Raw genomic sequence first — 57050 nt, forward strand, 5'->3', positions numbered from 1 at the left:
AGAAAAAGAGCACCTTCGGGCCTCCCAGGGTCTGGCCCCTTCCCCGAGGCAGCCTCCTGCTTCCTTCGGCCACCCAGTCCTCCTGCACCCGGTCACCTGGCAGCCTCCAGCCCGCACTCCGGCCCGGTATTCTCTCGTCAGCACCGTGGCACCTGCCTTCCACTCCCCGCACAGCGGCAGGGTCAGACGGGAGTTACAAAGGGAGACTGGAGCCCGGCCGGCGTGGCCCAGGGGTTGGGTGTCGACCTATGAACCAGGAGGTCACGGGTTCAGTTCCCGGTCAGGGCACAGGCCTGGGTTGCGAGCAGATGGCCGATGCCCAAGGCAGCCGATCCATGGTTCTCTTCTCATTGATGTTTCTGTCTCTCTCTCTCTCCCTCTCCCTTCCTCTCCTCACGAAAAGAACGGGAGCCTTGGGCTGCAGTCTCCACTCCTCTCCTCAGGATCTGGGTCCTCCCAGCACCGTTCCAGGGCGAGTGGGAAGGGAAGATGCCGGCTCCGCACGGACCCGAACCTTGGACCCCTCGGCCTTTCCCCGATCTCCTTTGCCTGTCCCCGGCTTCTCTATGCAGCTCTTGGGAGCCGACGTCAAGCCCACCCGGTCCACCGGCAGCTCCCAAGCTGCACCTCTGCTGCTGGCCCTCCGCTGTTCTTCACTCCGCTTGTCTGGGTCCACAGCTGTGTGGATGCCTCCCCCGGGCACCCAGCCAGCTCCTCAGGTTTAATGTGCCCGCACTGAGAGGCCCTCATTCATGCTGGATTTGCCATCAGGCGGCCACAACAGGTGCTTAAGGCCACCGAGAAGGGATATACTTCCGGGGAAAATGTTTAATATTCCAAAAATGCATCAAAGCAGCAGCTCATTCCATAGCGTAGTTTATTGGGACTTTGTGGGAGGGGGCCCCTCACATTTGCAGCATCAGGCCCTCTAAGGTCTCAATTCAGCGTTCCCTGCCATCTCCAACAAGAACTCACACTTGCCCGACCAGCACGGCTCCGTGGTTGAGTGCTGGCCTACGAATGCGGGGGGCACAGTTCGATTCTCGGTCAGGGCACAGGCCTGTGCTGTGGACTCGATCCCCAGTGGCGGGTGTGCAGGAGGCGGCTAATCAATGATGCTCTCTCATCATTAATTTCTCTCTCTTTTCCTCTTCCTCTCTGAAATCAATAAAACAAAAACTCATCCTTCTGGAACAGCCGTGGGAACTGGTCACTCACAGTACCCTCTCATCCCCATGTTGGGTTTTTAAATCTTGACCTTCTCCTGCCCGAACCCCACATTTCCCTTCCCTCCCCACCATCCAGTCCACTCCTGTCCCCTCAACTGAGCGCACGCACGCTGTCCTCAATCACGGGCCACCTCCTGGGAACAGAGGGGAGGCATCACACTCCATGCACACAGCTCCGGGGGCTCCCCCTTGGCTCCAGTCCAACCTCCCTCCCGCCTACAAATCAGGTCTCCCCGAGTCCAGCCACCTTCCACTCTGTTGTTCATCACTCCCTCCTCACAGATCTGGGGCTCCAGCCAAACCAGACTTCTAGCCATCTGGGAACAAATGTTCCCTCTGCCCCACATAAGCTACATCCATCTCCACCTGTTGAGATCTGTCCTTGGAGGGTTAGTCAATAAATAGTACTGGGACAATTGGTTATTTGAAAGAAATGTTTTAGATTCTTCAGTTCATACCACACACCAAAATACATCCCAGCTAGACTAGAGTTCAATATCAAATAAAAATATATAACCACATATATTTTAAAAATCAAACTAAAAATTCTGGAAAAACAAAAAACAAAACATGATTATTGAATATTATGATAGGGCAGTGGTCGGAAAACTCATTAGTCAACAGAGCCAAATATCAACAGTACAACGACTGAAATTTCTTTTGAGAGCCAAATTTTTTAAACTTAAACTATATAGGCAGGTACATTGTTATTAACTTAATCAGGGTCCTCCTAAGGCTTAGGAAGAGCCACACTCAAGGGGCCAAAGAGCCGCATGTGGCTCTCGAGCCGCAGTTTGCCGAGGGTATTCGATCCTACGTGTAAAAGGAAAGAATGAAACTTCCAAGGAAACAAAGCAATTGCTGACCTTAAACCGCCAGCTACTTCTCCAGCAAAGAGGTTTAATGGGAAAATAAATCAGGACGTTCCGTCCAAACGCAGGTGGACCGGGTTCTGCCCAGAGACCCCAGGAAAGGCACCTTCTTTCATAGAGGCGGCTGCGGGCCGAGGGGCCGCCAACAAGGATGCACCGGAGGAAACGGCGTTAGGAGGGGGTGGAGTGGTGGCCATCGTGCTTCCGGGAGGAGCCCCCTCCTGCTGGGCAGCGGAGTAGGCCGTGTCTCCCCGGGGAGAGGAAGGGAGCACCTTCCGGTTCGGGTACCATCTCTCCCACGGGCTCTCCCGTTCCCACCTAAAGGAGGTCTGTTCATTCATCGTCACACAGTCCATCCAACTCTAAATGAGAACTTGGCTGTTAAAACCCAACTGGTAAAAAGGGACCGCGAGGGGACAGAGCATCCTCCCCGCGTCAGGGTCCCCGTGCAGGGAAGGGGTTGGCAGGAAACCGGAGGCGGAGCTGCGTGGGCATCTTCCATGGCGGCCGGCGAGGCCTGACGTCACATTCCTCCCCCCTGAGATTCACAATGTCCGACCCCCAGACTGGACGGCCCAGGCCCGATTTGTCTTCCCCCGGACCCTCCCCGTGCTCGGCCGGAAGCTGTTGTTCTAACTTGGTTTGAATGCGCGTGTTTCCCCCGGGAGGCGGGCGTAGTGCCTTGGCCGTCACGGGGCTCGAGGGCCCCCGCTCCCATGAACTAGGAAGGATCTGGCGGGGCCTCTTAGGAAACTGCAGCTTAGAGCTTCCTGTGTCCGTTTGTGTGTTTTTTATGCTTTATCTCGCTTACCGGCTATAAAACCCAATCGACCGGCATCCATCGCCAAAAAGGATTCACTGGAGAAGAAAGGCCTGCGATCCAGCACGCGGACGCGCGGGGATCCGCGAGGAGGGAGAGGAGAGGCGGGGGGACGGGGGGAAGCCGGGGGGCGCTCCCCGAGGACCGACCGGGACAGCTGGGCCCCGGGCCTCCCCGATGCTCGCGCACCTTCTTTGCCATGAACTGCACCACGAGTCACCCTCACACCCACCCGGAGGCGGGCCCATCATCCCCTGTAACCGGAGGGAGACGGGCTCGCTGGTCCGCCTGCGGCCACGGGGCTGGGAGGGTGCAGGCCCGGGCGCGCGTCACCCGCGGCGTGGGTCCTCCTGCCCCGCGCGCGGCGCCCCCGCCACGTCCCGGCTCGGCCTTCACCCCGTTTCCCGGGTCGGAGTGGCGCTGACGCTCCCACTACGTCCCAGGCCTCGTGCGAGGTCCCCGGGACCAACGCTGCGTCCACTGCCCGCCCGCTCCCGGGGCTGCCCGCCGCCGTCCCGTCAGGAGGCCGATCTGCTGCGAGGGCCGACGAGCCCGGGCGCCGCCTCTGTCTACACTAGCGCGCGCCGAGGGCCTGGGCCCGCGGGTGACAGTGTGCCACCCGCAGGAAGCGTCCTTTCCCCTTCACGCTCCCGCGCCTCTCCGTGACGTCACTTCTCTGCGCCCCGCCGGCGCGCGCGCGCGCGGCGCTTCCGGCCGCGAGGCCAGGGTGGGCGTGACGGGCGGCGTCACGCGCGCGCGCGCCGGAAGCCAGCGCGGACCAGGCGGAAGTGGCGGGGCGGGGCGCGGGGGCGGTGGGGGGCGGCGGCCGGCGATGAGCGGCCGGGGAGAGTGAGCGGGCCGGCGGCGAGGCTGGGGGGCCGCGGAGAGCGAGCCGCGGGGCGGAGGGCGGGGGCGCGAGCGCGGCGGGCTGCGGGCGGCGGCCAGGGCGCGGCGGCGGCGGCGGCCAGGGCGCGGCGGCCGAGAAGATGGCGGACGGCGACAGCGGCAGCGAGCGCGGCGGCGGCGGGCCCGGCGGCTTCCAGCCCGCGCCCCGCGGCGGCGGCGGCGAGCAGGAGACGCAGGAGCTGGCCTCGAAGCGGCTGGACATCCAGAACAAGCGCTTCTACCTGGACGTGAAGCAGAACGCCAAGGGCCGCTTCCTCAAGATCGCCGAGGTGGGCGCGGGCGGCTCCAAGAGCCGCCTCACGCTGTCCATGGCCGTGGCCGCCGAGTTCCGCGACTACCTGGGCGACTTCATCGAGCACTACGCGCAGCTGGGCCCCAGCAGCCCCGAGCAGGTGGCGGCGGCGGCGGCCGAGGAGGGCGGCGGGCCGCGGCGCGCGCTCAAGAGCGAGTTCCTGGTGCGCGAGAACCGCAAGTACTACCTGGACCTCAAGGAGAACCAGCGCGGCCGCTTCCTGCGCATCCGCCAGACCGTCACGCGCGGCGGCGGCCCCGCGCCCGGCGGCCTGCAGAGCGGCCAGACGATCGCGCTGCCCGCGCAGGGCCTCATCGAGTTCCGCGACGCGCTGGCCAAGCTGCTCGACGACTACGGCGGCGACGACGACGAGCTGGCGGGCGGCGCGGGCGGCGCGGGCGGCGGCGGCGGCCCGTGCGGGGAGCTCCCGGAGGGCACCTCCATCACGGTGGACTCGAAGCGCTTCTTCTTCGACGTGGGCTGCAACAAGTACGGGGTGTTCCTGCGCGTGAGCGAGGTGAAGCCGTCCTACCGCAACGCCATCACCGTCCCCTTCAAGGCCTGGGGCAAGTTCGGGGGCGCCTTCTGCCGGTACGCGGAGGAGATGAAGGAGATCCAGGAGCGCCAGCGGGATAAGCTCTACGAGCGGCGCGGCGCGGGCAGCGGCGGCGGGGACGAGTCCGAGGGCGAGGAGGCGGATGAGGACTGAAGCGCGCCGCTTCCCCCGCCGGCCTCCGCCCCCAGTGAGCTGGTGGGGGAGCAAGGGAGGCCCGCAGGGAGAAAACAGCATTTAAAATAATGTAGTTAATTACGAGACGTCACCATAAGAGGACAGTCACGGACAATTAGAGAAGAAAAAGCCGCCAAGTTCCCAGGAGCGGACAGCCACCTGCAAAGAGAACAGCGTCTCCTCACCCGAGCGAAATAGCCCCAGCTTCTGTGGTTTCCCCGCTGAGGGTCCGACGCCCATGGGGTAACCCCGGTGCGGGATAGGTCCTGCCACACCCTGGGCCAAGGAGCACCTCGGAGTTACCCGGACCTCGTGGTAACAGCTGAACTTGTGTTGTGCTTGGGAACCTGAAGATCTCTCCAGACCTTCCTATTGCAGTGTCTGTTCCTTCACCTCCATTGAAATCAGCATTTTGGATTTAGGTCTTCATGGAATTCTTGAGAAGAGAGAGACCTTTGCAGTTACCCAGTTCTGAGGGTACAGGTTGAATGAAAAGGAATGCAACTTTAATCATGGACAAGGCAAAATAGGAATTCAAAACGTCACGGGGAATACGAAAACAAATTGGGTCCATTTTGTTGAAGATTAAAAGGCTTTGCACCATATCTGGACCAAGGCCAGTGTCTTGTCTTTGCAGAATTGTCTTCCAGGATGCAAATGGATTCAGAAGTCAAACCTTGAACTAGAATTGGTTACTAAAATATTTTAAAAGTTGGCAAAAAATTTTGAAGATGAAAGAGCAGTTTTACATCGGGGTTGCTGAGATAGGCACAAGAAAAAAATCAGGCATAAAGCACAAGGAAAAAACTGTTTTGAGTGGATTGGTTGCTGCTCACTAAAGTTCTTCCCCCTGATCTCTTAAACATGGAGGTCATTACCAAGAAATGGCTTAGGTATGAATGAGAGCCAGATCCTGTGGCTCCACCATGTGAGCCAGTGAATTAAGGCTAATTCGGCTGTTTCGGCCACTGGTTGTCTAGATTTTAAACCACAAAACTTGAAAAAGGAACAGTGGCTACAAGCCTGAGCTTTAATGGAATATACGTCTAACAGAAAAGTTGGAAATCACGAAAACTGAAGTCTTCCTTTACCTTCAGTTTAATCTGTGGATTTGTTCAAATACTAAAGATCCTCAGGTCCAGAATTCCAGCATCATTTATTCTTTTTAAATAAAATTTTAAAAACTTGATCCATTGTATTAGTACCTCACAATCAAAGTTGGCAAAAGATGGATGTGTGTCTAGCAAGCAGTGTGCCCTTTGGAAGCTGAAATCCATCTGAATGGAGCCGAAGTGAACGTGATTATGCTGACTATATGGAAGCATTTTTATACCATCTTGAAATTTCAACAAAACTGGCTTTTGCCAGTTTATCCAGCTGTCTTTCAAGAATAAAAGTTGGGGTTTTCAAGGATCGCCTCTTCTATATTTTAAATGGATTTTCTGTAGAAGTGATTTTACTAATCAAGTTAATGCCACCCCATCAGAAGGTATTTGAGTGTCATAGACCTAGGTAACTTTGAATCAAATGGGAGCTATGTTCTTTCCAAAGCTTTTCAGGTATGCTTTGTGCAACACCTTCTCAACCAAGAGGCAAGTAACCCCACCTCCACAATCTTAGTGGTTGTTTTTTTTTTAACTGCATGACTGCCCTTTATTTGAGCTGCCTTTTAATTTATTGCATACCCTTTTTATTATCTTATTTTGGTATTATTCAATATATACAATCTTTTTGTATTTATTAGGAATTAAGTAATATACAAAAAGGTCGTTTTCATGCATTGTGGCTGAGAGGGAGGGAAATAATTATGTATATAAAATGAGGCTTTTTTACAAATTAGACTGTGATTCAGAATATTATTAATCTTAGATTTAAAAAAAAAAGTGGAAGAGCCACAAACATTGGTGCCCTTTTCAGACAATTTCTCTACTCTCATCGTCCACAGTAGAGTTTTTAAACAGATTTTTTTAAAGCTTTTCTTTTTTTTTTTAAATTTTCTCCGTTGCAAAGAATGTTTCCTAAATTGTATGGGAGCAATAGTATTTTCGATGTTTTAATGACATCCGTATACTTGTACTGTATTTTGTACTACAAGGCAGCTGTTTTCAATGATGTCCTGCTGTATTTACCTATGTGTTTTGAGTGTTTTATTTCTTTGCTGCGGAGAACAAATCCCTAAGTAGTTTTAGTAAAGGAGCTGAGAAACTAGCATTAGGTTTGCAGAAACTGTTTAGTTTCAAACTTTGAGGCAGCAATGAAAATTAAGGTTGCAGCTATTGACCGCTGTAACTTTTGTTTTGAATCATGTACAATTCCTGTATAGACCAACTTGTTTTCTTGCTTCAGTGGTGGTTCTGTTGCTCAGCTGCAGTGAGCCAGTTCAATTTTGCAAAGGTGCGGTACCGCTCCTTTTTAAGGGGTTGGTTTACTCTTTTTTTCTGTTCTTTTGTTTGGCTGAATTGCAGTAACTAGCCTTGCCTTTCTATTCTGTAGAAATGACAGGGTCTTCACAATCCTCACCCGTGGCTACTAAGCTATAATTAGCTGAATAGAAAGAATGTGGAAGTGGTCTGAGGCATATAGAATATATGCCAAGAACACTGCCATATATGGAATCAGCTTTGGTTACCAGAGAAATTTTCTTAGTCATTAGACCATGTAACAGTAATATATCATATGTAAATCTTTAGATAATCAATTTGAGAATCCTCCAAAAACAAGGAGCAAAGAATGCATAAGCTATGTGTTGGAAAAGTAATTTATATTAAAATTTTTGACCTGCCTATGTAAGATTACGTGGTAAATGTCATAGTGGTGGGTTTTAAGTCTTAACCAATCTCAAAGGTTTGTTTCTCCTGCAAGGTGGTTGATGGCCTCTCTTCCCACTGCAGGAAGGTTACAGAAGGATGTGGATTGATTGTAGCATTTCACTGATCCTCCTTCCAGTCACTAGGGACAATAGAAACTACACTTGTAATGTGTGGTTTGTTCAACAAGGCGGTATTAACGGGCCATCTTTCAGAACTCAGTCATAGATATTGCTTATTAAAGGAAATAATCTGTTAAATCCAGGCAGAAAATGTTTTGTTTTCAACCACTGCTATTCACGGTGATTTAGGGCTTGTTTTTGATTTTGGCAAACATTGCAGCTAATGACATGCTCAAAATCGTTAATTTCCAGAGAAATAGGGAAGTAAAATGTCTTTCCTAATAATTGGTAGACTGTTCATTTCTCAAACTGCTGCAGTTAAGGAAGTGAAAAAGTCCACAATTTTAGGAACAGAATTGAAAGAGCAAGAAACTCTGAGTATATCCCATAATTCCTTTCTGGTTTCTATTGTCCCTACCTGTCATTCGTGTAGAGGAAGTTGTCAGTGCATGTGCTGCACAGAACGAAGTGTAAATCGGGATGGCACCAAAAAGCAAAGCGAAAACCAAACCAAAACCCAGACACCCTATGTTCCTATGGGAGGCGTGTAGGTGGTGCAAGCGACTGTAGCTGTGAGACAGACACAGCTGCTTGTCAGGTCACTTTCCATAATATTTATTGCAAAATGATTGAGAGGCCTTGGGTCCAGGCAGCCATTAACCTGCTTCCTTTGTTACCTCTCCATCACTTTGCAATAAATTGCAGGTCTTTTAAGAGATTCAAGCTTCAGTTTTCTCAAAACAAAACAATTATCCTGTCTTATCTGAAAATGCAGGGTTGCGGGCAGAAGAGGCTGGTTATAATAATGCCCTCATATTGAGTGGTCTGTAAACGGCTGCACACTTCAGGCACTGTAGTTGCTGAGGATGCTTTGTTACATGTGACCTTGACTGGCTTTACAGGGGGGTATAGAATGATCTACACAAGGTATGAAAAGGTGACAATTTGCTTGCGTCTACCTTGCCTTGAGGTGGATGAAATTAAGGAGACGCTTGAGTGTGTAAGCTATGCACATAAGTATTCTTCACTGTAAATTTTTTTTTTCATTTTAACCCAATTATGGTACTTTGTCTAATGCACAACTGATCTCTCAGTAGATATTCATTTGAAAATAGTGTGGCCTTGATTGGTGAGAAGGGGAAGGAGAAAAGTGACTTTGGCTTATGTAAAAATGACTCATTTACCAAGAGTCGTTCTGCAGCACTCTTAGTACTTAATGTGTTTGTGATTGGTCTCCTTTTTGATTGGGGAAATTTAATGGTTTTGATCTGGGAGTTATTAATTCAATTGAGTTGTCTTCTATTTTTAGGAAGTATCAGAATTGCTCTAGTAAGTACAAAGTTGATTGCTTTGATGTCCAATCTCAGGTTTTAGAATATATATAGTGGTGTAAAATCCCACTGTTAACTCTTTAAAAACTATTTTAATTTAATACACCCTTAAAAGTCACGTGCATAAGGCCTGTTCCGAGGGCAGAGCCTCCTATCTTCTTGCTCCTTTTCCATTTTTGTACTTCACTTGAGAAAGTGTGGAGTGATTTTACATTGTATATTGCCATTTAACCCTGACATATTTCTCAAGAAAAAGCACTTTTTGATCATGAAATACACGGACTCTGTGTGTGATGTGGATCATGGTTTCTCAGGCTCCCCTAGATAATCTGCTTATGAATATTATTCTAACTCTGTGTATGAAGAGTAGAAATCTTTCCTAATGTTAGAAAGTTTGTATTATTCATCCAGAATGCACTTTGATAGCTTCCAGTGGGCGGGACAGTGAACAACCCTGCATTCACGGTTTGTAAGTTTCTTTCCCTTGAGCCTTAAGGTAACTCTTTTTGTCAGCAACAGCACTGAAGTTACAGTAAATGAATGAGATTCAGTTTTCAGGGTTAGTTTTAGAGTACTGTAAATCAATTAGATGTCTTCATAAACAGTTACTATTCCCATTGAATAAACTGAATAATGAGTATATAGGTGGGGCTGGGGGCAGAGGGAGATAGTTTATAGAAAAGAAAAAACTCATTTACCTTAAGAAAAATATAGACAAACCAGAAAAAGTGCATATCGATCTCCTGTTTGAAATTCCAAATATAAGATAGAAATGGCAAATTATAACTTCCCATTTTTAATCTAGAAAAGTACCCATTAATTTTTAAATGTTAGACCCCAGAAGTTTCAAGAGATAGACTCTTTTTTTTTTAAGAGATACTCTTGTTACAGCTAACTTTGTTACTGAAAGTCACCATTCCCAGTCTTAAAACTTCGTTTCATCAGACTTATTTCAGCAATTATCAGCACCAAAAATTAAATTTGGAAAATGGAAAAATAACAAAATTGCATCATGATTTATTAAGTAATTTCCAGTTGTTATCTGTACCTCTGATCCAAGTAAGACCTTTATGAATGTATATTTCCTAATGAAATAGGAAATATGTCATCAATGTAATCACCTTTATTCACAATCTTTTGCTTTTCATTTGAAAATCTAACTCATGCCTCTTGAATTAGATATTCCAATTGGGACAGGCAAAGACATGTTAGAACAGCAGCAAGAGAATATGACTGTATTTGTAATTAACAGATTTTGAATCTAGGAGCAAATTTCATTTTCCCTGTTTTATGTAAAGTGTCTCACTGCCATTAATAAGAGAGGGCTGGTTATATCTTTGGTATGAAGAAATGTGGGCTCAGAATATTGGAGAGAAAACAATAGACCTGTCCAAATTCATTGTCCACTAGCATTTTTTTTTCCTATCTTCAATTTCAATGGCTAATTCTTTCAAGAAAATTGATTTAGACCAACTCTTATTCCTTAAAGGCAAACTTTTGTCCCCACTCTTACCCTGTGTCACAAGATCAGGTTGATTCAAAAAAATCTTTATATTTGAAAGTAGCTGAGTAAGTAGTATATTTCCCCTTTTAAAATTGCTTTTGTGGGAACATCTAACTGTGGGGAGAGTCCTAAGTAAATTGAAGAAATTCTGTCACGTAGCACATGTGTAGGCATTTGGGAGTTTTGTTTCCAGCTCTTCAGATATGAGATGTAGACCCTTTTCTCCCAGTCCACATGCCACCTCTGTTATAAAAAGCTCTGTGATTTCCTAGAAGTCAATAGATTGGGCAAGTGCAGAAACAGCTTAAATCGAGCAGGGCATATTTACCAAGAGTGGGCAGTTTTGCATATTGTAGCAGGCCAAGTATATTTTGAGTTTTTTCAATGATCAATATTTGAATAATATTAAGATTAAATTCTAGGAAAATTAGTGGGGATTTATGCTTCCTTTTGCAAATACATGCAGGTGTTTTTCATGATCATTTTAAAAAGTCCATTTGTATTTTGGGATGTTTCCAGTCATATCTATCAGGGCTTCCTTACGTTAGAGCAGCCGTGGGCAAACTACGGCCCGTGGGCCGGATCCAGCCCATTTGAAATGAATAAAACTAAAAAAAAAAAGACCGTACCCTTTTATGTAATGATGTTTACTTTGAATTTATATTAGTTCACACAAACACTCCATCCATGCTTTTGTTCCGGCCTCCGGTCCAGTTTAAGAACCCATTGTGGCCCTCGAGTCAGAAAGTTTGCCCACCCCTGCGTTAGAGTCTTCACTCCAAAGTGAGGCTGATGTCCTGCTGGTAGAGAATCTATAGGCATTGAGTGAAGTAAAACCAAATCTTGACAGCAGGAGGCAGCTTCCTGATCTAATCAGATGTCCAGCTAGAGCTAAGGTTGAAAGTCACTTTACAATTGATCTTGGCTGGAAGGCTGAGAAGCTATGGAAGTTACTTTAAAGGGGTTTTTGGGGTGTCTTCAGTCTGTGTAAATACCCACCTGCTGTGCATTGTAAACCAAGTGTGTATTCTTATGTGTGAATTTGTAGGACTGACTTCTGCTTCAAAAGAAGCCGCACCTTTCCATGTATAAGGTCCCCTCCACCTGTAACCCTATAAATATTTGTAAATAGAACACTAAAATTTGTAGTAATAGGATCAACTTGGGAATATCTGCTGAGAGACCAAAAAGTTCATTTTTTAAAGTACCTTGATTAAAGAGTAAAGATTATTCCTCTTATTTTTTAAAAGAAAAATGCACTTTAACAAACAGCTACATGGGCAATTCAAACAAATCCGTAAAGTGCAGTATCCATTCAGAAACCATACTTCCTGAAAATGTTCAAAAGCAGAGTCTAGATGGGCTGTTGATCTCACTGCCTGGAGGTTGAAGCTCAGATTGCGGTCAATTTTGAGATGAGCAGGGCTGCTTCAGACAGGTCTCTAAAATGGCGGGTCCCGTAATTACCACTAACTAGCAAAACTGACAGAAAAACTCACAGAAAAAAGTTTAAGAATCCTTACTGCTGGTGTGTACTCCTTACAATAGCAGACTTTTGCAAATGGAGTTTTACAGTCTATATTTAAAAAATTGTATGTTTGTAACAAATAAAGTATGCGGAAAAGTGAATGACAATCTTGTGCTGGTGTCTCTAATTTAAAGGATCACCTGGTGCCGGGGAGGGAGGTGCCACACAGCCTCTGCCGTGGCTCAGTGGGTCCGGGGTTGGTGAGTTTCCACTGAAATGACTTACAAGTCAGTGTGCTAGTATATTCCGTCTGCCTCTGGCTCCCATTTCTGATTAGTAAGCAGTCTGTGGAGTAAACCAAGGTTGCAATGAATTTTGTGCTTTGGTTCATCTCCCAGACAGGCCACTTGCTCCTTCCCATTCTCTTGGCTTTTGGGCCGTATCATAAAGAGACCTTCCCTCCTGTGTCATCATACCTGACTTCCTACAGAGCAGATGAAGCCAGTCTTTTTTTAAAGTGCCCTTGACTGGAATGAAACCTGGGAACGTTCAGTCTTCAAGCCAACGCTCTATCCACTGAGCCAAACCAGCTAGGCCAGTAGGCCAGTCTTAAGCTAACATTAAAAGAAACAGAAAATTGTTAAGTCTGTAGATCCCAGCCATGGTTCCAATGTTTTTCATCTCAGAAGCCCCTTTACACTCAAAATTTACTCAAGGAGTTCTTTACCTTTCAGGGCTATAATAATTGATATCTATCATATTAGAAATTGAACCATTTTTAAAAATATGTTTTTATTGATTTTAGAGAGAAAGGAAGAGAAACATTGATTGGCTGCCTCCTGCATGCCCCCTACTGGGAATCAAGTCCACAGCCCTGCCTGGCATGTGCCCTGATGGAACAGAACTGGCAACTTTTTTAAAAAGTTGATTTCAGCCGAAACCGGTTTGGCTCAGTGGATAGAGCGTCAGCCTGCGGACTGAAGGGTCCCAGGTTCGATTCCGGTCAAGGGCATGTACCTGGGTTGCGGGCACATCCCCAGTAGATGATGTGCAGGAGGCAGCTGATCGATGTTTCTCTCTCATCGATGTTTCTAACTCTCTATCTCTCTCCCTTCCTCTCTGTAAAAAATCAATAAAATATATTTTTTAAAAAAAAGTTGATTTCAGAGAGGAAGGGAGAGGGGGAGAGAGAAAAACATCAATGGTGAGAGAAGAATCATTGATCGGCTGCCTCCTGCATGCCCCCCACTGGGGATCGAGCTTTGCAGCTGTGACCTGGTTCATAGGTCAACACTCAACCACTGAGCCATGCCAGCCAGGCCCACATTTTTTATATTAACACATTGTATGTGGGAAACGTATTTATACGTTTTACGTTGACTGGTAGTAGAGCGCGGGACACGTATTAATACGTTTTTTTATAGACTAGCGGTAGAATGTGGGTAACAAATACGTTTATTTTTATACTTTTTTATTGCTCTAAAGGGATGCTAACATGCAGATATACGAATTCCAAAGGACAAAATTTGGGTCTCTAACACATACAATGGTGAATTATGTATGTACTTCAGGTATAACGGTAATCTATTCAACTGCGTAGAGCCATCCCTTCACACAATTCTCTGCCTCACCACACATTCAGTGCGATTCTAAGAAAAATAATTCAGTATACATTTTATAGTAAGTCACAAGAAGTTTCATTGAAAAAAAATATGTAAAACTAAAGTTATCGTAATTTTACTGAACGTTGCCATTTGCGCAAAAAATTAGCAAAAAATGGTCCACGCCACCTGTTAGCGCGCGATAAAAACTACCCGCAAACAACGTGTTAAAGCCTCTCACTATATACTAGCCCTAGCCAGTAAAGTACGTCCTCCCGTCACATACACACACACGCTTCAGTACAGCGGTGGTTCTCTGCTAACTGCAGAAGCACTTGGATGCTGATGCCCCCAAGTACCACCCTGACCAACTGGACCAGAATCTTTGGGTCATAGACAGTGTTTTATCTTGTTAGGATGAGAGGATGTGGGATCTTGTGGTATAAGGAAGAGAAAGGGAGCTAGGACTGTGAATCTGCTAGAGGAAAACAAAAAAAATGCAGGATTGCAAAGGACTCAAACACGGCTTTAACCTAGGCTGCTGTGCTGAAATTACCTACATCAATGCTCAAACCCCAAAACAGCTCATTTTGAAAAAAGTTTTGCAAACGGAATTGTGAAATATTGTGTCAGCAGCGCCCTCACTGAGAACCTGGGGGCTTTATTCACATAGAACCCTTGAGTATGCCTCAGTCACCTGGAGGGCTTCTTAAACGCCAATTCCTGCTGCTGGTCTGGGTGGAGTGTGAGCAGCTGCATTTCTAGCAAGTTCCCAGGTGATGCTGCTACTGATGGTCAAACCCCACTTGGAGCCTCAGTGCAGAAATCACAAAAGTTCTGGGGAAATTAGCTGTTGTCACTAACTGACAGAGGCCTCCGGAAGCATTCACCCTGATGCACTGGTTCTGCTATAGCCCTGCTGAATTTTTTTTAAATATATTTTTATTGATTTCAGAGAGGGAGAGGGAAAGAGACCTAGAAACATCAAGAGAGAATCACCGATCAGCTGGCAGCTGGCTCCTATATGTCCCCCACTGGGGATCGAGCCCACAACCCAGGCATTTGCCCTTGACTGGAATCGAACCTGGGTCCCTTCAGTCTGCAAGCCAGCGCTCTATCCATTGATCCAAATCAGCCAAGGCTGAATTTTTTTTTTTTTAATCCTCACCTGAAGATATTTTTTCCATTGATTTTTAGAGAAAGTGGAAGGGAGAGGGAGAGACAGAAATACCAATATGAGGGAGACACATCAATTGGTTGCTTCCTGCATGTCCCCATCCAGGGCCAGGAGATCTGCAACCAAGGTACATGCCGTTGATCAGAATCGAACCCAATACCCTTCAGTTCACAGGCCAACACTATATCCACTGAGCCAAACGGGCTAGGGCAGCCCTGCTGATTTTGTCAGCTTAATGTAAAGTTGTCACTGAAGTTCTGGGTGTGCAGCCAGGCTACGGCTTTAAGAGCTCTTTTGAAGCCAGCACTTCAAGGTATCGGGGTATGACTTCAGAGTTTTGATATTTTGTGAGTTAGGTTCTGTTCCTGACTCTGCCATAAACCAACAGCGTGACTCCAGTATCTTTAACACAAAAATCCTTAGGGTGCTTTAAGTGTCCGGTTTCCTGTAGAAGCCATTGGTACTTAGGGAGATGAGAGCCACCTGGTGGTCAGCACTGAAATCTTTTTAATAACCATGAAGCCAGATCATTTTGTAAATTCATTCATTCAGTTCTTGATGTACCAGATATTGTACTAGGTGTGGAAGATATGGTCCAAATGGAACTTATAGTCTAGTGGGTTGGGAGAGAAAACAAGGAACGTACATTGGATTGAGGGTATATTTAGGGTTCAAATATTCTGGTTTATGTGACTAGGAAGCTAGGATGGGTTGCAGCTGAAATTTGCTACAGATCTCCCCTCTCATTAAAACACCTCTATGAATCTCAAATCCTAAGAAGTGATTTCCCCAAACCCCAGGGAGGAAGTGGGCCCAGTGTAGGTGGACCGAGGAAGGAAGGAGTGGGAGAATTCCCAGAGCCCCTTTATCCTAGAGCAGTGATGGCGAACCTTTTGAGCTCGGCGTGTCAGCATTTTGAAAAACCCTAACTTAACTCTGGTGATGTGTCACATACAGAAATTTTTTGATCTTTGCAACCATAGTAAAACAAAGACCTCTATTTTTGATATTTATTTTATATATTTAAATGCCATTTAACAAAGAAAAATCAACCAAAAAAATGAGTTCGTGTGTCACCTCTGACACATGTGCCATATGTTTGCCATCACTGTACTAGAGGCCCGGTGCACAAATTTGTGCATCAGCGGGGTCCCTTGGCCTGGCCTGCGAGATCGGGCTGAAACTGGCTGTCTGACATCCCCTGAGGGGTCCCAGATTGTGAGAGGGCGCAGCCCAGGCCAAGGGACCCCACCAGTCCCTGGGAGGGGCTCCCAGGGTGTGTCCGGCCTCAGTCCCAATCGGCTGGACCCCAGCAGCAAGCTAATCTACCAATCGGAGCATCTGCCCCCTGGTGGTCAGTGCATGTCATAGTGAGCGGTTGAGCAGCCTTAGCATATCATTAGCATATTACGCTTTGGTAGGTTGAACGGTCGACACTTAGCATATTAGGCTTTTATTATATAGGATTAGAGGCCTGGTGCACCAATTCATGCACATTGAAAGGAAATTAATTAGAAGAAATATTTTAATATCGCTACTTGCCCTTTATAATAGAAGTGTCAACCAAATTCACAATCAACAATGACAGATGGAAACACGTGTGTGATGGGCACCAGCGAGAGCTTTATATATAGAGATAAACTTGCTTAATTAGACCTACTTTCTGATTTAGCTAAACTCTCCAGCCCAGTGAAGCACCCCAATCTCTCTTTCAGGTAATAGTCAGCAACATAGCAGTAAATACAAAGCAGACTAGCAGACTATTATTGTAGATGACGCAGGGAGAACAAAGGGTGAAATATTTAACTGCAGCTGTGTTTGACAATATTCTGTGCAGTGAGAAAACCTGAAGTCATTTTCAAGGTCCACCATTTCTTTTCAGTCAGGTCAAGTTTCTAAACTTTCTAAATCTCTGTTTTCCAGCTAATGAAAATAGGATTCAACCGAGTCTCCTATCTGCCTACTCCAGGACTTCTGTGAGGATCAAACGAGATGAGGCACGTGAAAATACTTCACAGACATTTGATTAAACTGTACAATGTTTGTACCTACTTATAAAGCAAGCTGTGTTACTGGGCTGAAGAAGCTGCAAGGAGGCTAGTCGCTAGGGAGAGGAAGCTTGGCGTTGCTATGTGACGTCATTACCCAGCACTCACAGCCACGATTTCTGGGCTGGGCTGGAATGTGGGTCGTATTTTGCACCATGGGGTCTCGGCAGCATTGGCTGCTATTTGGTGGGGTGTCGCTCCGGGGAGGGGGTGGTGGGGCCTGTGTCCCACTTGAGGGAAGTCAAGTGTTGCTTTGTCGGTACCAGGTCCATGGTGCCATTTTTTTATAAATGGCCAGTGCGCATCACGGCAGCTCCTGTGTTGAGCATCTGCCCACTGGTGATCAGTACACGTCATAGCGACTGGTCAAACTGTCAGAGGGACACAGCATATTAACCTTTTATATATATATAGACTAGAGGCCCAGTGAATGAAATTCATGCATGGGGGCGGAGTGTTCCTCAGCCCAGCCTGCACCCTCTCCAATCTCTGATCCCTTGGGCCTAAACCATATGTCAGACATCCCTCTCACAATCCAGGACTGCTGGCTCCTAACCGCTTGACTGCGTGCCTGCCTGATTGCCCCCTAACCACTCCCCTACTGGCCTGATCGTTCCCCTGCTGACCTAGTCACCCCCAACTGCCCTCCCCTGCCGGCCATCTTGTGACGATGTGAGGGTGGCCATCTTATGATGTGCATGATGTCACCTAGGCTTTTATTATATAGGATATTGTGTCCCTTGTAATGCGTAGTTCAGAGCATAAAGGCAGGGTCCCCACCTCTAGTATCTATAATAAAAGCATAATATGCTAATTAGACTGGACTTCGTTCCAGATGACCTTCCAGACGAACTTGGGGCTGCAGGGAAGCCCGGGTCCCTGTGCCAGAGGGAAGCCAGTCCCGGCAGCCAGGGAAAGGAAGGTCTACTCTTGCACGAATTTCATGCATCGGGCCTCTAGTAAATAATATAAAAGAGAAAGGGAAAAAAGGAGAAAGCATGTGAGGTTCTCAGGAAGAATGGCAGAAAACAGTCTTCTGAGGGAAGGAGAACTGTGGTCAGCAATGTGGAATGTTCTAGTCCAGCAGCTGCCAATTTTCCGGTGAGGAAAACCCAGCTGGCGATATTGCTCAGGCCAGTGAGTCATCACGACAGTGGGATCCATCTGTCTGCCCCTCATCTGACCCGTACCTTTCTGATGGGGACTGCAGGCTCTGTTTTGGATACAAGTGCTGACCTCTCCCAGACCTTTGTCAGCTAAAGGTTTCCAGGACAGACACAGTGTGGGGGAGATTCTTGGGGGTTTTGCTGCAGTGTTTCTACACTGTAACTACCACTTAGTCTTTGAAGGCTTCCGAGGGAACACTTCAGCATGTTGATTCATTTCCTGCCAATCCATTTTCTATATAAATAAATAAAGGGAAGCAAATTCTCTTTAAGGAGAAATTCCAGCACCACTTGTCAAATGATTGTGATTTCTCTATTGAATTTTTTAAAATATATTTTTATTGGTTTCAGAGAGGAAGGAGAGAGAGACAGAAACATCAGTGATGAGAGAGAATCATTGATTGGCTGTCTCCTGCATGCCCCCCACTGGGGATCAGGCCCACTACCCGGGCATGTCAAACCTGGAACCCTTCAGTCCACAGGCTGATGCTCTATCCGCTAAGCCAAACCAGCTAGGGCTGAATTTTTTTTAAAAAATTTTTAATTGATTTTAGAAACATCCATTTGTTATTACACTTATGCATTTATTGGTTGATTCTTATATGTGCTGTGACCAGGGATCAAACCCACAACCTCAGCATTTTAGATGACTCTCTAACCAACTGATCTACCCAGCCAGGACTCCCATTGACTTTTTTTGACATCGTTGTCAAATATCAAATGACCATAGGGCTCTAATTTATTCCATTTGGCCTATGTCTATCCTTATGTCAGTACTCTATCTTGATTACTGTAACTTTGTAGTTTTGAAATTAAGCTGAAACCGGTTTGGCTCAGTGGATAGAGCGTCGGCCTGTGGACTGAAGGGTCCCAGGTTCGATTCCGGTCAAGGGCATGTACCTGGGTTGTGGGCACATCCCCAGTAGGAGGTGTGCAGGAGGCAGCTGATACATGTTTCTTCTCTCTCATTGATGTTTCTAACTATCTCTCTCCCTTCATCTCTGTAAAAAATCAATAAAATATATTAAAAAAAAAAGAAATTAAGAAGTGTGCATCTGCCCTGGCCAGTATGGCTCAGTGGATGGAGCGTCGGCCTGTGGACTGAAGGGTCCCAGGTTTGATTCCGGTCAAGGGCATGTACCTTGGTTGCAGGCACGTCCCCAATGGGGGGTGTGCAGGAGGCAGCTGATCGATGTTTCTCTCTCATCAATGTTTCCAACTCTCTGCCCCTCTCCCTTCCTCTCTGTAAAACATCAATAAAATATTTAAAAAAAAAGTGTGCATCCACCAACTTAATAGTTTTCAAGATTATTTTGGCTATTCTGGTTCTCTTGCATTTCCACATGAATTTTAGGATGGTTTTGTCAATTTCTACAAAGCAGCAAGCTGTGATTCTCCTAGATCTTTAGTTTTTCCAACAATGTTTAGTAGTTTTAAGAGTATAAATCTTGCCTATCGGTGTGGCTCAGTGGTTGAGCATTGACCCATGAACCAGGAAGTCATGGTTTGATTCTTGATCAGGGCACATGCCTGGGTGGTGGGTTCAATTCCCAGGAGGGGGCATGCAGGAAACAGCAGATCAATGATTCTCTCTCATTATTGACTAGAGGCCCGGTGCACAAAAATTTGTGCACTCAGAGGGGTCCCTCAGCCCTCTCCCAGTCTGGGACCCCTCAGGGGATGTCCACCTGCTGGCTTAGGCCTGCTCCCAAGGGGATTGGGCCCAAGCTGGCAGTCAGACCTCCCTCTGGCAGCCCTGGAGCCCTCGGAGGATGTCCACTTGCTAATGGGGAGCAGGCCTAAGCTGCAGTCGGATATCCTTAGTGCTGCTGAGGAGGCGGGAGAGGCTCCCGTCACCACTGCTGTGCTGGCAGCCGTCAGCCTGGCTTGTGGCTGAGCAGAGCTCCCCCTGTGGGAGTGCACTGACCACCAGGAGGCAGCTCCTGCATTGAACGTCTGCCCCCTAGTGGTCAGTGTGTGTCATACTGACCAGTCATTCCCATTCGTTCTGCTGTTAGGGTCAATTTGCATATTACCCTTTTATTATATAGGATAGAGGCCTGGATCAGGGTGGGGGTCCTGCTGGGGTGCCTGGTCTGGGTGAGGGGCTGAGGGACGTTTTCAGGCTGGCCCCACCTCCTTCAGGGTGGGGGTCCCCACTGGGGTGCCTGGCCAGTCTGGGTGAGGGTCTGATGGCCATTTTCAGGCTGGCCACATCCTCTGGTGACCCAAGCTCCCAGCCTCTCCTTTTTTTTCTGGGATTCATTTATCTTCTATAACTGAAACTTTGTAGCCTTGAGTGGAGCCCAGGACCGGCCAGGGCAGGCAGGAAGCTTGGCTTCCTCCATCGCCGGGGACAACCCAATCCTCCTGCTCACTCCAGCTCCGTGGCCACCGCCATCTTAATTGGGTTAATTTGCATACTCACTCCTGATTGGCTTGTAGGCGTAGCTTGAGCGTAGTGGAGGGACGGGTAAGTTGCATGTTTCTCTTTTATTATATGGGATGTTTCTATCCTCTTCCTCTCCCTTCTCTCTGAAATCAATTTTTTAAAATCCATTTTTAAAACATTACAAAAGAGAGTATTGCCCAGCTCAGTGGTGTGAGCCTTGACCTATCAACCAGGAGGTCATGGTTTGATTCCATCAGGGCACATGCCAGGGTTTTGGGCTCAGTCTCCAGTGTGGAGCATGCAGGAGGCAGTTTCTATCTCTCCCTCTCCCTCCCTCTCTGAAATCAATAAAAACACATTAAGAAAAAGAGGATAAATCTTGTGAAATTTACTCCCGAGTATTTTATTCTTTTAGATGCTATTGTAAATGGAAGTTCTTTGTCTCTTTAACATTTTGGACATATGAATATACTGCTCACTCAAAAGTTGATGAAATAGCCCCAGCTGGCGTGGCTCAGTGGTTGAGCATTGACCTATGAACCAGGTCACAGTTCGATTCCCTGAGCAGGGCACATGCCCAGGTTGCTGGCTCAATCCCCAGTTGGGGGTGTGCAGGAGGCATCTGATCCATGATTCTCTCTCATCATTGATGTTTCTATCTCTCTCCCTTCCTCTCTAAAATTAACTTAAAATTTTTAAAAAGTTGATTAAATAATTGCATAGAAAAGCCATTGTCTTAGGTTAGATTTCTCAGGAAACAGACTTTTACATGGGGATTTACCTTCGAGAAGTTTCCTGTGGAATGCTCTTGGCAACATGACTGAGAAAACAAAGGAAGCAGGATTAAGTAGAGGCAGAAGTTGAACTGGGATGCAGTGTTAATCATCCACAAAAATCTGCAGCTGGAAGGGCCCTTCAGCGTTGTTCCAAATTAAGGCAAAATATCCATCAATCACTGGAGGGAGGCTGCCCCCTGAAAAGGGGTCTGACTGTGGGCAATGGAGCTCCTTTGGGCCAAGTACAATTTGTGGGAAAAGACTACTGATCAATGATCATTCAACACACTCTCCCATCTCTAAACAGGACATAGAAATCAGTAAAGGGACTACTTTGTCTGTAATGAGAACCAGTTTATTTCCACCTAACATTTTCCTGGAAAACTCAATCAATGACAGGAAGGCTGAGGGGTGGAGAGTGGAGACAATGAGTTTCCTGTTAAGGAGTTACCATTCCCTCATGAATTATTTTATGCTTGGTGCAGTGCCTATGTCTATCCTTATCCAGTACACTATCTTTTTTTCCTTAAGTTTTTTGAAAAAAAAAATATTTTTATTAATTTCAGAGAGGAAGGGAGAGGGAGATAGAAACATTGATGAGAGAGAATCATTGGTTGGCTGCCTCCTGCACGCCCCACACTGGGATCCAGCCTGCAACCCCGGCATGTGCCCTTGACCCAAATGGAACCCGGGACCCTTCAGTCCGCAGGCCGATGCTCTATCCACTGAGCCACACCGGCTGGGGCCCAGTACACTATCTTGATTACTGTAACTTTGTAGTTTCCAGTTTTACTAGGACACAACGGGCCTGATGATATGAAATAGCTGGTCCAGGTCACAGCACTAGTGAGTGAAGGAGTCTGTATGCAAACTCAAGCCTTCCCACCAAGTGACTGTCTCAGTGGCTTTAAAAAACGTCCTTGTTTCCCTTCCTTTGCCCAATGACTCGCGGAGCCTGGCACTGTCCCAAGCCCAGGGTAGCGGCCTAACAGCGGCTCCGTGCGAGGGAAGCCAATGCAACCCGGGCACCGAGAGCAGAGGTGGCAGGTCCCGGGCGGCACCCCGTCCAGGTGAGGGTGTCGGGAGGCCGGGAGGACGTCTTCGCTGGCCCCTGAAGGGTGAGCACCAGCAGGCGAGGGGCTGCAATGGGGCCGTTTCCAGCGCAGGCCAAGCCGAGTGCCCCGAAGCACGCGGGGGCAGGGCCAGGAAATGCACGCCCTCCGAGGATTTGGATCTTGTGCGGAGCCCACGAGGTCACGGAAAACACGCTGAGAGCTGCATGTCCACAGGGCGGGGGTCGAGGATGACGTGGGGGCTCGGACCAGGGGCAGTGGCCGCGGCGAACGGCGCAGAGCTGCGCGCGGCGACGGCACTGCGGGGCCTGCGCCATTAGACCCCCGGCGCGACTGCCTCCCCGTGACCGGGAAAGTCTCCTGGGGCGGCCCCGGCAGGTCGCTCAGACAGGAGAGGAGGCGCGGGCCCAGTCCGCTAACGTCCAGGCCCCTTCGGCTCCCCCCCGCCTCCGGGTCAAGGCCTCCTTCCTCACCCGGCCCTCGTCTCCTCCAGTCTTTACCTTCCCTCCTGTCACAGGGTCTTCACACCGGGGCAGGCCCGCCCCCTGGTGAGACCTGTGAAATGCCTGCCGGGGTCGGCGTCCGCCGGGACGCGAGTCCTGCTAACACGTACACGCCCCGGGAGTCCTAAGCCCCGCGGGCAGAGGCGACGCCCACTGCCTCGCCCTTCCACAAAGTTCAGAGACCGAGAGCTGACTCCGCGAAAGCGCGGGAAAACAGCCGCCGCCCTCCAGTCGCTTCTTATTGGCTAATCCCGCTGTGGTTTCCCGAGGCCCGCCTCCCTGGCTCGCGGGCGGTGTTCTCATTCGCTAATCTCCGCCCACCGTCTACTCTCACTGGTCCATCCCTCCGCTCGTCAGGCTCTGCCGCGGACACAGGCGGAGAGCGGCGCGAGGCCCCGCCCCTACTCGCGCACTTGCACGTCCCAGTGGAGGCTGGAGGCCCCGCCCCCACGTGCCGTGTGCAAAAACAAACAGCCGTTAGGGAGGAGGTGCCGGGGGGCGGAGTCTGGTTAGAAGGAGACGTGCGATTGGGCGGCCGCCGAGGTTCAAACTAGCAAGGCGAGCGGCCATTGGTCGGGGCGGCGCGAGGCGGGCCCCGGTTATTGTCCGGGCTCCGGCGGTGACGGCGGTGGCGGTCGGTGCTGCGGGAGCAGCGGCGGCGGCTCGGCGGGAGCGAGGGCGGGAGCGGCCGAGACTATGGTGAGGGCGGGGGCGGCGGCGGGGCGGGCGGGAGGCGGCGGACGGGCCGAGGCCGGGCGGCCTGAGCGGGCGGCAGCACCTCCGCCGGCGGCGAGCGCGTCTGAGTGCTAAGAGGTGGCCGAGCGGCGGGGACGCAGCGCTCCGGGGGAACGCGCGGGTCCCCAGCTCATCGGAGGGCCTGGCGGCCCGGGGCCGAAGCCCTAACGCGGGCGCGCTTGGCGCAGGTCCGGCCGGTGCTCCCGGGGTCGCGCGCGCACGAGCGGAGCGCCGTGCACCGGTGTCCCTCTCCGGCGGCTGTAAATACCGGCGGCACTGAGTTGTCACCTAGCCCGTAGGATCTCAAACTTGAGCGGAAGTCAGCCGCGCCCGTGAGTGTGCGGGTGTCCTGCCGAGTGCCGAGCCCAGCGGAGTCCGATCCGGGGTCGCCGGTTGATGGGAGGTGTCCCGTGCGCCCAAGGTGGCGGGTCGGACCCCCTGTGGGGCGCGCCGGACCGGCGTCCGCCTCCCTCTGAACCGGGAGCAGCTACGGTTGGAGGAGGAGAGGGCGCAGCGCCGCGGTTCGTTCCCCGGCGTCGCGGACGGTCAGGCGGTTCACAGAGCGGACGCCGCGGACCGGGCTCCTGGGTGTCCGGTGCCCCTGACTCCCCCCGGGACCAGCCCCTGAGGCGGCGGGTTCTGGCGCCGGTTCCGCATCTGCCTCCGTAAAGGGAGAAGCAGGTGCCCTGGGCTCGGCGGCGGGCAGCCCTGCCGTGGGGGCCGGTGGCGGCTTTTAGTTCTTCCTCGTGGACGGGAGGACCCTAGACCGCGCACCCGCTGAGAGGCCTTTCTGTTTGTTCGTTTAATATATTTTTATTGATGTCGGAGAGGAAGGGAGGAGAGAGTGAGAGAAACATCGGTGATGAGAGAGAACCATGGACCCCTGCCTCTTGCGCGCCCCCCGCTGCTGGTCCGTCCGCAGGCTGGCGCTCTGCCCACTGAGCCACACCAGCCAGGGCGGTTTCTAAAGGTTTGATACCGGGGCACAGACTTCTGGGAGGAGTAGGTGAGAAGATAGTGTTACTTGATCTGACCTCAGAAATAATAAAACTACGCCCTGACCGGTTTGGCTCAGTGGATAGAGCATCGGCCTCCCGACTAGAGGGTCCCAGGTTGATTCTGGTCAAGGGCATGTACCTTGGTTGCGGGCGCATCCCCAGTGGGGGATGTGCAGGAGGCAGCTGATCGATGTTTCCCTCTTATCGATGTTTCTCTCTGTCCCTCTCCCTTCCTCTCTGTAAAAAATCAATAAAATATATTTTTTTAAAAAGAAATAAACTAAATGTAAGGAAGCAACATGAATCAATTCTTAGACTTTTCCTGCTTCTAATTTTTGTCACAGTCTCTTTTTTAAAAAATATGGTTTTCAGAGATAAATATTAAATTAACAGAGACATGCACTTAGGAGGACTATACACAGGTGATTTTATAAAAATTGATATTAAAGACACATCGATTTGTTCCACTTATTTATACATTCATCGGTTGATTTTTTTTAAAATATATTTTTATTGATTTCAGACAGGAAAGGAGGGGAGAGAGAAACATCAATGATGAGAGAGAATCATGGGTTGACTGCCTCCTGCACTCCCCCCACTGGGGATCGAGCCCACAACCCCGCAGTTGCCTGACAGGGAACCGAACCCTGACCTCCTGGTTCACAGGTCGGGGCTCAACCACGGAGCCACACTGGCAGGGCTCATCGGTTGATTCTTGTATGTGCCCTGGCCCGGGACTCAAACCCGCCACCTTGGCTGTACTGTAAGATTCTCCAACCCACTAAGCCACACCATTCATGGATGTTTAATTTTCTTTTTCCCATTTTTTTTTTTTAACTTGTTTCTTCTTTACTCCTAGAAGAGCTAAGTTCTGAATGTTCTTGTGGAAATTATATGTTGACATGAAGATTCTTCAGTCTGAAATTTAAAAAATATGTTCAAATTTTTAGCAATATCAGTTAAATAAGTAACATTTGACCTCATCCTATCTGATAATAGACAAACATGCTAATTGACTGTACCTTCGCTATGCCGCCCACAGGCTAATCAGCACGATATGCAAATTAACCGCCAACAAAGATTGCGGCTAATTTGCATACTGCAGGCAGGGTGGGACAGCACCATCCCACCTGCCCCGCTGCCATCTGGGCCTGCTATTTGTGATCCAGAGCGGTGGGACGGGACAGCGCCATCCTGCCTGCCCTCCTGCCATCTGGGCCTGCTATCTGTGACCCGGGTGGCAGGCGTCCTGTGTGTGACCCGACCCGGGGCGGCACCCCAACCCCTAGATTGGACCTGCCGTGTGCGCGACCCGGGGAGGCGGGGCAGGCACCGAGGGATCGGGCTTGCCATCTGCCACCCAGGGAGCGGGCCTAAGCCAGCAGGTGGTTATCTCCTGAGGGGTCCCAGACTGTGAGAGGGCACAAGTGGGGCTGAGGGACACCCCCCCACACACACGCCTCCTCCCCCGCCAGTGCACAAATTTTTGTGCACCGGGCCTCTAGTTTTAAATAAATTAGCAAGTGGTGATAAAACATGTATATTCCTATGTATATTGTATGTGTAATTACATCATTATTAATTTATATAAAATTGAGGAAGGAGATTCCCTAGATTTTTTTAGCTGACTAAAATAAAATTAGAAAAATTTCGTTTCCTGAATATTTTGAAATAGCATCTTCACCTGGAGCCTTTTCTCACTTAGGCTGGAGGCAAAGCTGGGAAGGACAGCGGGAAGGCGAAGGCGAAGGCAGTGTCTCGCTCGCAGCGGGCTGGGCTGCAGGTAACGTATCCATGACGTTGTAATTCATTATTAAATTCTTTACTGTTGCAATTTCACGACCCATAGAAGTTCATTAATTACAAAAACATACTACTACTGACCTTTAATAATGAGATTAATTGGTCAAAATTTAAATCATAAAGCAATTATCTTTTAATTTATATTCTCTTCTTCCAAACGAGAACAGTTATGAAGAGGTCTAAAATAAATTTGGTAAATTTGCTCTCAAAATCTATTGTTTCTAGATTAGAACTATGTTTCTGATTATTTTATAAATTGTATCAAAATACTAAATATTTCCAAACTTCAGATATTTGAATAATTGCACCTTTAATCCACAGACTAAAAATTTCCTGGATGAGTAAGAATTATCCTGTATATATGAGACAGTTTGTAAACAGGAAAGCTCGAAGGCCAAACTGTAAGGTTTGGATTTTATCCTCTTGGCAGTGGTGAACCACTGAAAGTTTTTGAACAAGAGGCTGACATCATCTAGATGGTACTGCAGGAACTTACAGTTGATGGGTACATTCTATATTTTAATTCATTGTGTAAATTTCTATTAGAATTTATTTGAAGTGAGAGATGGAAGACAGGTGGAGGCTATTGCAGTGGTTTTAGGAGTAAGGTAATACATACTTGAATTTAAGTGGGACGGATGGGAATAGGAGTCATTCATGTGCTCCCAAAAAGTGGGAGGAGAGGTATGGTGTTGAGAGGAAAGTCAAAGGTTTCTGTAAGCCTTAGAACTAAGGGACACAGGAGCTTGTAGTTATAAGATTTAAGAATTTAAGTGTAGTCATTTTGGAGTTCTACCAAAACATCCACATGAAAATGTCCAAAAATCATAGATTTTGAGTCCAGCTTTCCAAGTGAGGTGATAGAAAGAATTACAAATTTAAAATCATTTCTGTAAAATTGGTAGTTCATGCTATAAATGAGTTTCCAAGTAGAGCATAGGAAAGGAACACAAGCATAGTGGTGAACCCCGGAGAAACACACAGAAAAGACTGAGGAGCAGCAGAGTTTGGAGTTAGTGTTAGAACTCTGTAATCTGCACTCCAAGAAAAGATGTTTTTGAGGTCTCACTCTGTGCCACAGGACAATCCGACCACCGGGATGCATGGGGGAGTCCGTTCCAGCCCTACCCCATCCCAGATCATGCCTTTTCTCCTTAAGGTTGCCATCTAGAGGCGGCTAATACATTTGGTCATTACATTGTTACCCCTCGTCTTCCAGAATGGTACTAACGTTTGGGAGAAAATAGGTAACAAGAAAGAAAGGGTTTCAGGATTTGCTTTTCAATTTTGCCTTCCGCAAGCAGGTATCTAGGCTGTAATGGGAGCACTTGATTTAGACACGTGGAGAGGTTTTGAGCGAAGTGCGCAGAAGGAAAGGAGCCTGTGGAGAGGAGGCTGTTGGAATGGTGGGGCCAGGGACAGGGTAAGAGGATCCATAACACATTGGTAGAGGACAGTCCAGGGTGCAGAGCAGGGGGAGTAAGGTATTTTGGGAATGAGGGTGTAAACAATGAAAGAATGGTGCTTTAGAGAATACTTTATTAGTTTCTGCTCAAACCCATTAGATTTGACCCAGTAGATTAAGACCTTACATATTTAATACAGTGTGTTAGCAAATGGTGTTGGTTTTTTGTCAGGTCACCTCTTGAAACAGAATGGAGTTGAGGCTGAAGGAACGTGTTGGAGGTTCAGAGTTGCGCGAGGCTGCTAGGTGAAGGAATTAACAAGACATGAATGTGATGATGAGGCCACATGGAATGTGCAGTTGATGCCTGCAGAGCAGTTTCTCTTTATGTTACGATGACCTTCCGTATGATGCAGAAACTATTATAAACCCTGTGGTGGTTTGTGTTCTTTTAACTTAGATTCTCTTCTCAGGAGGGTAAAAGCAGGCATGAAGATTTGGGGCTAAATACTAGGATACAACACACAGGCCCTAGACTGTTAATTGCCAAATAAGTTTGGCTTCTAATGTGGGTAATGAAATTGTTTAACTCCTGCTTTCCTCATTGTTTGCCTCTGATTACGCTCCGTGGTGTGGTGAAGGCTCCTCGGTGCCTCCATTCAGACGGTATCTCTTTCAGTTTCCCGTGGGCCGCATCCACAGACATTTGAAGACTCGCACCACAAGCCACGGAAGGGTCGGCGCCACCGCGGCCGTGTACAGTGCCGCCATCCTGGAGTACCTCACTGCTGAGGTGTGTAGGGGATGTTAGACATGGAAGTGCCAAAGTACGAGTCTAGAAAAGGCTGGAAATAGGCGTTTAAAACAAAAAAGACACATCTGCTTGTTGGTCTCTCTCTTTTTTTAAAATATGTTTTTATTGATTTTAGAGAGAGAGGAAGGGAGAGGGAGAAAGATGGAAACATCAACCTGCTGCCTCCTGCATGCTCCCTGCTGGCAGCAGTTTTAAATGTCTTAATCGGCCGAAACCGGTTTGGCTCAGTGGATAGAGCGTCGGCCTGTGGACTGAGAGGTCCCGGGTTCGATTCCGGTCAGGGGCATGTGCCTGGGTTGCGGGCATATCCCCAGTGGGAGATGTGCAGGAGGCAGCTGATCGATGATTCTCTCATCGATGTTTCTAACTCTCTATCTCTCTCCCTTCCTCTCTGTAAAAAATCAATAAAATATATATTTAAAAAAAAAAAAAAAAAAAAAAAAAAAAAAAAATGTCTTAATCGGCCTGTTACCCAGCAGCAGTGTCAAAGAGAACCTTGGTTTACTCGTTCTCAAAATTAAGCAAGGATCATCCATCCATATTTTTAAGTGACTGCCAAAGGAATTTAAATACTATACTGTTAGTGAACTCGGAAGTAAGTATATAATCAGTAGAAGTTTCAGCATAATCTCTTTTTTAAGAAATTTGGGGTGGGGGAAAGGTTTGCCAGTGTGATAATTTTTAAAAATCACAAATATAGCCCTAACCAGTTTGGCTCAGTGGATAGAGCGTCAGCCTGCGGACTCAAGGGTCCCGGGTTCGATTCCGGTCAAGGGCATGTACCTTGGTTGTGGGCACACCCCCAGTAGGGGGTGTGCAGGAGGCAGCTGATTGATGTTTCTAACTCTCTATCTCTCTCCCTTCCTCTCTGTAAAAAATCAATAAAATATATTTAAAAAAATAAAATAAAAATCACAAATATAATGTGAAGTTTGATAAAAGACAATCATTCTGGTTCTCTGCATGATTGTCTGCATAATATGCTATATTGTGCTTAGCTTCACATTTCGGGAAGGTAAAGTTACTTGGGCAAGATTTGTTTTTTGTGGTGGTGGTCTTGTTTTAATGTCTTTATTGATTTTTTTTAATATATTGATTTTTTACAGAGAGGAAGGGATAGGGATAGAGAGTTAGAAACATCGATGAGAGAGAAACATCGATCAGCTGCCTTCTGCACACCTCCTACTGGGTATGTGCCTGCCACCCAGGTACATACCCTTGACCGGAATTGAACCTGGGATCTTTTAGTCTGCAGGCCGATGCTCTATCTACTGAACCAAACCAGTTAGGGCTGTTTTTTTTTTTTGAGGGAAAAAGGGAGAGGGAGAGAGATAGAAACATTAATGAGAGAGGAACATCTGATTGGTTGCCTCTTGCACAACCCCCGACTGGGGATCGAGCATGCAACCCAAATATGTGCCCTGACCAGGAATTTTTTTTTTTAATATATTGATTTTTTACAGAGAGGAAGGGAGAGAGACAGAGAGCTAGAAACATTGATGAGAGAGAAACGTCGATCAGTTGCCTCCTGCACATCTCCCACTGGGGATATGCCCGCAACCAAGGCACATGCCCCCGACCGGAATTGAACCCAGGACCCCTCAGTCCACAGGCCGACGCTCCATCCACTGAGCCAAACAGGTCTCGGCCCAGGAATTTTTTAGAAACTGATTTTTAGAGAGAGAGAAATATTGATGTGCGAGCAGAACATCAGTCGCCTGCTCCTGCACACCCCGTACCTGGATGGAGCCCAAAATCCAGGCATGTGCCCCCATCAGGAATCACAACAGCAACCTTTCGGTGCCCAACCAATTTGAGCCACACGGGCTATGGCGGGGCAAGAGTTCTTATTTACTGGGTCATGGACCACCACTTCCTCCATCCGAGCTCCTCCTAAGGAAAATGTGTTTGAAATTCCATGAGCTGTATCCCAAGCAAGTCAAGTGCTAGAGGTAGCCAACCTAGTAGAAACAGACAGTGGTTTTTACTTGAGAAAGATTTAGGTTCAACCTATATGTTAATTATCTTTGCTGTCTTTTCATTAACCTTACCCAGGTCATTTGTGTCGCGTTGTACATTTAAGATGAAATTACCAGTGGCCCTGGTCAGGTATCTCAGTTGGCTAGAGCATCATCCTGATACACCAAGGTCACGTGTTCGATTTCTGGTCAGGGCACATTCCCAGGTTTTGGGTTCAATCCCCAGTAAGGGAGCATATGCAGGAAGTAGCCCATCAATGTTCTGCCTCACATCAGTGTTTCTCTTTCTCCCTCTCCCTTCCTTTCTCTCTAAAAATCAATAAAATTAGCTCTGGCTGATAGAGCATCAGCCTTCAAACAAGGATCCCGGGCTCGATTCTAGTCAAGGGCAAATGCCTGGGTTGCAGGCTCGATCCCCATTAGGGGGCAGCTGATCAATGATTCTCATCACTGATGTTTCTCCCTCTTCCTTCCTCTCTCAAATCAATAAAAATATATTTAAAAAAATAATAGTAAAGATAGAGGTGCCAGACCAGAGTCCCAAGGAAAATGAGATGGGATTCTGGTAGATTTTAAAGCATGCCAGCTACTTCAGATGTACAACAAGGCTTCCTACGCTCTAAGTGCAGAGGGTCTGTGGAATTATTTTTGTAGTCTATCAAAGGGTTTATAATGCCAGTGTGGTCTTTAAAGGGCTTCTAGCTTATTGTGTACATACTAGTATAATAGGACCCAGTGATGTTAAAAACTCTGAATAAAAATAACTTCTTAAAAATCCATTCATTTTTCCATTCAATTTTAGAGAGAGTGGAGGGTGAGAGAGAGAAAACATTGGTCCATGGGCTGACACTAACCACTGAACACACCAGCCAGGGTGATGAAAATTTTTTTGAATTATTTTTTTAATCTTTTCTACAAGTGCTAGGAAATAAGTTCTAGCCATTAAAGGTTATACAGAAATAGACTCCATGGTTTTTCTAGATGTCCACATTTAGAACCTTGGCTGAGGAGAAACATCCCTTGGCCTTACTTTTTTCTATAGAAATAGCTTTTTGCTGAAGGTTCTAGTGCTCTTGTAGAAAATGAATATTAACACATTGCGTACCACATAGAAATCTCTAGACATACGCCAGAGACCGCATGTTTTTGGGCAAACTGCACGTTATTTAAATCATCATAACTACAGATCATAATGCACTTTAGGTGTTGTTTTTCAATAATTATAACATTTTTATTTACAAAAACAATTAAACAATTAAAGTTCCTAGTACTTTTTTAACGTATGGTACTGCGTAAAACATTTTCCTCTATGAAGAGGGACCAAACAAAATTTACAAAAGTATCTAGATTCGTTCCTTTTTCCATGGGTGGCACAAACTCTGCAGGTTCTTGTAGGAAATTTTTTCTTTCCACTCGCTGGAATACATGTAGTTCATGCTGCTTCATATCACCTGACAACCTTGTGGGTGTACAAAGGCACGTGGGCCACGTGTTCGGACCATAGGTTCAAGCTTACAACCACAGCCGTTGGCTATGATTGTGCTGGGAGGGCCCTGCCCTCCAGCTGGGACTTGCACGTGGCAGTGAGAAGACCCTGTCCTTTCATTAGTCCTAGGCTTGAACCTGTCCTAACACTGTAACCGCGCCCCACAGTGGACAAGACAGTGTGCTGACATCTAAGGTCCAGAACAGATGGCGCGCGAAACACGAGAAAACTCCTGAGCGGTGCACTGTGTGTTAAAAGGCCAAGTGAAATAATGAGAGCTCTCTAAAGGCATTATAAAAATAGGAAAAGGAATGAATTTCGGAGTTGTTGAACATTCCTATGACCTCTCCTCCAGGGGTACTCATGGAAGACTGTTCTCAAGGATATGATTGTTTTCAAATATATTGGATGGGACTTGTTTGTATGTTTATATTCCTGTCCAATGCCAAATCCATTGTTGGAGGAGCATTATAGATATCCAGAGTTCATTAAAAAATGTGAAAAAGAAAAATGTGCTCTTTGTTTCTGATATTCTGTGTGTGATGTGCCAACGCTATAGTGATCTTTGAGCTATAAATGCAAGTCCACCCCGGACCCTTCAGCACACCCCCTTGTCTGACGTGCTGTCCCGCTGGTGCTTGCAGGTGCTGGAGCTGGCGGGCAATGCTTCCAAGGACCTCAAGGTAAAGCGCATCACTCCCCGCCACCTGCAGCTCGCCATCCGGGGGGATGAGGAGCTGGACTCGCTTATCAAGGCTACCATCGCTGGGGGCGGTATGTATTGTCACCTCTTCAGAGGAGATTGCTATTGGCCTTTCTAATTATAAGTGTACATTCTATATGAGGTAATCGGGTGAGTCAGTGTCGGTGAAGGTGAGGTGTAAGTTGTTGTCCCTTAACCCTTTTGGGGTCATCTTTGGAGAACCTCTTGAAAGCTGTGGTTATTCTTCTCCCCCAAAGCACATAGAATCACATCATTTTATACATACAGTCTTAGAGGAGTTCCTGGACCTTGAAGTGGGGCCCCCCTTGGTATCGTATATAATAAAAGCCTAATATGCTAATGGTCGGTCGTCTATCGCCTGTTCAACCAATCAAAGCATAATATGCTAATGATATGCTAAGGCCACTCAACAGTACACTATGATGTGCACTGACCACCAGGGGGCAGACAGTCAGCCGGTCAGCCAGTTACTATGACATGCACTGACCACCAGGGAGCAGATGCTCCAACTGGTAGTTAGCTGGCTGCTGGGGTCCGGCTGATTAGGACGGAGCTAGATGGGCCCGACACGCCCTGGAGCCCTCCCTCGGTCCCTCCGTAGCTGACCAACCTCCAGCATCCCTCCCCAGCCCCGACTGAGTGGGGTCCCTTGGTCTGACCTATGCCCTCTCGCAATCCAGGACCTCTTGGGGGATGCTGGAAAGCCAGTTTTAGCCCGATCCCGCAGGCCAGGCCAAGGGACCCCACTGGTGCTCGAATCTGTGCACTGGGCCTCTAGTAGATACATAAATAGGATCAGATATAAGAGAGGACTTAAGTAAATTTCACTCTTTGTATAATTGCTCTTTTTGGTTTGAGGCACTGAAGTTGTTAGATACAGCTAGCTTAATGTTTAATTTGTTTTTAATTTCATTTTAGGTGTGATCCCTCACATCCATAAGTCTCTGATTGGAAAGAAGGGTCAGCAGAAAACTGCTTAGAGAATTATTTTAACTCTCTTGCTTCCTGTCATTGTACTGTAACTAGGACAGAAGAAATATTGGGGATATATGGAATTTTAAGAAATTAAATGGAACAGCGTAGACAATTACTGTAGACATGGTAAGAGAAACATTTGTACGTTCTTAGACTCGAAGTTTGATAAAAGTATCTTTTCACGTGGCAACAGTTGTGTATTGATTGGCTGGATTTCTCCCATGTATTTTATACAAAAATGGAATTGATAAACCATTTTTTACAAAAATAATTTGTCTCAAATCTGTTCTGTCTGTGATGTGTTGGAAATATTTTACTCATATGAAATTTTTAATTTTTTAATTGGTTATATATTCAGAATCTTTTTTTTTAAAAAAATATATTTTATTGATTTTTTTTATAGAGAGGAAGGGAGAGGGATAGAGAGTTAGAAACATTGATGAGAGGGAAACATTGATCAGCTGCCTCCTGCACACCCCCTGCTGGGGATGTGCCTGCAACCAAGGTACATGCCCTTGATCGGAATCGAACCTGGGACCCTTCAGTCCACAGGCTGACGCTCTATCCACTGAGCCAAACCGGTCAGGGCCAGAATCTTTTTTTTCTATATTCCAAATAATCTTAAAATAGAATCTGGGAATATAGCTTTACCATAATTGATACCATATTATTTTGAGTTTTAGATGCTATCCATTTCTAGTGTGCACTGTTTTTACATATTTCCAAAGAAAGAAAAACTGCCCATTAACCATGATATGCCATTGATAATGAGATGCATACCAGTTTCAGAAATGTTAGAATATGAAAACGTGCACTTAAAATTGTTGAACTCAGACAGCGGGACTATTTGATTTACTGTATGGCAGGCCCTGTGCTAAGTTCTTTACTGACCCAGAAACTTTATTACCCCCACTTTAAATATTTGGAACCTGAGGCCCACAGAAGTTAAATGGTTTGCCAGAAAACACTGGTTTAGTAGATAGAAACGGCAGAGCTGGGATACAAACCTAGACTGCCTCGCGTTAGAGCCCACACTCTGACCTCGGTTTGAAGGTAAATTTATCCGAGTTTTCTCCTTTGGGCTTAAAATTCAAATTTTTAGTGGTCTTTTATTGATACAGTAACATTCAGTAATTTGTTCATTTTTAAAATTATTTCTCAGTTTCTAAGTAACTTGTGAATTTTAAATTAATGTACCAGTTAGTGGTACTTCAGAAAGTATTTTCTGCCTGGAAGTCTCAAACAAAAAACATAGGGTAGTTGAGTGGATGCAAAAACATGACCCAATTATATACTGTCTACAAGAGACCCCCCTCTTTTTTTTTTAAATTGATTTTAGAGAGGACGGGAGAGGGGGAGCGAGATAGAAACATCAATGATGAGAGAGAAGCATTGATTGGCTGCTGCCTGCACACCCCTTACTGGGGATCAAGCCCGAAACCCAGGTATGGCTGGAATTGAACCTGGGACCCTTCAGTCCGCAGGCCGATGCTCTATCCATTGAGCCAAACCAGTTAGGGCGAGACCCACCTCTTTTGATCTTCACAGATCACAATGGAATGAAATTAGAAATCAACTACAGCAAAAACACTCTAAAACATTCAAACACATGGAGCAGTGGTTCTCAACTTTCCTAATGCCATGACCCTTTAATACAGTTCCTCATGTTGTGGTGACCCCCAATTTCATTGTTACAAATTGAACATAATTAAAGCATAGTGATTAATCACAAAAACAATATGTAATTATATATGTGTTTTCCGATGGTCTTAGGCAACCCCTCTGAAAGAGTCGTTCGATCCCAAAGGGGTCACGACCCACAGGTTGAGAACCGCTGACATGGAGGCTAAATAGCATGTTATTAAACAACGAATGGGTTACCAATGTGATCAAATAAATAAAAAACTCCCTGGAAACAAGTGAAAATTAACACATAACCCAAAATCTCTGGGACACAGCAAAAGCAGTTTTGAGAGGCAAGTTCATAGTACTACAGTCCTACCTCAAAAAACAAGAAAAATTGATAATAAACTAACACTACAACTTAAGTAGAGAATAAGAAAAGCCCAGAGCCGAAACCGGTTTGGCTCAGGGATAGAGCATGGGCCTGCGGACTGAAGGGTCCCAGGTTTGATTCCGGTCAGGGGCATGTACCTGGGTTGCGGGCACATCCCCAGTAGGAGATGTGCAGGAGGCGGCTGATCGATGTTTCTCTTTTATCGATGTTTCTAACTCTATCTCTCTCCCTTCCTCGCTGTAAAAAATCAATAAAAAATATATTTTTAAAAAAAAAGAAAAGCCCAGAGTAAGTAGAAGGAAGGAAATAATAAAGATTAGAGCAGAAATAAATGATATAGAGACTAAAAAACAATACAAAACATCAATGAGCTCAAGCCAGTTTGGTTCAGTGGATAGAGCATCAGCCTGCGGACTGGTTTTGATTCCTGTCAAGGGCATGCACCGTGGTTGCAGGCTCCTCCCTGACCCAGGCTCTGGTCAGGGCTCCTGCAGGAGGCAACCAGTCGATGTGTTTGTGTTTCTCACATTGATGTTTCGCTCTGTCTTTCCCTCTCTCTCCTGCTCTCCCTAAAAATCAATGAAAAAATATCGGGTGAGGATTTAAAAAAAAAAAAAAAAGGACAGAATTGGGGGATCACAATACCACATACCAAGTTATACTAAAAAGCCACTATAATCAAAACTGCCTGGTACTGGCATAAGGACAGGCATACTAGTATAGGTCAGTGGAAGAGAACAGAGACCCTAGAAAATGACCCAAGTCATTACACTCAATTAATATATATATATATTTAAAATCCCCACCCTATGATATTTTCCCATTGATTATTAGAGAGTGGAAAAGAGAGAAAAATACCGATGTGAGAGAAACACATCGACTGGTTGCCTCCTGCATGAGCCCCGACCAGGGCCAGGCTGGGGAGGAGCCTGCAACCTTGACTGCATGGATTCTTTAGTCTGCAGGCCAATGCTCTGTCCACTGAACCAAACCAGCTAGGGCTCAAGTAATATTCGACAAAGGCAGCAAGAACATACAATGGAATCAAAACATTCTCTTCAATAAATGTTGCGAAAATTGGACAGATACATGCAAAAAAATGGAACTAGACCACCAACTTATACCATACACCAGAAAAAAACTCAAAATGGATAAAAGACTTAAATATAAGTTGTGAAATCATAAAAATCCTAGGAGAAACTAAGCAGCAAAATCTCAGACATCTATCCTAGCAATATGTTACGAATACATCTCCTAGGGCAGTGGTCGGCAAACTGTGGCTCACTCATGCGGCTTTTTGGCCCCTTGAGTGTGGTCACGAAGTTTCAATCGCACTGTACGTGCGCACCCGCACGTGGTATTTTGTGGAAGAGCCACACTCAAGGGCCGCAGTTGGCCGACCACTGTCCTAGGGCAAAGAAAATTAAGGATAAAATAAACAAATGGGACTTCATCAAAATAAAAAACGTCTGGCCCTAACTGGTGTGGCTCAGTGGATAGAGCGGCGGCCTGTGGACTGCGGGGTCCCAGGTTCGATTCCAGTGAAGGGCATATACCTTGGTTTCGGGCACATTGCCAGTAGGGGCTGTGCATGAGCCAGCTGATCGATGTTTCTCATTGATGTTTCTAACTATCCCTCTCCCTTCCTCTCTGTAAAAAATCAATAAAATATATTTTAAAAATAAATAAAAAATACAATAAAAGTCTTCTCAGCCAAAGAAACCATCAACAAAATGAAAAGGGAGCCCACTGTTTGGGAGAACATATTTGGCAATGATACATCTGATAAAGGGTTAATATCCAAAATATATAAGGAACTTAATACAACTTAACAAAAGGAAGACAATCCAATTAAAAAATGAGCGAAGGACCTAAATAGACACTTCTCCAAAGAGGACACAGATGCCCAAGAGACATATGAAAAAATGCTCAAGTCACTGATCATCAGAGAGATGCAAATTAAAACGACAATGAGGTATCACCTCACTCCTGTCAAAAAGGCTACCATCAACAAATGACAGGTGCTGGAGAGGATGCGGAGAAAAAGGAACCCTCGTGCACTGCTGGTGGGAATGCAGACTGGTGCATCCGCTGTGGAAGACAGTATGGAGTTTCCTCAAAAAATTTAATATGAAACTGCCATTTGACCTAGTAATCACACTTCTAGGAATATATCCCAAGAAACCAGAAACACCAATCAGAAAGAATGTACACACTCCTGTGTTGGTAGCAGCACAAGTTACAATAGCTAAGATCTGGAAACAGTTCCAGTGCCCACAAATCTATGAGTGGGTAAAATTTGTGGTACATTTACACCAGTGATGGCGAACCTTTTGAGCTCGGCGTGTCAGCATTTTGAAAAACCCTAACTTAACTCTGGTGCCATGTCACACATAAAAATTTTTTGATATTTGCAATCATAGTAAAACAAAGACATATTTTTGATATTTATTTTATATATTTAAATGCCATTTAACAAAAAAATCAAAAGAGTTTGCGTGTCACCTCTGACACGCGTGTCAGGTTTGCCATCACTGATTTACACCATGGAGTACTATGTAGCAGTAAAAAAGAAGGAACTCTTACTCTTTGAGACAGCATGGAGGGACCTGGAGAGTATTATGCTAAGCGAAATAAACCAGTTAGATAAAGACCACTATCACATGATCTCACTCATATGTGGAATCTAAAGAGCAAAATAAACTGATGAACAAAATAGATCCAGAGACATGGAAGCATGTTCCTATAGAATCTCTGAGGGAAGACGGGGAAGGTGGGTGGATGAGAAGAGATCAACCAAAGGACTTGTACGCATATATGCATAACCCATGGACACAGACCATAGGGTGGTGGAAGCCTGGGGCGGCGGTGGGAATGGGCTAGAAGGGGGTCAATGCGCAGGGGCAGGGAAGGGAACACATGTAATACTTTAAACAATATTTTAAAAGCCCAGCTGGTGTGGCTCAGTGGTTGAACGTAGACCTATGAACCAGGAAATCACCGTTCAATTCACAGTCGGGGCACATGCCCCGGTTGCAGGCTCCACCCCATTGGGGGTCATGCAGGAGGCAGCTGATCGATGATTCTTTCTCATCATTGATGTTTCTTTCTCTCTCTCTCCCCCCTTACTCCCTAAAATCAATAAAAAAATATATTTTATGTGTGTGTGTGTGTGTGTGTATGTATATATGTATGTGTATATATATATGTATATATGTGTGTGTATATATATATGTGTGTATATATATGTATATATGTGTGTGTGTATATATATATATATATATCACGTCAGTATTCAAATTTCCCTGATGGTCTCGTAATTTTTTTTATAGTTGGTTTGAATCAGAATCCAGGTAACATTTTTATCTCACATTTTGTTGCTGTCTCTTGTTTCTTTTTTTAAAACACTCTATTTTATAGTTTACATATTTTAAATGTTTTTAATTGAGAGAGAGGGAGGAGAGAGCGAGCAGAACATTGATCAGCTGCCTCCTGCACAGCTCCTACTGGGGGATGGAGCCTGAAACCTAGGCATGTGCCCTGACCAGAAATTTAACTGGTGACCTCTTGATTCATGGGTTGATGCTCAACCATTGAGCCACACCAGCCAGACTCTTGTTTGTTTTAATCTAAAGATTTCACTCTTTTTTAATTTTTGAAGGGACTGAGTTATTCATCCCTAATTGTCAATTTTACTGAATGCAACCTAAGGGCATTTAATTTTTTCCACTCTGTTCCCTATATATATATTTTTAAATATATTTTGATTTTTTTACAGAGAGAAAAGGAGAAGGATAGTTAGAAATATTGATGAGAGAGAAACATCGATCAGCTGCCTCCTGCACACCCCTACTGGGAATATGCCCGCAACCAAGGTACATGCCCTTGACCGGAATCGAACCTGGGACCCTTCAGTCTGCAGGCCGACGCTCTATCCACTGCGCCAAACCGGTTAGGGCCCTATATTTCTTATAAACAGCTCTAGAGGGGTTCTTGTTGCATTTTGCTTTTTTAAAAATTCTCACCTGAGGATATGTTTTCATTGATTTTAAAGAGAGGAAGAGGCGGGGAGAAGGGAGAGAGAGAGAGAAACATCTATGTGAGCGAGAAACATTAAATCAGTTGCCTCCAATATGAGCCCTGAGCAGGAATCAAACCCACAATCTAGGTATGTGACGTGACTGGGGAATCAAACCCAAACCTTTTGTTGTTCGTTACTATGCTCCTAGCAATTGAGCCACCTGGCCAGGGCGAATTGTGCTTTTTCACAAAACTAATTTCGTAAGTGAAATGTGTGCTTCCTATTGGATCCCATCAGGGAGCACCTAACTCCCACCTCCTCTTGTAACATGAAGACTGACTGATGGTCAGTTGGGTGCTGCCAGCCCGCCCTATTGATTGTCAAGTTCTATTTCTTTTTTTAACATGTTTTATTGATTTTTTACAGAGAGGAAGAGGGATAGAGAATTAGAAACATCGATGAGAGAGAAACATTGACCAGCTGCCTCCTGCACAACCCCTACTGGGGATGTGCCCGCAACCAAGGTACATGTCCTTGGCCAGAATCGAACCTGGGACCATTCAGTCCACAGGCCAACGCTCTATCCACTGAGCCAAACCGGGTAGGGCTCGTTTTTTCTTTCAAGTTCTCTTGTCAGCTCTTCTCTCACCATTGATCTTTACTGCCCGCCCAGATCCAGGACCCTGCTGGGAGTCACCCATGGATGCTATCCTGTCATTCCTTCTGTTCTTGGACTTACAAGAAGAAATTTCACATTCTGATAAGACCTTCTCGGCACGTATTTTGAAGTTTCTATACTGAGAGGATCCATAGTTATCTCTGTGTGAACTTTTTATGTGTTGTTAAACTTCACATGAGGATATTCATTGATTTTTAGAGAGTGGAAGGGAGGGTGGGAAGTGGGGAGAGAAAAACATCATTGTGAGAGAGACACATCAATTGGTTGCCTCCCACAGGTGCCCTGACTGAGGCTGGGATCAAACCTGCAGCCCAGGTCAGTGCCCTTGACTGGGAATTGAACTCTCAGTGCACGGCTGAATCTCTCACCACTGAGCCAAACCAGTCAGGGCTGCCTGCTGAACTTTTAATCGCTTTTGGAAGCCAAAGTAGAGGTAAAAAGGCAATAATCAACAGAGAATGGGTTCTTTTACTAGTTTCCTAAAGAATTGCTTCAAACATCTATTTCCTTTTGGTAATTTGACTACATATAGTGTTCCCAGGATCGTATTTTTAATTTTTGATTTTAGAGCAGAACACCTGCACTCATTGGTTGGTTCTTGTGCCCTGACCAGAGATTGAATCTGCAACCTCAGTGTATGGGGACAAGGCTCTTAACCAACTGAGCTGCATGGCCAGGGCAGATGGGAAGCCATTTCTGTGACAGGTTGTAAGACAGTGACTTTTAAAAAAAATATATTTTATTGGTTTTTTACAGAGAGGAAGGGATAGGGACAGAGTCAGAAACATCGATGACAGAGAAACATCGATCAGCTGCCCCCTGCACACCCCCCACTGGGGATGTGCCGGCAACCAAGGCACATGCCCTTGACCGGAATCGAACCCGGGACCCTTCAGTCTGCAGGGCGATGCTCTATGCACTGAGTCAAACCAGTCAGGGCCAGACAGTGACTTTCATCTGGTTGGTGAGGCCGTGAGACAGAGGACAACCCAGCAGGGTAACACCCCTGAGGCTACAAAGCAGATCCTCCCCCTGGAGCGGAGAGGACCTTGGACCTGGGCACAGCGACTCCAGAGGACCCAGTCAGGCCGAACTCGAGTCCTCACCCACCACAACTGAGGGGGGCGTTGTTTGGTCAGTAAGTTTTGGGAGAGTTGAAATGCAGCAGTCGATACCCATACAATATGCTTCTGCGTGTCTGAGTCACAAGTTTTTAAGTTCTGAATTCTGGAAAAAAAAACATGGGTCTGTTTGCCTGGCTGGTTTTGTCAGTAGAGAGAGCATCAGCCTGCAGGTCCTGCATTCAATTCCAGTCAAGATCACATGCTCAGGCTGTGGGCTTGATCCCCAGTAGGGGGTGTAGGAGGCAGCCAATCAGTGATCCGCTCATCATTCATGTTTCTCTCCCTCTCCCTTCCTCTCTGAAATCGATAAAAACATACAAAAAAAAGGAAAATCAAAAACATGGTCTATGTTCAAGTTTCACACAGTTCAGTATTTGTGGGCCTTCTCTGGGCCGGGCACTACGATTCACTAAAAACCCTAGGCCGTAGTCAGCAAACGGCGGCTCCTGAGCTACATGCGGCTCTTTGGCCCCTTGAGCATGGCTCTTCCACAAAATGCCACGTGCGGGCGCACGCGTACAGTGCAACTGAAGCTTCGTGGCCCATGCACACAAGTCGGTATTTTGTGGAAGAGCAGGTCTAGAATGTGAACTGGGTCCTGAGGAAAAAAAAGTTCCCCTAGCCGGTAGCTCCGTGGTTGAGCATCCACCTATGAACATGCCCAGGTTGAGGGCTCAATCCCGTGAGGGGCATGCAGGAGGCAGCACATCAATGATTCTCTCCCTTCCTCTCAAGTCAATAAAAATGCATTAAATAGGGCAACCACCACTCAGCTCTGGGATTTCTTGTGGTACCCGAGCCCAGCTATGCCCTCTAACCCCAAGCCATCGACAGGGAACTGGAGACAAGGCTCTGAAAACGCAAGCCCTGCTGGAACCTTCTCTCCACGTGGTTAACTCTTACAGCAATTTGGGTATTGCCGACTAGTTCACCTCAGTACACATGCCGACGCCACCTCAAACAGAACCATTGCAACTAGCCATCTGGTCCGCCCTTCTCCTGTTATCTCGGTGGGAGCCTATCATTTTTCCAACACCCAGCCTGGTACGTTGGTACCCAAGTTTGGCGTATGCTTGTCAGAGGACTAATGACTTGGTGTGGTCACACCCAGGACCAGTCTACTAAGAGGAACTGGACTGATGAAGTCCACAGCCACCATGACATCATCATCCAGACACTAGTGTTTGGTCAGAGCCCATGAGGACATGTAGAGGACAAACCCACTCAGGGAGGCCAGTGCATCACCTGGTCACCTCAGTAGCGTTAGGACACAAGTGATTGTTGGGACAACCAAGTCCCCAACAGGAGCCGGCCAGGTGGGGCTGCGCTGCAGGGTACGTGTTTGTGTTCCTGGCTTGCACCCCCACTGCGATTGTCCTGGGCAGGCTTATGCCCATACCTTTTGCTCATCCTGAGGTTAGGGAAGCAAAAAACTGAAATTCAACAGCAAAGTTGCCTTAGGTAATGTTACTGCTTAAAATGAAACCCTAACCCAAACAAGGACAGACAACTGTTTAGTTTTTATTTCATAATCATAAACTTAACTCTGTAATCCAGCTAGACTGGGAAAGGGGAGGGAAATTATGGAACCCAATAAACTGGCAAGAGCACAAAGATTATGGAACATTCCAAGCAAATTGGGATGAAGGGGTGCTCTCCTGAGCTACAGAAGGAATGGTCTGGTGGTTAAGATAAAACACAAGTCAAATTTATTAGAGTTGCCCACAGTCAGCAATGGTGATCTTCTTGCTGGTCTTGCCATTCTTGGACCCATAGCGCTCCATGGCTGTCACAATATCCATGCCTTCCTTCACCTGGCCAAAGACCACATGCTTGCCATCCAACCTGGAAATAGAACAAACACCACCACCAGTAACCAGAGAGAACAAGCAGCCCGCATTGTTGATTTAAGATGAGAAGAGCCCCACAAACTAATAATGCATACACCCAAGAGCACACTAGAAGGGAAGCCTGCCCTAGCTGGTTTGGCTCAGTGGATAGAGCATCAGCCTGTGGACTGAAGGGTCCCAGGTTCGATTCCAGTCAAGGGCATGTGCCTTGGTTGCGGGCACATCCCCAGTAGGGGTGTGCAGGAGGCAGCTGATCGATGTTTCTCTCATCGATGTTTCTGACTCTCTGTCCCTCTCCCGTCCTCTCTGTGGAAAATCAATAAAATATATATTTAAAAAAAAAAAGAAGGGAAGCTTATCAAATGCTTTACAAATACTGGAAACACCAGATTGACTCAAAAAAGTGGCTTAAGATTCTCCAACTGAGGCTAAACAACTGATGCTAAAAAGTTTATAATAGCCCAGCAAGGATGGGTCAGTGGTTGAGAATCAATCTATGAACCAGGTCATAGGTTCCATTCCTAGTCAGGGAATATGCCTGGGTTGCAGGCTTGATCCCCAGTGTGGGTGTGCAAGAGGCAGCTGATCAATGATTCTCTTTATTGATGTGTTTATATCTTTCGCCCTCTCTCGGAAAAAAGTTTACAATGGACCCCTAAACAGTAAGTTACATGCAAATTAGATAAAAATACTTTTAGCCTAGGCCTGGCTGGTGTGGCTCAGTGGTTGACCTATCAATCAAGTCAGGTTATATGCCCGATTTATGGGCTCAATACCCAGTGTGGGGCGTGTAAGAGGCAGCTGAGCAATGATTTTCATCATTGATGTCCGTCTCTCTCTGAAAAAACAAAACAAATCTTTTCGCCTAGCCGGTTTGACTCAGTGGATAGAGTATCGGCCTGTGGACTGAAGATTCCAATCAAGGGCACATGCCTGGGTTGCAGGCTCGATCCCCAGTAGGGGGTGTGCAGGAGGTACCTGATCAATGATTATCTCTCATCACTGATATTTTTTCCTCTCTGAAGTAAATAAAAATATATCTTAAAAAATATTACTTTAAAAAACAACACGTTTTTCATTGAGTACAGAGTGGAAGGAAGAGCGCTGGAAACATCAATGATACATAAGAATCATCAATTGGCTGCCCAACCCCCAATGCGAAACAAGCCTCCAACCTGGGCAATGTGCCCTGACCAGGCATCAACCTGTTACATCTCCTAGCTCATAAGTTGAAACAAGCCTCACCCAAACCGTTCAGACTAAAAATACTACTTTTAAGTTAACTATCCAGCAGCTGAGCCCTGGTTCACTGCTCACAGGATCTTGCTCCCTATAGCAAACGTTCTCAACTTGTAGGTATGCATGTTCTCCTACTACCCCAGATGTAAGCAGCAGGGAAAGCCTGAAGCCCAGTGGTTAGTGCTCCTTGGTTGCCCCTGCTGGGTGCTGTCCTTACCACTCAGTCTTGGCCGTGCAGATGAAAAACTGGGAGCCGTTTGTGTTCGGTCCAGCATTTGCCATGGACAAGATGCCAGGACCTGTATGTTTCAGGACAAAGTTCTCATCCTCAAATTTCTCCCCATAGATGGACTTGCCGCCTGTGCCATTGTGGCGTGTGAAGTCACCACCCTGGAAATGTGAGAGAGAGAGATCCGTCACTTTTTACAACATAATCAGAAGACGTGCCAAGTGGCAAGGTTCAAACTTCAAAACTTAAGTTTAAACTGACCAGGAAGTTTCCGTGAAACCAAAAAGGAACAGTTCATGTTTACGCATTCTCAACTGTGCTGGCTCAATCCCAAAGCTAACAACCCAAATCAAAATCCATAAACTTCATACCTGGCACATAAATCCCGGAATAATTCTGTGAAAGCAGGAACCTTTATAACCAAATCCCTTCTCCCCGGTGGTCAGAGCACGGAAGTTTTCTGGTAAAAATAAAGAAACAGGATATATGCACGTACACACCCCCCATTAACATTGGGCCGCCTTTACTAAAGGTTAAAGGAACTAACCTGCCGTCTTTGGAACCTTGTCTGCAAACAGCTGCAAGAGAAGAATGACACTTGCTTACACCTTTCATGGCTCACCGCCCGCCTTCAGGGCTCCTGAACCAAGTCCATTCTCTCACTGGAAGGGACTGAGGCCCCAACAGGCGCCCCGAGGTCCTGCCAAACATCCAGAACCCGCAGTAACTGAGACGGTGCGAGGCTTCGAAGAAGCGACTTAGGGCTTTGCAGGGTGATGTCACCCACTTCTAACGGATCCGCACCTTCTCCAATGTCCACCCGCGCCCCCGCCCCCCAGCTGGAGCCCAAGGCCCGGCTTCTCAGGCGCAGGGGCCGCCTCTGCTCCCAGCGGGGAGGGCGCCCCGCCTCCAGGGCTCCCGGCCCCTCCCGAGCGGCGCCCCCGCCTGGAGCGAGCTCTCCTGCGGGTCTCGGCAGGACAAGGTCCCGCACGGGGGCAGCCCCCCCGCGGTCACCTCCCAGTCTCGGCGGTGACGTTTCTGAGCTCGGACCCCGGGGCAGCCCCTGCGGCCCCCCTTCCGGCCGCAGCGAGGGGCAGGCCTTCCGACCGGCAGCCGTCCGCCACTGTCGCCCAGGGCCCCGCGGGCTCTCCGTCTCGCTGCGCCCGCCGCCCTCCCGGCACTACCGCGTCACCGGGCCCGGGGCCCGGCCAAGTTTCCACGTGGGCCCTTGACAGGCGGTGACTCAGGCGGGCGGCCCGACTGGCACGGAAGCGCCTGTCCCACGAGGCCGCGGAGCCCGCCACCGGCCGCGCCGCCGACAGGACGCCTGCGCCCTCGCCCTGCACGAAGCCCCGCGTCCTGAGCGCCGGGGCGCTGGAGGCGGAGGCCACGCCGGGAAGGTGGACGCGGTCCCCACCGCCTGGTCCAAGGGCGTCGTCACCGCGCGGGAGGCGGGCCGCGGCGCTAGCTGCTTCCGCCGGGTCGGGAGCGCGCCCGGGCCCGCGGCGGCCCCACCGCCCGTCCTCCCTGCCGCAGACGCAGTCACGGGGCCCGGCCCCGGGGAGGGAGGTGCGCCCTGGGGGGCGGCCGCCGCGCGGGGCCCGCCAAGCGCTCAGGACGGCGCCCGCCGTCCGGTAGCGGCGTTGCCGACCCCGCAGGGCCCGTGGCGGCCAACGGCTCGCGGTCCGAGCACGTGCGCGGCCGGAAGGGCGCGGCCGCCCCTCCCCCTGCCTTTGTCTGCCGCCACCCCCGGCTCCCAAAATGGCCCCTCGCAGGAAATGGCGCCGCCGCGCTCCTCGGCGGCCGCCCGCCCGGCCCCTCGGCCGCGGCCCCGACCCCCGCCCACGCCGCCCGCCGGACCTCGAAGGAGACGCGGCCCAGGGGCTCGCCGTCGGCGGCGATGTCGAAGTACACGGTGGGGTTCACCATGGCTAGTCTCGGACGGCTTCGGGGCGGCAGCGTCTGCAAAGCGGCACGAGCGCCGCCGTCCGCCCTTCTTATAGCCGCGCCGGGCCCCGCCCCCTACCGGTCGCGCGCCGCTACCCGGGCCAATCGCGACCGCGCGCCGGCCCAAATGACGGTTCTGCCGGCCTATGGGCAGAGACGGCACTGGGGGGGGGGGGGGGGGCGAGAACGCAGGCGCGCGTGCGCACTGGCGCTGCCCAGCAGGTTCCCGCCTGCGGGCTCCGTCGCGCACTGCGGCGTGGGGTCGGGCGGGAGCCGCGGACGCGCCTCGGGTGGGGCGGGGCGTGGGAGCGCGGGGAGCCGAGGGCCCGCGGAGGGGGAGCCCCCACCCCGCCCGGCGTCGCCCCACTGCGCGGAGGGGCCGCTGAGGCGGGCGCAGGCCTCAAGGTCGCGCGGCGCGCGGAGGTCGCTCGGAGCCCGGGGCCGGGAGGGAGGCGTGGGCGCGGCGGGAGGAGACGGACGCTCCGGAACGCCCTACTTTCCCCAACACCGCGCCCGCCTGCGCCTCGGAGGGCGGCCCCGCGGCGGCCGGTTGGCGCCCCGCCTGTGCGGGCTGCACGCGCCCGACGCCCCCCGCCCCCCGCGGCGGAACCGAGCGGGACCCCGAGAAGGCGGAGCCGCTGTGTCAGTGCGTCCCACCGCCCGGACGCCCGCCCCGTCACGGCCGCAGCGAGCGCACCGGCGGCCTGTTCGCTCAGAAAACCTGGGCGCGAGGTCCGCGTGCGCCCGGGGCCCCTCGGCCGCCGCACACCGGCGACCTGGGCCGGTTTCCTCTGCGGAGCGGGCCGGGCCCAGCGCCTGGCGGTCGGTCACGGTCCTCCCGGCCCCACCGGCCGAGGCGGACAGTCAGGGTCCGGGGTGACCCGGCGAAAGCGACTGGCTTCATCCGACACAGGCGCCAGGTGCTGGGCACACACTCCGCCCGCCTCCCTCCCCTCTCACCCCGGGGAATGAAGGAGTGAGTGAATGAACGAGTGAATGAATGAACGAGTGAATGAATGAGTGAATGCAGACTGTCTAATACCAGCTGCGGGCGCCCTCCCCCGGCTCCAGGGTCCTGCCTCCTCCTGTCACCACGGGCACCGCCTCGGCCCGCTCACCGCCCACCGGCCACAGCAGGGACACCCGGACGGGCCGCGTTGTTTAAGGGGCAGATGTCGCGGATCCTCGATCGGCATGACCCGTGGACCTGGACTTCCTCACGGATCAGACGTCAGCAGGCCCGGGACCCCCGGGATGTGGGGACCCCGGGGTGTGGGGCGCCTGTGCCTGATTTGGACCCTTCAGGCCCAAAAGCGAACTCACGGCGCCCGGGCCTGGCTCGCAGGGTCCGTCCGGCCAGCAGAGCTCCCTCCCTCGCTGGTGGATGTGGCCGCGACACACAAACGCTGCTCAGAAACGTCCCTGCGCGAGAGGATGTCCCGGGAGAAGCCGTCGATGAGCCACAAACACCCTCTGGAAGGGGCGCCGCGCCGGCTCCTCGGGCCCAGCCTGGCCCTCCTGCCGCCCTGTTCCTGCTCACAACCCGGACGCGGCCCGATGACGGCCCGTGACACCACCGTCCGCAGACCCGGGCCTCCTCCCGCGCCTCCCCCCATCACCTCCTGCTCCCGCGGCCGAGGCGGCCTGAGTGTCCCCGCCATTTCTCCAGCTCCCACCTTCCCCCTTGAGCCGTTTCACAGGCTTCTCGCGTGTCCGAGTTGTGTCTTGTTCCTTACACACCTGCCACGGTGACCCTCATCCATTCCATGGCTCAGGTCTCCAGGGGACTTGGGGCCCCCGCTCCCTCGCAGGGCTCCCCTCGGACCTCCCCTCCATCCCCCCTCCCCTCTGTCCCCCCCTCCCCTCCGTCCCCCCCTGTCCTCCGTCCCCCCTCACCTCTGTCCCCCCCTCCCCTCCGTCCCCCCTCCCCTCCGTCCCCCCTCTCCTCCATCCCCCCCTCCCCTCCGTCCCCCCCTGTCCCCCCCTCCCCTCCATCCCCCCTCCCCTCTGTCCCCCCCTCCCCTCCGTCCCCCCCTGTCCCCCCTTCCCCTCTGTCCCCCCTTCCCCTCCGTCCCCCCTTCCCCTCCGTCCCCCCCTGTCCCCCCTTCCCCTCCGTCCCCCCTTCCCCTCCGTCCCCCCCTCCCCTCCGTCCCCCCCTCCCCTCCGTCCCCCCCTCCCCTCCGTCCCCCCCTCCCCTCCGTCCCCCCTTCCCCTCCGTCCCCCCCTCCCCTCCGTCCCCCCCTCCCCTCCGTCCCCCCCTCCCCTCCGTCCCCCCCTCCCCTCCGTCCCCCCTCCCCTCCGTCCCCCCCTCCCCTCCGTCCCCCCTTCCCCTCCGTCCCCCCCTCCCCTCCGTCCCCCCCTCCCCTCCGTCCCCCCTCCCCTCCGTCCCCCCCTCCCCTCCGTCCCCCCCTCCCCTCCGTCCCCCCTTCCCCTCCGTCCCCCCCTCCCCTCCGTCCCCCCTCCCCTCCGTCCCCCCCTCCCCTCCGTCCCCCCCTCCCCTCCGTCCCCCCTCCCCTCCGTCCCCCCCTCCCCTCCGTCCCCCCTCCCCTCCGTCCCCCCCTCCCCTCCGTCCCCCCTTCCCCTCCGTCCCCCCTCCCCTCCGTCCCCCCTTCCCCTCCGTCCCCCCTCCCCTCCGTCCCCCCTTCCCCTCCGTCCCCCCTTCCCCTCCGTCCCCCCCTCCCCTCCGTCCCCCCCTCCCCTCCGTCCCCCCTTCCTCTCCGTCCCCCCTCCCCTCCGTCCCCCCCTCCCCTCCGTCCCCCCTCCCCTCCGTCCCCCCTCCCCTCCGTCCCCCCTTCCCCTCCGTCCCCCCCTCCCCTCCGTCCCCCCTCCCCTCCGTCCCCCCTCCCCTCCGTCCCCCCTCCCCTCCGTCCCCCCCTCCCCTCCGTCCCCCCCTCCCCTCCGTCCCCCCTCCCCTCCGTCCCCCCTCCCCTCCGTCCCCCCTCCCCTCCGTCCCCCCCTCCCCTCCGTCCCCCCTTCCTCTCCGTCCCCCCTCCCCTCCGTCCCCCCCTCCCCTCCGTCCCCCCTCCCCTCCGTCCCCCCCTCCCCTCCGTCCCCCCCTCCCCTCCGTCCCCCCTCCCCTCCGTCCCCCCCTCCCCTCCGTCCCCCCCTCCCCTCCGTCCCCCCTCCCCTCTGTCCCCCCCTCCCCTCCGTCCCCCCTCCCCTCCGTCCCCCCTCCCCTCCGTCCCCCCCTCCCCTCCGTCCCCCCCTCCCCTCCGTCCCCCCTTCCCCTCCGTCGCCCCTCCCCTCCGTCCCCCCTCCCCTCCGTCCCCCCCTCCCCTCCGTCCCCCCTCCCCTCCGTCCCCCCCTCCCCTCCGTCCCCCCTTCCCCTCCGTCCCCCCCTCCCCTCCGTCCCCCCTCCCCTCCGTCCCCCCTCCCCTCCGTCCCCCCCTCCCCTCCGTCCCCCCTCCCCTCCGTCCCCCCCTCCCCTCCGTCCCCCCTTCCCCTCCGTCCCCCCCTCCCCTCCGTCCCCCCCTCCCCTCCGTCCCCCCTCCCCTCCGTCCCCCCTCCCCTCCGTCCCCCCTTCCCCTCCGTCCCCCCTTCCCCTCCGTCCCCCCTTCCCCTCCGTCCCCCCTTCCCCTCCGTCCCCCCCTCCCCTCCGTCCCCCCCTCCCCTCCGTCCCCCCTCCCCTCCGTCCCCCCTCCCCTCCGTCCCCCCTCCCCTCCGTCCCCCCCTCCCCTCCGTCCCCCCTCCCCTCCGTCCCCCCCTCCCCTCCGTCCCCCCCTCCCCTCCGTCCCCCCCTCCCCTCCGTCCCCCCTTCCCCTCTGTCCCCCCCTCCCCTCCGTCCCCCCTCCCCTCTGTCCCCCCCTCCCCTCCGTCCCCCCCTCCCCTCCGTCCCCCCTTCCTCTCCGTCCCCCCTCCCCTCCGTCCCCCCCTCCCCTCCGTCCCCCCCTCCCCTCCGTCCCCCCTCCCTCCGTCCCCCTCCCCTCCGTCCCCCCTCCCCTCCGTCCCCCCTCCCCTCCGTCCCCCCTCCCCTCCGTCCCCCCTCCCCTCCGTCCCCCCCTCCCCCTCCGTCCCCCCCTCCCCTCCGTCCCCCCTCCCCTCCGTCCCCCCTCCCCTCCGTCCCCCCTCCCCTCCGTCCCCCCCTCCCCTCCGTCCCCCCTCCCCTCCGTCCCCCCCCTCCCCGTCCCCCCCTCCCCTCCGTCCCCCTCCCCTCCGTCCCCCCTCCCCTCCGTCCCCCCTCCCCTCCGTCCCCCCTCCCCTCCGTCCCCCCTCCCTCCGTCCCCCTCCCCTCCGTCCCCTCCCCTCCGTCCCCCCTCCCCTCCGTCCCCCCTCCCCTCCGTCCCCCCTTCCCCTCCGTCCCCCCTTCCCCCTCCGTCCCCCCTCCCCTCCGTCCCCCCCTCCCCTCCGTCCCCCCTCCCCTCCGTCCCCCCTCCCCTCCGTCCCCCCTTCCCCTCCGTCCCCCCTTCCCCTCCGTCCCCCTTCCCCTCCGTCCCCCTTCCCCTCCGTCCCCCCTCCCCTCCGTCCCCCCTCCCCTCCGTCCCCCCTCCCCTCCGTCCCCCCTCCCCTCCGTCCCCCCTCCCCTCCGTCCCCCCCTCCCCTCCGTCCCCCCTCCCCTCCGTCCCCCCTCCCCTCCGTCCCCCTTCCCCTCCGTCGCCCCTCCCCTCCGTCCCCCCCTCCCCTCCGTCCCCCCCTCCCCCTCCGTCCCCCTCCCCTCCGTCCCCCCTCCCCTCCGTCCCCCCTCCCCTCCGTCCCCCCTTCCCCTCCGTCCCCCCCTCCCCTCCGTCCCCCCTCCCCTCCGTCCCCCCTCCCCTCCGTCCCCCCTCCCCTCCGTCCCCCCTTCCCCTCCGTCCCCCCTTCCCCTCCGTCCCCCCTCCCCTCCGTCCCCCTCCCCTCCGTCCCCCCTCCCCTCCGTCCCCCCTTCCCTCCGTCCCCCCTTCCCCTCCGTCCCCCCCTCCCCTCCGTCCCCCCTCCCCTCCGTCCCCCCTCCCCTCCGTCCCCCCCTCCCCTCCGTCCCCCCTCCCCTCCGTCCCCCCCTCCCCTCCGTCCCCCCTCCCCTCCGTCCCCCCTCCCCTCCGTCCCCCCTCCCCTCCGTCCCCCCTCCGTCCCCCCCTCCCCTCCGTCCCCCCCTCCCCTCCGTCCCCCCCTCCCCTCCGTCCCCCCTCCCCTCTGTCCCCCCCTCCCCTCCGTCCCCCCTCCCCTCCGTCCCCCCTCCCCTCCGTCCCCCCCTCCTCTCCGTCCCCCCTTCCTCTCCGTCCCCCCCTCCCCTCCGTCCCCCCTTCCCCTCCGTCCCCCCCTCCCCCTCCGTCCCCCCTTCCCCTCCGTCCCCCCTCCCCTCCGTCCCCCCCTCCTCTCCGTCCCCCCTTCCTCTCCGTCCCCCCTCCCCTCCGTCCCCCCTTCCCCTCCGTCCCCCCCTCCCCTCCGTCCCCCCCTCCCCTCCGTCCCCCCTCCCCTCCGTCCCCCCTCCCCTCCGTCCCCCCTCCCCTCCGTCCCCCCCTCCCCTCCGTCCCCCCCTCCCCTCCGTCCCCCCTCCCCTCCGTCCCCCCTCCCCTCCGTCCCCCCCTCCTCTCCGTCCCCCCTTCCTCTCCGTCCCCCCTCCCCTCCGTCCCCCCTCCCCTCCGTCCCCCCCTCCCCTCCGTCCCCCCCTCCCCTCCGTCCCCCCTCCCCTCCGTCCCCCCTTCCTCTCCGTCCCCCCTCCCCTCCGTCCCCCCCTCCCCTCCGTCCCCCCTCCCCTCCGTCCCCCCCTCCCCTCCGTCCCCCCTCCCCTCCGTCCCCCCCTCCTCTCCGTCCCCCCTTCCTCTCCGTCCCCCCTCCCCTCCGTCCCCCCTTTCCCCTCCGTCCCCCCTTCCCCTCCGTCCCCCCCTCCCCTCCGTCCCCCCCTCCCCTCCGTCCCCCCCTCCCCTCCGTCCCCCCCTCCCCTCCGTCCCCCCTTCCCCTCCGTCCCCCCTTCCTCTCCGTCCCCCCTCCCCTCCGTCCCCCCCTCCCCTCCGTCCCCCCTCCCCTCCGTCCCCCCTCCCCTCCGTCCCCCCTCCCCTCCGTCCCCCCTCCCCTCCGTCCCCCCCTCCCCTCCGTCCCCCCCTCCCCTCCGTCCCCCCTTCCCCTCCGTCCCCCCTTCCCCTCCGTCCCCCCCTCCCCTCCGTCCCCCCCTCCCCTCCGTCCCCCCCTCCCCTCCGTCCCCCCTCCCCTCCGTCCCCCCCTCCCCTCCGTCCCCCCTCCCCTCCGTCCCCCCCTCCTCTCCGTCCCCCCTTCCCCTCCGTCCCCCCTCCCCTCCGTCCCCCCTCCCCTCCGTCCCCCCTCCCCTCCGTCCCCCCCTCCCCTCCGTCCCCCCTTCCCCTCCGTCCCCCCTCCCCTCCGTCCCCCCTTCCCCTCCGTCCCCCCTTCCCCTCCGTCCCCCCTTCCCCTCCGTCCCCCCCTTCCCCTCCGTCCCCCCCTCCCCTCCGTCCCCCCTTCCCCTCCGTCCCCCCTCCTCCCCTCCCTCCGTCCCCCCTTCCCCTCCGTCCCCCCTTCCCCTCCGTCCCCCCTTCCCCTCCGTCCCCCCTTCCCCTCCGTCCCCCCCTCCCCTCCGTCCCCCCCTCCCCTCCGTCCCCCCCTCCCCTCCGTCCCCCCCTCCCCTCCGTCCCCCCCTCCCCTCCGTCCCCCCTCCCCTCCGTCCCCCCTCCCCTCCGTCCCCCCTCCCCTCCGTCCCCCCTCCCCTCCGTCCCCCCCTCCCCTCCGTCCCCCCTTCCCCTCCGTCCCCCCTCCCCTCCGTCCCCCCCTCCCCTCCGTCCCCCCTCCCCTCCGTCCCCCCCTCCCTCCGTCCCCCCTCCCCTCCGTCCCCCCTTCCCTCCGTCCCCCCTCCCCTCCGTCCCCCCTCCCCTCCGTCCCCCTGCCCCTCCGTCCCCCCCTCCCCTCCGTCCCCCCCTCCCCTCCCCTCCCCTCCGTCCCCCCCTCCCCTCCGTCCCCCCTTCCCCTCCGTCCCCCCTTCCCCTCCGTCCCCCCTCCCCTCCGTCCCCCCCTCCCCTCCGTCCCGTCCCCCCCTCCCCTCCGTCCCCCCCTCCCCTCCGTCCCCCCCTCCCCTCCGTCCCCCCCTCCCCTCCGTCCCCCCCTCCCCTCCGTCCCCCCCTCCCCTCCGTCCCCCCTTCCTCTCCGTCCCCCCTTCCTCTCCGTCCCCCCTCCCCTCCGTCCCCCCTCCCCTCCGTCCCCCCTCCCCTCCGTCCCCCCTCCCCTCCGTCCCCCCCTCCCCTCCGTCCCCCCTCCCCTCCGTCCCCCCCTCCCCTCCGTCCCCCCTTCCCCTCCGTCCCCCCTTCCCCTCCGTCCCCCCCTCCCCTCCGTCCCCCCCTCCCCTCCGTCCCCCCCTCCCCTCCGTCCCCCCCTCCCCTCCGTCCCCCCCTCCCCTCCGTCCCCCCTCCCCTCCGTCCCCCCTTCCCCTCCGTCCCCCCTCCCCTCCGTCCCCCCCTCCCCTCCGTCCCCCCTTCCCCTCCGTCCCCCCTTCCCCTCCGTCCCCCCCTCCCCTCCGTCCCCCCCTCCCCTCCGTCCCCCCTTCCCCTCCGTCCCCCCCTCCCCTCCGTCCCCCCCTCCCCTCCGTCCCCCCTCCCCTCCGTCCCCCCTTCCCCTCCGTCCCCCCTCCCCTCCGTCCCCCCCTCCCCTCCGTCCCCCCTTCCCCTCCGTCCCCCCTTCCCCTCCGTCCCCCCCTCCCCTCCGTCCCCCCCTCCCCTCCGTCCCCCCTTCCCCTCCGTCCCCCCCTCCCCTCCGTCCCCCCCTCCCCTCCGTCCCCCCTTCCTCTCCGTCCCCCCTCCCCTCCGTCCCCCCTTCCCCTCCGTCCCCCCTTCCCCTCCGTCCCCCCCTCCCCTCCGTCCCCCCCTCCCCTCCGTCCCCCCTTCCTCTCCGTCCCCCCCTCCCCTCCGTCCCCCCCTCCCCTCCGTCCCCCCCTCCCCTCCGTCCCCCCTTCCCCTCCGTCCCCCCTTCCCCTCCGTCCCCCCTTCCCCTCCGTCCCCCCCTCCCCTCCGTCCCCCCTCCCCTCCGTCCCCCCCTCCCCTCCGTCCCCCCCTCCCCTCCGTCCCCCCCTCCCCTCCGTCCCCCCCTCCCCTCCGTCCCCCCTCCCCTCTGTCCCCCCCTCCCCTCCGTCCCCCCCTGTCCCCCCTTCCCCTCCGTCCCCCCTTCCCCTCCGTCCCCCCCTCCCCTCCGTCCCCCCCTCCCCTCCGTCCCCCCCTCCCCTCCGTCCCCCCCTCCCCTCCGTCCCCCCTCCCCTCCGTCCCCCCCTCCCCTCCGTCCCCCCTCCCCTCCGTCCCCCCCTCCCCTCCGTCCCCCCCTCCCCTCCGTCCCCCCTCCCCTCCGTCCCCCCCTCCCCTCCGTCCCCCCTCCCCTCCGTCCCCCCCTCCCCTCCGTCCCCCCTCCCCTCCGTCCCCCCTCCCCTCCGTCCCCCCCTCCCCTCCGTCCCCCCTCCCCTCCGTCCCCCCTCCCCTCCGTCCCCCCTCCCCTCCGTCCCCCCCTCCCCTCCGTCCCCCCTCCCCTCCGTCCCCCCTCCCCTCCGTCCCCCCCTCCCCTCCGTCCCCCCTCCCCTCCGTCCCCCCTCCCCTCCGTCCCCCCCTCCCCTCCGTCCCCCCTCCCCTCCGTCCCCCCCTCCCCTCCGTCCCCCCTCCCCTCCGTCCCCCCTCCCCTCCGTCCCCCCCTCCCCTCCGTCCCCCCTCCCCTCCGTCCCCCCTCCCCTCCGTCCCCCCCTCCCCTCCGTCCCCCCCTCCCCTCCGTCCCCCCTTCCCCTCCGTCCCCCCTCCCCTCCGTCCCCCCTTCCCCTCCGTCCCCCCTCCCCTCCGTCCCCCCCTCCCCTCCGTCCCCCCTCCCCTCCGTCCCCCCCTCCCCTCCGTCCCCCCCTCCCCTCCGTCCCCCCTTCCCCTCCGTCCCCCCTCCCCTCCGTCCCCCCTTCCCCTCCGTCCCCCCTCCCCTCCGTCCCCCCCTCCCCTCCGTCCCCCCTCCCCTCCGTCCCCCCCTCCCCTCCGTCCCCCCTCCCCTCCGTCCCCCCCTCCCCTCCGTCCCCCCTCCCCTCCGTCCCCCCCTCCCCTCCGTCCCCCCTCCCCTCCGTCCCCCCCTCCTCTCCGTCCCCCCCTCCCCTCCGTCCCCCCTCCCCTCCGTCCCCCCTCCCCTCCGTCCCCCCTCCCCTCCGTCCCCCCCTCCCCTCCGTCCCCCCCTCCCCTCCATCCCCCCTCCCCTCCGTCCCCCCTCCCCTCCGTCCCCCCCTCCCCTCCGTCCCCCCCTCCCCTCCGTCCCCCCTCCCCTCCGTCCCCCCTCCCCTCCGTCCCCCCCTCCCCTCCGTCCCCCCTCCCCTCCGTCCCCCCTCCCCTCCGTCCCCCCTCCCCTCCGTCCCCCCTCCCCTCCGTCCCCCCCTCCCCTCCGTCCCCCCCTCCCCTCCGTCCCCCCTCCCCTCCGTCCCCCCTCCCCTCCGTCCCCCCCTCCCCTCCGTCCCCCCTCCCCTCCGTCCCCCCTCCCCTCCGTCCCCCCTCCCCTCCGTCCCCCCCTCCCCTCCGTCCCCCCTCCCCTCCGTCCCCCCTCCCCTCCGTCCCCCCCTCCCCTCCGTCCCCCCTCCCCTCCGTCCCCCCTCCCCTCCGTCCCCCCCTCCCCTCCGTCCCCCCCTCCCCTCCGTCCCCCCTCCCCTCCGTCCCCCCTCCCCTCCGTCCCCCCCTCCCCTCCGTCCCCCCCTCCCCTCCGTCCCCCCTCCCCTCCGTCCCCCCTCCCCTCCGTCCCCCCTCCCCTCCGTCCCCCCTCCCCTCCGTCCCCCCCTCCCCTCCGTCCCCCCCTCCCCTCCGTCCCCCCTCCCCTCCGTCCCCCCTCCCCTCCGTCCCCCCCTCCCCTCCGTCCCCCCTCCCCTCCGTCCCCCCTCCCCTCCGTCCCCCCCTCCCCTCCGTCCCCCCCTCCCCTCCGTCCCCCCCTCCCCTCCGTCCCCCCTCCCCTCCGTCCCCCCTCCCCTCCGTCCCCCCCTCCCCTCCGTCCCCCCTCCCCTCCGTCCCCCCTCCCCTCCGTCCCCCCCTCCCCTCCGTCCCCCCTCCCCTCCGTCCCCCCTCCCCTCCGTCCCCCCCTCCCCTCCGTCCCCCCCTCCCCTCCGTCCCCCCCTCCCCTCCGTCCCCCCTCCCCTCCGTCCCCCCCTCCCCTCCGTCCCCCCCTCCCCTCCGTCCCCCCTCCCCTCCGTCCCCCCTTCCCCTCCGTCCCCCCCTCCCCTCCGTCCCCCCTCCCCTCCGTCCCCCCCTCCCCTCCGTCCCCCCTCCCCTCCGTCCCCCCCTGTCCTCCGTCCCCCCTTCCTCTCC

General features: G+C 53.1%; 3 protein-coding genes across 3 annotated transcripts; 2 read left to right on the forward strand and 1 right to left on the reverse strand.

Annotated features, from left to right (window-relative positions):
- Positions 1 to 3907: 3907 nt before the first annotated feature.
- Positions 3908 to 12248, forward strand: PURB (purine rich element binding protein B; the record flags this gene model as incomplete). The annotated part of the gene is made up of 1 exon (XM_081101894.1): positions 3908 to 12248. The coding sequence occupies one exon, from the start codon at positions 3908 to 3910 to the stop codon at positions 4826 to 4828; it is 921 nt and encodes a 306-aa protein (XP_080958020.1). The 3' UTR covers positions 4829 to 12248.
- Positions 12249 to 23391: 11143 nt separating this feature from the next.
- On the forward strand, positions 23392 to 33999 carry H2AZ2 (H2A.Z variant histone 2). Its single transcript, XM_081102781.1, has 5 exons — positions 23392 to 23516; positions 26256 to 26333; positions 28438 to 28551; positions 32682 to 32811; positions 33680 to 33999. Exons 1-5 carry the CDS (start codon positions 23514 to 23516, stop codon positions 33739 to 33741), a joined length of 387 nt encoding a protein of 128 aa, XP_080958907.1. The 5' UTR covers positions 23392 to 23513; the 3' UTR covers positions 33742 to 33999.
- A 9083-nt stretch (positions 34000 to 43082) lies between these two features.
- PPIA (peptidylprolyl isomerase A) lies at positions 43083 to 46906 on the reverse strand. Its single transcript, XM_081102545.1, has 5 exons — positions 46756 to 46906; positions 45443 to 45473; positions 45267 to 45355; positions 44884 to 45056; positions 43083 to 43422 (listed from the first exon to the last, which is right to left on the reverse strand). Exons 1-5 carry the CDS (start codon positions 46822 to 46824, stop codon positions 43290 to 43292), a joined length of 495 nt encoding a protein of 164 aa, XP_080958671.1. The 5' UTR covers positions 46825 to 46906; the 3' UTR covers positions 43083 to 43289.
- Between the last annotated feature and the right edge of the window lie 10144 nt (positions 46907 to 57050).

This window comes from Myotis nattereri (genome assembly GCF_964212035.1).
Source record: "Myotis nattereri genome assembly, chromosome: 11".
In the NCBI taxonomy this organism is placed as follows: Eukaryota; Metazoa; Chordata; class Mammalia; order Chiroptera; family Vespertilionidae; genus Myotis; species Myotis nattereri.

Coding starts and splice junctions, on each gene's coding strand:
- H2AZ2 (XM_081102781.1), top strand. Junction 26,334..28,437: donor CGCAGCGGGCTGGGCTGCAG/GTAACGTATCCA, acceptor TATCTCTTTCAG/TTTCCCGTGGGCCGCATCCA. Junction 32,812..33,679: donor GGCTACCATCGCTGGGGGCG/GTATGTATTGTC, acceptor ATTTCATTTTAG/GTGTGATCCCTCACATCCAT.
- PPIA (XM_081102545.1), bottom strand. CDS start 46,824: ATGGTGAACCCCACCGTGTACTTCGACATCGCCGCCGACGGCGAGCCC. Junction 45,474..46,755: donor TGGGCCGCGTCTCCTTCGAG/GTCCGGCGGGCG, acceptor CTTCTCTTGCAG/CTGTTTGCAGACAAGGTTCC. Junction 45,057..45,266: donor TTCCGGGATTTATGTGCCAG/GTATGAAGTTTA, acceptor TCACATTTCCAG/GGTGGTGACTTCACACGCCA.